At 39.3% G+C, this 60,948-nt stretch overlaps 2 protein-coding genes across 2 annotated transcripts; both read left to right on the forward strand.

Moving 5' to 3' along the window:
* Positions 1–6,600: 6,600 nt before the first annotated feature.
* kcnk18 (potassium channel, subfamily K, member 18) lies at positions 6,601–22,699 on the forward strand (the record flags this gene model as incomplete). Its single annotated transcript, XM_079168554.1, has 3 exons — positions 6,601–6,826; positions 7,909–8,052; positions 21,809–22,699. 3 exons carry the CDS (start codon positions 6,601–6,603, stop codon positions 22,630–22,632), a joined length of 1,194 nt encoding a protein of 397 aa, XP_079024680.1. The 3' UTR covers positions 22,633–22,699.
* Positions 22,700–33,799: 11,100 nt separating this feature from the next.
* slc18a2 (solute carrier family 18 member 2) lies at positions 33,800–56,213 on the forward strand (the record flags this gene model as incomplete). The annotated part of the gene is made up of 15 exons (XM_079169293.1): positions 33,800–33,932; positions 36,915–37,251; positions 41,110–41,168; positions 41,270–41,353; positions 42,709–42,801; positions 43,297–43,386; positions 43,556–43,599; positions 44,921–44,981; positions 47,074–47,169; positions 49,321–49,399; positions 50,531–50,582; positions 50,884–50,947; positions 51,034–51,153; positions 53,297–53,430; positions 56,106–56,213. The coding sequence occupies 15 exons, from the start codon at positions 33,800–33,802 to the stop codon at positions 56,211–56,213; spliced, it is 1,554 nt and encodes a 517-aa protein (XP_079025419.1).
* Between the last annotated feature and the right edge of the window lie 4,735 nt (positions 56,214–60,948).

The raw sequence follows: 60,948 nt of genomic DNA on the forward strand, positions 1-60,948 counted from the left end.
GACCTGGGACCGCATGGTCTTACCCAGGAGTGCTCTCTGTTTTATGGCCGTCTGCTTCCCTTCAGTTGTCTCCGGTTCTCCTCCTCCTTCCTTGGCCATTTGTCCAGCACCTCTGTGTCCCCTTTGATGTCTCTGCCTCATGGCTCAGAACCCCCATAACGATGTGACTGTACTTTGGTTCAACACTTCCAATGATTATGTTAAAAGACTCCTACAAGTAAACTTATTGCAAACATATAATATCTTCTATAAGTAAACATCCTGTAAACCTATATTACATTCCATAAGTAAATATATTGTGACTCTTAACATAATTTACATTCTCATCATTGTGACAATTTCATTCACCACTAGGGGTGCTATAAATTCTACTAAATAATGCTTTTAATTCTTAAATTCTCCACAATTATGATCCATAAATGTGGTCAACACATATGGCCCCGCGGGCCGTAGTTTGCCCATGCCTGCTATAGAGGCTGTGCACGTAGCTAACCCCTTAACACACAGCTATAAATCTAGAGCCTTCAGTTTTTCAGTGAAACTCCGGGCTGCATTCTGCATGCTTTAAAAACTGCCCCATTTATTATGTGTTTCTACTGGAGTTTTGATTTGAAACATTTATCTTGGTTTGTTAAGGTGTATTTTTTCCTGCATTCTAATTTTGAGATTTTACGCTATTTTGCCTCCATAACACGTCTTTTTTCCGACTAGTGGAAAGAAAACATCCAAAATTCACATGTCAGTGTTTATTTTACTACTTTGTTTTTACGTTTGCGTACATTTCTCCTATATTCACCAAAAGTTACCATTAGATAATCCCTCATTTGTATATGAAAGCGTAACATGTCAGAAAACTTAAAACAAAAAAAGAATTCAACTGGGGAAGTTGTATCGTGATATCTCTAGTTACATCTTTACCCTATTCACCTGTAGTGTTTTGAGATTAAAATCCATGGAATTTTACAGTACAAATCTAGGCCGTTTTTCTCAGACTCTGCATGTTATGTAACATTGTAATCCTAATTCCTTCAGTAAAAACCTTTGACTTTAATAAGTCAACAAAATGAAAAAATAATTTTGAACCTGCCTTTATCTAATGTTCAGATTTCTTCTCTGGAAATGTATGAAAATTAACACATATTTGATAAGAAAATGCCTCATTTTGAACACAAGATTTTTCACATTTGTAATACAAAAAAATAAATGTATTCATGTAAGTACTCAACTTTGGAAGTTTCATGGTGATATCTGTAAGCTAAATATTTACACTACTCACCTGTAAGAGCCCTGCAACCACACTGATTTAAGTTTACATGTATTTGTTCCACAGCCAGTACACAAAAACTTACAGATATACACATAGCAACACATACAGATCAAATATGAACAGAATACAGTCTTCATGTATGCACTAGTTTGTCCCAGCTCAGCATTAGCATCAGCGGTGTCAGTGAGGCAGATTGTTCAGGGCTGTTCTGCAGAAGGAACCGAACTTCTGAAGCAAGCTCGTCTCCATCTAAGTGTTCTGTCTCTCTGACCAGATGGTAGCAATGTGAAATGTTGGTGATCAGTGTCATCTGATATTGCGAGTGCAAGGCGTGTGATGGCTCCGAGGTTCATACTGTACGGTAGCAAGCAGTGTGAGACCACCAGCACATGGTTTTCAGTATGGTCCTATACCATGTTGCATTGCCTTTTTAAATATTGCCTCAAATACAAACACAGTCAACAGTGATTTAGCAATAAGAAGGGTTTCCCCCAAGTTCATCTGAAAATAAGTCACAGTAATACAAACACAGCTGACTTAGTTTGCCTTTAAAAGCTCTGTGCTGTCTGGGGCCAGGGCCAACATCACTGTGCTTCATCCCTGACTAGCTGCTTTGGTATGGTGTTGCTGTTAATATGATGAGTAGAGGCCAGAGCAGCACGACTTTCTGCTGGGTGTTTATGTTATCCAGAATGCCAGCCAAAATGTTTATTCCACTGATGCTGAGCAGACATTAAGAGATATTAAAGTGATTTATTTTAGAGAGAGAGGCCAACATTCCTTGGACCTCCCCTGTGCTGTGGTTCGCCCGTCTTACACCAGTTATGGTCATTATCACAGTGAACTGACATTTGAATCGTATTTATTCTAACCTGTTCATAATCTTTACACTACAGCAGCTTCTAAATGAGTCTACACCACTGTTTTTGTCCATGTGTTGATTCAAAATAACTTACAACTAAAACTATGAATGACTTTGTTGACCCCCAGCTTTTCATGCCACCATGAGAGTGACATTGTTTATTTCTATGACTTTACTTGACAACTATTTGATGTATTGCCATACAGTTTGGCTTAGACGTTGATGCACATTTGGTGTATGACCAAATACCTAAAAACTAATGGCATGCCATCAGCCTCAGTCAATTAACAAATGTTAGCAGCTGTAGCTTAAATCAGTGTTGTGTCTAACATGGAGCTCCTGGGTGGCTGCAGAGCCATGTGGAAATTCTTTAGCATCAAACAACATCACACACAAAATCATGCAAAGACATATAAAGAAGAGTCAATATGTTTTCCAGATCACGATCACAGTCCCTCAGTGTTTACAGCTTTTCATTGTAACTGTCGAATGTACACTGGTTGATGTACTTTTGCTAGTTAAATATATAGTAGTAGTTCAACTAAGTTGAAAAGTTAAAGGTATAATATGTTAGATTTGTCCGTTGCTCTTTGTAAACACCATAGACCAGATATAAGAAGTGGACGTAGTCATTGGTATGTAGACTGCCGTTGTGAAGGCTTCAGTTTGACAATTTCACCGTCGCCATCTTGGAATACGGCTGTCGACCTCTTGGCTTTTTTGCAACCGATGAACGGAAGTTACCATATGGAATGCGGAGGAGTGACGTAGAGACACCGGATACATCTCTGGTAGCGGCAGAAACCTGTTAATCACAGTAAGCCCTGCCCTAAAGCATACCCTGCTTTATGGTCTGTTTGACTCTAAATGGACCATAATTTACTAAATGAACATCATGCTGTATTGAAGAAGACTTGAAACTAGAGATTGAGACCATAAACTCATGTTTACAATGTTTACTGAGGTAATAAATCAAGAGAGAAGTAGTCATTTTCTCATAGACTTCTATATAACCAGAGGAGTCGCCCCCTGGTGGACATTAGAGAGAATGCAAGTTTAAAGACACTTCCGCATTGGCTTCACTCTGCAGAACCGGTGGTTGCTGCCTGGTAAACACACAGCATTCAACGTTGGCCACTCCTACTGGCTCCAAAAGCAAGTCAATCCCCATAGATCCCCATGGTAAAATGTCCAACTTTACAGCAGAATTTTATGTCTTTACAGTCTGGTACGAAAAAACGTTTTCGCTATAGCTAATATCTCTGTTCATGACACCTTTCTATATAAATCACCGGTTTAAATTATATTGAGACTGAAAGTTAGACATAATTGAGGGCGTGGCCGCTTTGAGTGACAGGTGGGTGTCGTACCAGGTTGCTAGCTGCTAGCTGTCTTCTCTGCTGCATCACCTGGGCAAGTACCTGCTTGTGATTGGAGGAGAGTATTACCCATAGAGTCCAGTAGAGGGCGGAGCCTGTGTGGGTTCGAACATTTCCATAGCATCCCTCAAAAACAGCTCCACAGAAGAAAGATTCAGTTGACTTCACCAGCAATCACCAACTTTGATGGTGAACGCTCCTTTATGATCTGTGTGCAGCTCTCAAGGATGTCACACAGTATTATTAGGATAGATACCCAGTAGTTAAAAATACTCACAGTATACTCTTTAAATTCCTCCCAAACTCTAGATTGTTGATCAGAAGTTCATGCCTTCAGTACAACTTCTTAAGACGTTCCAAGATTGTTAACCCATAATTCCTTAACTACACATGTAATTTCCTTCTATACATACTGTTTTGTTGATACATAGTATCCTGTACAGCATGTTTTCTATCGGATAAAAATGTCTGGGAAAGAATGTATTTATCACAATGATCAGTAAAACATATGATATGATATTTGATATTGTATTCCAGGTTTCCTGCTTTAAGTATGTTGGTCTCCTTCTTTGACCAATCAAAACCAGTAGGTCTACGATTATGAAATCTAGCCCAACAGCCCTGTCATAAATCAGAGAGGTGTTGGTTCGATTATGGTGATTGTTGTAACTATGGTTAGATCACACCCTCTAATGCGTTGGGCCAGTGTCCCATTGAAAAAGTGCCAATTCCCTCAATCATTAAACTCATAATGTAGTGTCAGACCACAAAATCAAGTCTAAATGATAAATGGCCTTTGCAGAAATGATGTGTAAGTCCACCTCCTATGAATATTTAATAAACTGTGATTCCCTTCACAATAAACTGGGTAACTTTACCTATTGTCAGTTACAACTTAAAAATAGAGAGCCCCCTTAAAAGGGGGCAAAGAGTGTACACATGTAGTACAAATCACTTTTGAGAACGAATGAAATGATATTTTAAAATATTTAAAAAACGTACATGATGAAGAGATTCTGATCAAATGGACCATGTAACCTATTTTAATCACTCAAAAAAATATATATACACAAAGTACTTCAAGGTACTACAAGTACTACCACAATTTCACCTATTTCTCACCAGGAGAAGGCGAGCAATGTTCACAGTTATCGATCCCAGCCGCGATCTACGGCACTTTTCAGACAAAGAGAATATCCACGAGGAGCAGCACAACAAACTACGTCGAACTGTAGCTTCAGAATATTTCTACTTTTCACCGTTAAAAAGTTACAATTATTCTACCACGGATCAACACACAGCCTAACAGCATAAATATTGAAACACTTCGTACCTTTTAGATGTTTTTCTGGAAGAAAATTGGCCCGAAATCCATTGAATCCATTTCCTGCATTTGCGACTGCTCTCTCTCTTTACTCGATGAAAACAAGTGAGTCTCTATGACCAACTATGATGAAGGAATAATAATTTCAGTTTTGGCCAATGGGTTTGACCCATGGGGGCGGATCACAGTTTTCGATTATTTTATTGGCTTAAAATTCGGTCAAAGAATGAATGACTACAATGCCCAGAGTCTTACGGGTTCAGAACTGTGGGAATTGCGCAAATCGGCCAATCACAGGCTGTGTTGGGTTCAAATACATCACGTAAAACTGAAATTCTGACGAAAATTAGCCATATTTTACAGGTTTTTATATAGCACAGGCTCTCAAAATGATGCCAAACTGCTGTATTAGATAGATTGAACACTATTAGTGATAAAAGAAGTGAAATAAATAGTTATATAGTATTTAAAAGTCCAATAAAAGAGCTATATTGGCTGCTACTAAAATCAGAATTGACGTTGGCTGACCAAAGCTGACCTGTACACCGGCATTGATTTCTCAGGCATACTTCACTCTATCAAAGCCAATTTTTTTAAAATGACTGCTGACATGTTGGGATATGATTTGAGAGAGTTTAAGCCTTCGACTGCATCATTTCAAATCAATAAAAGTGCTTTTTCTTTCAGGCGAACCTGAAATTTTTTTATTTGAGCTGTGTGTTATATTCATTCAGCATTAATTAGTAACATATACACTGATATGTACATATATAAAAAAAAATATCACAAGTGTTAGTGTTATAATTCCATTGAAATTATTCAAATAGACCTTGTAGTTAGTGAGATAAGCCCCTTAGAGTGTGGGTATGACATTTTCGAGCAGAGGTCTCAAAATAGGCCTAGAGTTCAAAAGGTTTAATTAAAAGTAGCCTAGTAGCATCTCATCTACAATGCCTCGGCAAATTCAATAGTCTCAAAGTATTTACATAAAGGGACCCAGTTGTTCTCTGACCCACAGTTGGTCCTCACATGGTTCACTAAATATAGAAATCCTGCAGCACCTGTTGTCCCTGGTGCTTAAAAAGGGCAAGACTATTTGTTTTTAGAGATTAAAGGGACATAACTGCTGTTGCAGAGAGTGGGACTTCATAAGAAAAATGGATCAAGCTGAATTAAGGCATATTATTTTACATGGTTGTAGACTATTAGTCCTTTAATTGTAAAGGAATTGATTAGGCTTATTCCACTACTGGCTATCAATCTGGGTGTTGGATGGATGGAATAAACTGGAAGAATGATGTAAGTCGATATACCTCAATGAGAAGCCAACAAAAGCAAATATAAGGAATTGTATGGATTTTAGTATATGTAATAAACCCCATTCAATTCCTCATGTTTTACTTTTGTTGACTTGACTGCTATATTTGCAATGGGGGTCACTATGTCTAGGTTTTGGCTGCAGCTGTATTTCAGTTTAGTATTAACAAAAAAACAAAAACGTATCACAATAAGCGTGGTCTAATGATGCTGGGGGTGTAAGGTTTGTCAGGCTCAGTCAGAGGATGTATGTAATGGACTAGAGTCAATAACGCACTCCCCGGAGGCTTCATCGCAGTGATTGAAATACATGGATGATGTGGTGTCAGTCCACTGCCTCAGCAACCTCTGCGCACAGTACTGGAGCATAAAGCCAAGCTGACGGACGCACAGCCGCTCTCCACACGGACTGAAAGGACTGCGGTGCAGCTGGAGGAGGAAGAAGAAGAAGATGTCAGTGGCAGTGAAGAGAGGAATCAGCGCTAAAGCCGAGTCCAGAAAATGCGCAGGGCGTTTCTGGAGGCTCTTTCCTCACCTTCTGCTGTGTCTGTCCCTGGTTGCATACGCAGCGCTGGGTGCGCTCATGTTCGAGCACATTGAGGGAAAGCCCGCGTTATTACCGGACGAGTACCATGAGTTCCTTCGTCAGATTGTCAGTACCGTCCAGACCCTCACCAGTAAGTGACCACAAATATCTGATAACACTGTGCAACCAAACTTTTAAAACTAACCTATAACATCAATGAACTATTCGATGTTGATAATTTGCTCTAGACCAGGGGTGTCCACACTTTTTCGGCTTGCGAGCTACTTTTAAAATGACCAAGTCAAAATGATCTACCTACATTAAAAATACTAAATATCTATTTATTTATATTTATATATATATATATATACTGAGTATACTTTATATTTACAATATATATTGGCGCACCTTGCACAACTGCATGAACCCTTATGGCACAATACAATTCTGCACATTTTTGGTCATTACCTTACTCTGATGACTTGCACTGAATGGAATCAACCAGGTTTAAATATTCCGGACAGTAGCTGCTGGTAGCCAGCCTCAAGCAGACTTCTATGATCATCAGTCATGGTGGAACGATATTTGGACTTAATATTCTTCACGTGGGAAAAGGCTGACTCACATAAATAAGTAGAGCCGAATAATGCAGTCAAGAAGGTGGCACATTTCCTCATGTTTGGTTACTAAAACTCTCCTGACAGCGTTGACATTTTTAATGCGAGTGAATCAACCTCAATATCTTCCGGAAATGTGCAGCACATAAATGTAGCGACTGGCTCGAGTAAAGCAAAGTCTTGAAAGCGTTTGTCAAACTCTGACAGACACTTGTCAATCTGCTCTGTGTAGCGAGCACTGTCAAGTTGCGCACACGCCTTCCGTTGTGTCTCCAGCGCTGACGCGAGGTTTTGGAAGTTCCCCAAATCATGGCGCTGCAGCTTTAGCTTCTTTAGTAGAAATAAATTGGAAGGTTAACTAATTAGCACGCGGAGTTTTGCGGGAGCTCACGTTGTTGATCGCGCATACGTGGTGACTCGTGTGTTAGAAAAGACGGGATCTCACACTGGCTGCACTGTACGTCAATCAAGTGGCAAATGCCATGAGGACATCACATTTATTTTGAATGGCATGCGATCTACCGGCACTACCTCCGCGATCGACCGGTCGATCGCGATCGACGTATTGGGCACCCCTGCTCTAGACTGAACATTTTAATATTTTCTCTTGTTTCAGAAAACGTCTCCTACACACCTCCATACATAGTGAAGGAAGTGGAGATTAAGATGCTTAGCTTCAAGTCCATATGGTTTCAGAGACCTGACAGATGGGATTTTTTTGGCTCTATGTTCTTCTGCTGCACTGTATTCACAACAGTTGGTAAGTCAACATGATTGTCATAGCTACTGCAAGTTGATGGCTCAAATATGAAGGTGTGTGTATGTGTATATGATATATTTTTTTATTAAAAATTAAAATTAAAAGTTAGACTTGATAATAAAAATTCCCCATAGTCGAAATTATGAGATACAAAGTCGAAGTTATGAGATAGCAAGTCATAATTATGAGATACTTAAACACAACAGTCATAGAAGCAGCTCTTTGACAGGTTACCCTACATTTGACATATAAATGGATTGTGAGTACTTTGAAGACTTCTTTAAACGTGGCTTTACAACACATGAAATACTTCACGTGGAATTGTGCAAACGCACCCTTCAAAGGATTTTAAGCTTTGAACAAAGCTATTGTAATAACTTGTGTTTGATATTTGTCTTTGCTATTTTCTTTAAAAGTTTGATCGAGTAATATGGGTTTCTTAACCCTAAATTAAAAGGATTAAAGTTATAACAGAAATGTGCTTAAATATATGTTTACATTTATATCAAAGTCAAAGTCAAAAAGTCAGCTTTATTGTCAATTTCTCAGTACTTTATATACAGAGTTGAAAAACCGTTTCTCTCTAGTCCAACATGTAAGTGAATACAGATAATAAAGTGCAAACAGATAGAAAAAAACATTTGAGACAACATATATATTAAGAAAAAACGAATCTTCTGTATTTAGCAGCAGTCAGACATAAGGAGTCTTAAAAGAGAGGAGGGAGAGAGTTCCGCTTCCTAACAGCCTGGTGGACGAAGCTGTTTGATAGTCTGGTGGTGCGAGCACGGAGGCTCCGGTATCTTCTCCCAGAGGGCAGGAGGCTGAAAAGACTGTGTGAGGGGTGGCTGGAGTCACGCACAATCATGGTCGCTTTGCGGGTGAGGCGGGTGTCATATATGTCCTGCAGGGAGGGGAGTGAGAGGAGTGAGGCACCAATGATCCTTCCAGCTGTGTTCACTATAACTGCATGTACAATATTTTTACACTTGAATAAAGAATAATCAAATGCAGAGACAGTTATTTACCAATATGTTCGGAGTAGTTACATTTACAGTCTTACATTTACAACCGGCCCTTTGAGGGCGACCGTAATGCTGATGTGGCCCAGAGTGAAGATGAGTTTGACACCCCTGTCTTAGAGCTTTCATACAGAATAGATGGTATAATGAGTGGCTGCATGTGTAACCAGTTAACGATTCAATACAATTTCATTACTACTTTGATACAGTAGCTGAGTACAGGTGGTCTTAGCTAGAAGGTCTTAGCTAGCGATGTGAATTTATTAGCACTTGCTAACATTTATCCAACAAGCTAAAGATGTAAAGCTAATGTAGTCGAAACGATCGCCTGACAGATTATACTGCTATATCCACACACTTTTGTCACAGAATAAGAAAGCACATTAACATCGACTTTTTTCGATACATTTTTCAGTAACCACTTCAGGAGTTTAACAGTTGGGTCCTCTGAGGTGCAGTCATTCGTGTAGAGGGAGAAGAGCAGTGGGGAGAGCACACATCTCTGGGGGGCGCCAGTGCTGATAGTCCGGGTGATGGTTGTGATTTTTCCCAGACTCACCTGTTGTGTCCTGTCTGTCAGGAAGTTTGTGATCCACTAAGAGGTGGAGGCTGGCACAGTGAGCTGGGAGAGTTTAGGTTGAAGTATTTCCGGGATGATGGTGTTGAACGCTGAGCTGAAGTCCACAAACAGAACCCTTGCGTATGTTATACATTATTCACATATTTCTAACAGCATAAAGTCTGATAGTCTGTGTACATTAACTCATTATATGAATATAAAATGTAATAATATAAATATTACATATTTTAAAGCTTTAGTTACTTTACTTATATATATATGCCATATATATATATATATATTGTATCAATACATAATATATTATTATAGGTTAAGCCACCCAGCAGTTTCACCTTCACCAGCTGCAAAATGAAAGAGATGAACACATAAATTGGGTTCAGTCCAATTTTGGTTTTAGTCCCATGTCATTATTTCATTTTCATGGTCTCTCTCTCTCTCTCTCTCTCTCTTGTTTTCTTACAATGTAGCCGTATCTAAGACTCTTGTATCGAACTTGTGTTGTATTGGTTAATATTTATTCCCGAGCTAAATAATCAATTCTAAACCGTGACAATGCTGTCAGGTAATGCATTTGAAAAAAGAAAAGTACCCCTAAAACATACTTATTGTCAATGGATGTAACTTCAGCGTAGCCCTCTAATGTTCTTCGCTATTGGCTGACTCCAACGTGGCTCCTCTTTGGCACCCTGAGATAAATCTTACTCACCACCTCATCAGGAGGTGGAATTCACACACTATAGACCACCAGCGCACCTGCTGTTTATTTCCCTTTTGTAAATAGCAACAGGAATAGAATAGGGGCCTGCTGGGCTTCATTATTATAAGTGGAGTTACATTTAACTACTATTTCTATTTTGTACACCCTTCGCTATTAACCCTAGGCCTATTTTGAGACCTCTGCTCGAAAATGTCATACCCAAACTCTAGAGAGTGTAAATCTCTAACTACATGGTCTATTTGAATAATTTAAATGGCAAAATAACACAAATAAATGTGAGCTTTGTTAATATGTGTACATATCATTGTATATGTTACTGGTAAATGCTGAAACGAATGTTACACAAAGCTGAAATTGAAAATGTTCAAGTTCGCCTTTTTTTTTGTGCCTAAAAAAGCACTTTTATTGATTTTAAATGATGCACAGGCAGGCCTAAACTCTCCCAAATCATATCACAACATGTCAGCAGTCCTTTTAAAAAAACATTTGGCTTTGATAGAGTGAAGTATGCCTGAGAAATCAATGCCGGTGTACAGGTCAGCTGAGGTCAGCCAACATCAATTCTGATTTTGGAAGGAGCATATCAAATATCCCTGTCTTATTGTACTTTTAAATACTATCTAACTCTATATTTCACTTCTTTTATCACTAATAGTGTTCAATCTATCTAATACAGCAGTTTGGCATCATTTTGAGAGCCTGGGCCATATAAAAACTTGTAAAATATGGCTCATTTTCGTCAGAATTTCAGTTTTACGTGATGTGTTTGAACCTAACACAGCCTGTGATTGGCCGATTTGCGCAATTCCCACAGATTTGAACCCGTAAGACTCTGGGCAGTGTAGTCATTCGTTCTTTGAGTTGTTTACAGAATTTTAAGCCAATAAAATAATCGAAAACTGTGATCCGCCCCCATGGGTCAAACCCATTGGCCAAAATTGAAATTATTATTCATTCGTCATAGAAGCTCGTCAGAGACTCAGTTTTTTTCACAGCACGAGGAGAGAGACTGCTGCGAAATGGCCGCACGGATTAATTTTTTCTTTTCGATTTTCATCCAGGAAACATCTAAAAGGTACGGAGCGTTTCAATGTTTATGATGATGGGCTGAGTTGATATCTGTGGCAGATCAATAGTAACTTTCTAATGGTTTAAAGTAGAATAATTTAGAGGCGATAGTTCGATGCAGTGTGTTCTGCTGGTCCTCCTGGATATGAAGTGTGTGTGTGAAAGTCCCGTAGATCGCGGCTGGGATCGATAACGGAGAACATTGCTCGCCTTCTCCTGGTGAGAAATAGGTGAAATTGTGGTAGTACTTGTAGTACCTTGAAGTACTTTTTGTATATATATGTTTTTGAGTGATTAAAATAGGTTACATAGTCCATTTGATCAGAATCTCTTCGTCATGTACATTTTTGAAATATTTTAAAATATCATTTCATTCGTTCTCAGAAGTGATTTGTACTACATGTGTACACTCTTCTAGCCCCCCAATTGGTTCTCGGGTGCAAGAGGTTTTAAGCAGGAGGGCGTAGAGCGAATGTATCCTCCCCAGTGGGGTGTGTTGCTGAAAACACAGTCCAACTTCCCTGCTAGCAAACAGGTTGCTCAAATCCATCCATCCATCCATTTTCCTCCGCTTATCCGGGGTCGGGTCGCGGTGGCAGCAGGCCAAGCAGGCTGACCCAGACTTCCCTCTCGCCCGCAACATTTTCCAGCTCGTACTGGGGGATCCCGAGGCGTTCCCAGGCCAGCTGGGAGATATAATCCCTCCAGCGTGTTCTGGGTCTTCCCCGGGGTCTCCTCCCAGTTGGACGTGCCCGGAAAACCTCCAGTGGGAGGCGTCCAGGAGGCATCCTAATCAGATGCCCGAACCACCTCAGCTGACTCCTTTCGATGCGAAGGAGTAGCGGCTCGACTCCAAGTTCCCTCCTGATGTCCGAGCTCCTTACCCTATCTCTAAGGCTGAGCCCGGCCACCCTACGGAGGAAACTCATTTCGGCCGCTTGTACCCGCGACCTTGTCCTTTCGGTCACGACCCAGAGTTCGTGACCATAGGTGAGGGTAGGAACGTAGACCGACCAGTAAATTGAGAGCTTTGCCTTCCGGCTCAGCTCTCTCTTCACCAAGACGGTCCGGTGCAGCGCCTGCTTTACTGCTGCAGCCGCACCGATCCGCCTGTCGATCTCCCGCTCCATCTTACCCTCACTCGTGAACAAGACCCCGAGATACTTAAACTCCTTCACTTGAGGTAGGCACTCCGTCCCCACCTGGAGGGAGCAATCCACCGGTTTCCGGCAGAGCACCATGGCCTCGGATTTGGAGGTGCTAACTCTCATCCCCGCCGCTTCACACTCAGCTGCAAACCGCCCCAATGAATGCTGGAGGTCACGATCCGAGGAGGCCAACAGGACCACATCGTCTGCATATAGTAGAGAGGTGATCCCGAGACCCCCGAACCTGACGTTCTCCACCGCCCGGCTGCGCCTAGAAATCCTGTCCATGAAAGTCACGAACAGGACCGGTGACAAAGGGCAGCCCTGGCGGAGGCCAACACCCACCGGGAACGTGTCTGACTTATTGCCGAGAATGCGGACACAGCTCCTACTGCAGTCGTACAGAGACCAAATCCACTGGCATATTGAAGCAACTCTGTCAGGAAGAGTCCACTAATGCCAGGCTCTCTGGGAACAAACAATTCGGAAGCTGAGGAACACATTCTGAGTGATGATGACAATTTGGTTGAGAAATGTAAACATCAAATCACAAGACTGTGTGGGCTTCAACTTCATGAAATACTGGAGCAAGAATCAGTCAATTTGCCTTGGGTTAGAACTGCCGACACTGTCTCTGAGAGGGTTCCAGCACAGTTTCCTCACACTTGAAAAGGAAAGTGTATCATGCCAATTTTACTTTCTGTGTTGAGGGGTGCCAGCTGGGTCTCTCTCCTGGCATTTAAGATTGGTCACGTTTTACCTAACACCAAATCCTACAATCCATAACCAACAATAAAACAACTCAAAATTCCACTACGGGATTTTGTCCAGGTAAATTTTGGTGCATGCTCAAAAAGGAAAATGAAATCAAGTTCAGTTCAACTCGTAAAAAAACATACAAAGTTCAGTTCAGTTCTGTTTTAGACAAGGAAAAAAGTCACTCACTGAGTCAGTCAGTCAGTCAGTCTAGTCAGTCTGAGAATCCAGTCTGGGTTTTACTGCTGGTTGTGGATTAATCACCGGCTTCTGTAAACAGCCGAGGAGAGTGGCTTTGTAGCGATCCAGGAGTTTGATATGTTGGATGAATAAACAGTTTGGAAGGGCTTAAACAAAAACATGGGCAGATCCATTATTAACCACATCTATTTTTCTTGACCTCAGTGGTCGACCTCAGTGCTCAGTGGGTAGTAGTCCCAGTTTCCTACTGTCTGCATATCCAAGTGTCCTCAAGTGACACACTGAGACCCAAGTTGCTGCCCACTGCTCCTAATGCTTAGGATGTGTTACATGCAGATGTCAAATTGCATGTATGTACCGGTATGTATGTGACCATTAAAAAAATGCCTTTATATAAGGAACCTAATGGACCTTTTCTCATTTCCTCCTCCAGTGCCACTGTCCCAGTCAGGCAGCACCCTCCAGTTCGGAAAAGTGTAGCCAATGCAGAAGTGCCTCGAACTTGCATTTCTAGTTGTATTTGCAATAGTCAGCAGGGGGCAACTCCTCTGGTTGCATAAAGAAGTCATACTGTTTTAAAGTATATGAGAAAATGACTCTACTTCTCACTTGATTTATTTTCTCAGTAAACATTGTAAACATGAGTTTATGGTCTCAATCTCTAGTTTCAAGTCTTCTTCAATACTGTTCATTTAGTAAATTATGGTCTATTTAGAGTCAAATAGACCATAAAGCAGGGGATGCTTTAAAGTGTGGCTACCTTGTGAATGACAGGTTGCTAACACAGCTTTTTCCGGTCTGGGAGTTGTTCATTTTTTCGTTGGATAACTTTAACCCTTTCACAGTATGTTTTCAGTTCATGAAAGGTAATTGTAACCTTTTTGGTTGCCTAAATGTGGTGGGCCATCATTCTAAACAGAATCACAAAGTTATAGCTATTTTGTAATTTAATAATTTTTCATAAATACACTACATGTATTCTAATTATTTTTCCCATTAGCTTATTTTCTCATTGCACAGCTACTGTCTTCCTCAGTTGCTCTGCTTCCAGCCTGCAGCACTGCTTCCAGCACAGCTTGTTTTAAGGAGATTTTTTATCCAATCAGATTTCGCCTCTATTTCTCTAGGTAAGATGAGAGGCCTGAGGCCCGCTAAGAAGCCTTTGCAGTTTAAGTAAATGGAGAAGATATTGTTGATTGTCATAGTGTTCAACCAATTAGATTTTTAATTTGACATGTTGGGCGTATTCTTTGATGTGCCAGAGTTGTCTAGGTGGTCTACAAGTACGTCAGCATTAACGTGCGGTGTGATTGGTCAGTGGGCTAGCGTCAATGTTGTGAAGCTGAAGCTAGCTAGCAGAACTTAGTATACTAGTAAGAGTTCAAGTTGAAAGATATGTAATAAGTTATGACATTGACTTGACATTTTTAGCATTTTGCTCAAAAACAAAAACAAGAACAGGGATTATTTTGTTCGCCTGCGCACACAAACTGAGAAACAGGTCACTTTTATGAGGAAAACCACAAATGTTTCTGAGAAAGCTCTCAAAGCTAGCTACTTAGTAGCTGAACTGGTAGCCAAATCCAAAAGCCTACACACTGTGGCAGAGACGTTAATACTACCTGCCTGCAAAGCTATTGTGAACGAGATGCCTGGACCTGACGTGGTTAACGAAGTATCTAAAGTCCCGCTCTCAGATAACACAATTGCAGACATCGAAAGCATTGTTTTGCAAGGCATTGCCTTGCAAAATAGGAAGTTGAAAAGAATACGCCCAACATGTCAAACTGAAGATCTGATTGGTTGAAGACTATGACAATCAACAATATCGTCCCCATTTACTTAAACTGCAAAGTCTACCTAGAGACCTCAGGCCTCTCTCCTTACATAGAGACACAGAGGCTGAATCTGATTGGATAAAAGCTCTCCTTAAAACAAGCTGCAGGCTGGAAGCAGAGCAACAGAGGAAGACAGGAGCTGTGCAATGAGAAAATAAGATAATGGGAGAAAAAAAATAACACATGTAGTGTATTTGTGAAAGATTATTAAATTATAAAAGAGCTATAACTTTGTGATTCTGTTTAGGCCAGCAGAGAAGGCTTAGCTGGCCCTGACGGCCCACCACTGAGTAAAAGAAAGCTAAGATAAAAATACCAAAATGTTCTGGCATTTGGCCTATTGTTGGTTGCTGGTTCGCTCGTCCTCTCCGGCTCAACGAGCAATGGAGAGAGATAGAGAGAGCTCAGATTCGGCCGAGCGTGGTAGATTGTGAATGACTAGAGGGGCCGACGTTAGTGAGAAACAAAGCTGGTAATCAGAAGAATAAAACGTTATTTTTGGATTATTTCAAGACAGTTACGTTCTAAAGCACAAATAAACACATCCACATGCCTGCTCTCTCTATGCCTGTCTGTGTCTAAAGAGTTCACACCTGTTTCAATTCCCAATAGCAAGCCCAGAAATGTCCCAAACAACAGCAAAATATGGTCGCAGTTCGACCCAGTCAGTTGGTCGACTGAAATCTCTCAAGAAATGTTTGATGGATTGTCGGGAAATTGTGTTCAGATATTCATGTCCCCCTCAAGATGAACGTAATGCAAACATCAGCATGATAGTATTTAGCTCAAGATACCACTGCGTTTAAGTGCAGCCTCACAGACAGGCTGTTGTATTAGCTTGGAATCTTAAACCCATTAGCTACCAATGTATCTTAAGATGTTTAATAGTTTACTTTTGCTAATATTAGTTTCAGTTATTAGTGATCCATTTGTAAATTATCTTCCATATGTTTAATATAATTTGTTAACTAAATTATTATCTTTCTGGAGCTATGTTTTTTTATGAGAAGTTTGATGCGTATGAACCTTGTGAAGATACATTAGTTTGTCTGTTACTTTCAGATACATGATAAGTGGTGAAGGGAAGCCAACTAATGGCCTAGCGGCTTTAGGAAGCCCACAACTCACTGAAGAGAGGGCACTCTCAGAGGAGAATGCTTTTTGCATCACCACAAAAAGCTTATTAGAGGTTGTTAGAGGTTAGATGTGAATTGTCTTCTGTGTTGTCCTGTTATTTGGGAACATTCCTCATCTCTTCATTGCCCGCATAATTAGGGTTTAAGACAAGGCTCCAATAGTTCCATTGTTGTCTTACATTGTGTCATTGTATGAATGTTCATTGTTTTGAAAAAGTAGCATTTCTTGATTGATTGCAAGGTGTGTATTTTAAGACCTAAATGGCATGCATCATTAGGCCATGCAGGGTTATCAGGCATAATACATCTTCTGAGACCTCTAACAGGCAACAAAATTCTCTAACCCTGGACTAACGTACCTTTAACCTCCTGTACACGACGCCCCCTCGAAAGAATTTACATATCGAGAGCTAAAAAAATGCATGTTTACATGTTATATACCAGATTAAACAGCAACATCTGAGCAACACTATCATGTAAGTCACTTTTTACACACTCCAAACACAACTATACACAACTATTACAAGCAACTAGAAGATGTACTACATTATCACGTATTTGTTGCCAAGAGTCGGCGAGCTATGCACTCCGCTTCGATTTTCCATCACAAAGCTAACGGCTACACGGCCGAGCAATACATCGCAGAGCATGAGAATTCGACACAGAAGCCAGAGATATCTTCAGAATTTCTCTCTGTGAAACCAATACAACGCTGTGAGAAAACAAAAGCCAGAACAACAAACTGCTTATCCCAAAAAAAATCCAAGCAGGACCTTACCTTTACGAAGAATCACAAAAAGACCGGCATAATTCCCCGTTTGCCGGCTAAACACTGCTCCTACGTATGTCCTGTGTCTCTCTTCTCTGTTTCCTGGTGAAAGGGGGGTCAACCTAACTTATGGGACCCCGGGGGAGGGGGTCAGACTTTTGGCGAATGGAATTTTAGGCTTGAGGGTGCGGGCCGTTTTTTCTATTTTTACTGGCTAAAGACTCTGTCAATCAACACCAGGCTTCTACTACCTCATTCCTAAGACTCTGGCGCATCTAAAATGGTGTCATTTTCTAAAATTGACCAATCATAAGGCTTCCTGAGCTTCCAACACACACATGAAGACTGGAGCTCAGACGAGAATCATCCATGGTTCACCTTAGAGAGGATTCTGGCTCTCAACATGATGCCAAACTGCTGTGTTAGGTTAGATTGAACACTATTAGTGATAAAACAAGTGAAGTATATAGTTATATAGTATATAAATTAGAATAGAACGGCTTCAACAGCCGGTTCCAAAATGAGAATTTGGCTTGACCTCGCTTGACCTCTCCATACTTAAAAGCTCTATATCGTTGGCTTGCTTCACTTTATCAAAGCTAAATCTTTTTTGTGAGACTACTGACATGTTGTGCTATGATTTGGGAGAGTTTTTAGGCTTTCAGCTGCATTATTTCAAATAAATAATATTAATAAAAGTGCTTTCAGGCAAACCTGAAAATGTTCAATTTGAGCTGTGTGCCATCTTCATTTAGTATTAACCAGTAACATATACACTGATATTTACACATCTGATCAAATATCACAAGTGTTTCTGTTATTATAACATCAACATTATTGAAATAGACCTTGTAGTTTTCGAGCAGAGGCCTAAAAATAGGGCTCGTGTTTAAGAGGTTTGCCATCCTACTCTCACCCAAGCAAAGAGCAGATACTCTTTAGCTTCAACCTGCCTTATATCTACAATATATCTGCCTACACTAAACTTCTGTTTGATGGCGGTTTCATTTGCATGCCATGGCCCACTCAATTTCCCTACCAATATCACTGTGGCCTATACCTGGTTCAAGTAAACTTACCAATGGAAACTCTGCTGTTAATATGTTCCCTAACCTGTCTCACCAAAGAAAAGAACATGGTTTTAATATGAATTTGTGTGTGAGTGTAAAGCGTACAGGCAGGGTGGAGTTCGGTCCATTGCCCTGTTGAATACTTTGGAAAAAATGTGGCTGTGGGCTTTAGAGAACCTGTCTAATAAGTCTAACCTGTGCCGACCTCGTGTCGAGAGGCGGATACCCTACTACAGAGGTCCCCAACCTTTTTTGCGCCACGGACCGGCTTCATGTTAGACAATATTTTCACGGACCGGTGTTACGGTTCAACCAGGGACCCTGTTAACTGGCGACCTTCAGCCGAATGCGTCTGTTGTTGTCCTAGCTACGGCAGCTGTTAAAAAACGAGAAGAGAATTCGTGAATGCCGCATTGTTCAGTTTTGCAATACAGTGTCAAACCTTCTCATTTATAGTCTTTGGTCAAAACATACCGGATTCGACGTTGGAGCATCTTTTGAGGAAACTAGTCCACTCAAGTTTGAAAAACGTTTGCTTGTTGTTTATGTGTTGAAACAGGAAGGGAGCAAATTCCCCTTCCTTTGAAATAATAAAGTTGATATAAAAACAAACAAACACATAATCGTCTTTGGAGCCTGTTTTGTGGAAACATGTGTTACGTAGAAGAACTCTGTAGCACAGTTACAAAAATACAAATAAATTAATTAAAAGGTATATACGGGATTCAAACTCATATCATTGAGTGGAAAAATAATTGGCAAGCTGAGGCAGTGCCTTTATTCCACGATAGGCAGGACGTAAAGATTGGAGGCATACATAGAAATCTAAAACACAGTCAGCAGTCGCTCCTAAGAGCAGAGGAACCAGATCAACTGGTGACTGCACTGCTCGTTTAGCATGCAGCATTTTGAAGTGTACCACGGGGCACTTTTGAATACAGCTGGTTTCCGAAACAAATCTTTGTAGCGCTGCAAATTAATGAGGCAAACGTTTGTGATGTTGTCATGAGGTGAAAATACACAATGTGGACATAGCAAACCATAAATGGCAATGCCATCAAATGATGAATTTAACCAGCAAAGAACACAGAGATATCAAGTTGAGTTCATTTGACTTTGATAAGTCAAAAAAGACATAATCACGTTCAATTTTACCATGGGTTAAAACTTTAACACAAGAGTTACCAATGAAGATTTTATATCTAGACTCTGTGTCCAGTTTGCAATTGAAAATAATCTAATCCATGTTAAACTTTTTGACAAATTGAACGTGATTATGTCTTTTTTGACACCAAGTGTGTTCCTCATGTCCAGTCTACTTCGTTTTGTTTTGTTTGCTGTCGTTCACTGCAGAACATCCCGCTTCACAAAGAGGATGTGTGACATGGAAGCAGGGTTTCAGTGCTTTAGTGGTGATCTCAGGATATTCAGCCTGGATTTTAATCCAAAACACCAGCAGAGTTGTTGTTTCAAACATACTTTTAAGGCCACCGTTATTTACAATCTCCAGCAGCTGATCTTCCTCTGTCACCACATATTCTGCAGAGCAGGCTTGGCACGTGAGAAATACTCCTGATATTTAATTAGACTCCTAATATTGTCTGTTAAATGAAGCTTTCTTTTCCTTGGAAGTTGTCGGCTCTTCTTCTGTCTCCTTAGTGGCCTTTTCACCTTTGCAAAGAAGCTCTCCAAAAGTGTTTTACTCATTTTCGCTAGTTTGCGGGCTTAATTTTTGAGGTAACGTATCACATGACCGAGACAAGCGTCTTGCCATGTGTCAAGAACCACAGGCGGATGAAATTGCGAGAGAATCCGGTCATTTTTCAAAATAAAACTTAAAAAAAAAAAATTAATAAAACAGAAATATTATAATATGTATTCTTTTTTTCAACATTTTTTGTTGTTTGCAAATGTCTCGCCACATATCAAGCATACAGGTAAGCCAGCATCGTTCGCAGTGAAAGCAAATGAATACGTCCACGCAGAATTAAACTCTATTTTCCTCCCTGACTTTTCTGTTTTTGGATTTATCTATTGATAGTTTACAGAGGGCGTAGGTCTGCAGATCACGATTAGCCACTTGTAGGGAAAGGCACTAGACCGTGACATACAATGCAAGTGGCGGATCGCGTAACGCGGGCGCTTTTGAATATATTACTATTTTGCTCGACAGAGTTCGAATCCAGGTTGATGCGATCTTCCCATAAATGTATTTCTTCATACGTAGCTGTGATGTAGTGCTCACTTATACAATCGTAATCCCCGCAATATATATGAGCTGTGGCTTTTAGATCTCCAGCAATATGTTTGTGAATGTGTGACGAATCTGGCGACAGAGACAGAAAACAGCTGCTGCTGTTACGCGAACACAACACACGCACGGAAGGAAACCAGTAGGTTTGAAAACCAGTAGGACCAGCACCCACTGCATGCCCAGTGTACGTGAATAGTCACGTGATATTCGTTTTCAGGCGTTTAAGTCTGGATGGAGATCATCTCGAAAACGATGCGTAAACGCCGTGTGGACGGAGGACTCAGGGAGCCGCAACAGAGGGGCCGAAGAGCTGCATGCGGCTCCGGAGCCACGGGTTACCGTCCCCTGGTTTAGGATAATGAAATTGAATACTGGATATAAAATTTAGTTTATGAACTTACACTTATATTTTATTGAATATTTATTAAATAACTATTTTTCAAGAATTTTTGAATGGATGCTAATTTTAAATCTATTTAAAAAAAATCTCACATACCCCCTGGAGTGCCTTCACGTACCCCCATTTGAGAACCACTGCTTTAGGCCATGGTTACCTTGTGATTGACAGCTCGCCACAATGGTTTTGTCTGGTGTTGAAAGTTGTCTGCGTTTTCGTCTCGGAACTTTAATCCTTTCACAGTGTGTTTTCAGTTCATACAATGTTAATTGTAACCTTTTTGGTAGCCTAAAAATGTCTTGTTCAGAGTTTGTTTGTACTTCATCCACTCGTGTCACTTCTGGTTCCAAAAAGCCACAATAGTGACATCCAACGGACAAAATGTCAAACTTGAGGCTTCAAAACCAAAGTCCGCAAACCAATGGGTGACATCACTGGGACTTTGTCCACTTCTTAATATACAGCCTTTAACATCCAAAGTTGTATGTGTATGTGTAAACTCTTGATTTACAGACCACACATGATGAAAAAAATACTATTTTAACAAAATGGTGATGAATATTTTCTCGAATTTTAAATGGAATTACAACATATTAAATATATTAACTAAGGCCATGGTTTTATATTTCCAGGTCCATTAATCAAAACCTTAAATATGATTTTTGGTTTTAGAAGTACACATTTAGTGTACATTATGTCCATGATTGTCCCTTTACCACAACTTGAGCTAATCCACGGATCCTACCTTTGCCCCTGTTTCAAAGTACTAAAGTGCCCATTTTCTCTATTGTTTTTGCAGGGTATGGGGAGATCTATCCCGTTACCTTGACTGGTAAGGTGGTGTGCGTCTTGTATGCCATGGTGGGCATCCCCCTCATGCTTTTGGTCATCCTCGATGTGGGAGACTTCCTTGCTATGCTGATGTCCAGGGGCTATATCCGCATTCACACCCTCTGCAAAGGGTCCTGCTCCCACACCTGGTCACCGTGGAAGGCTCAGAGGAGGGCAAGGGACTCAAGCGACCAGGCCCTGGAGGATGGTACCTTTTTTTACAGCCATGACGTTGTGATCCATGAGCCCCTCGATATCCGGCAGGTACTTCACAGCCAAGCAGATGTACGGCAAAAGTCCATCCAACTCCAAAACAACAAAGAGATCTTTGAGAAGATTCTCGCCAGGGAGAATTTACTTAGAAAGAGCCCACTGCTCAGGACCCTCTCCTGCCCAGAGCTAGACCGGCTACCACTACCACCCAAAGGATTTGCCATTTGGGACTTCACAGGGTTAGGGGATGGAATGGAAACGCTGAATGTACCCTTTGTACTGATTCTTTTCATCGTGATTGCCTACATTTCCTTTGGCGGTTTCATTTTGCCATTTTGGGAAGAAGACTTCAAGGGCTTTGACCCCTACTACTTTTGCTTTATTACACTCACTACTATCGGTTTTGGCGATATTATGCCAAATCACCCTAAGTACTTCATGCTTACCTCACTCTTCATTATTGTCGGCATGGCCATCATGTCCATGTCTTTCAAGCTAGGGCAAACACGGATTGTAAGCTGCTACCGCCAATGCATCAAATTCATCAGCAGGGGAAATATGGAGACTTTCAAAAAGTGAAAAGAATGACTCAGAGATTCTCTGTCTCATGTCTAAGAGTTGTATAAGCTGGTTTCGACACATTATCAAAGCAGGGATCTGTGGGAACTTTTCCAGTGTTATTTGTGCTTTCTGTACAGTTATAAGCAAAATAAAAAGTGTGCATGTGCCAAACGCTTTTGCCCAGTAAAGGAGAGTGATATTCAAAATGAGTTACAGTATCTTGCCAAGGAATTAGTACTATTTGTTCTGCCTTACAGGACTACAGAGGGCAGACAAATAGTCTTTCTATTTATATTTCTGCACTTTGTTACTGGCTGGCACTCGTTATAATTGGGAAACCCCAAAACATACGTAGAACAAGGTCTAAAAGTGTGCTTTAGGTAATAGTCAACGAACTGCAGAACAAACACAAAATACGTATTGTAAACAGTGGCACTTCAATGTAATTTTCTTTTTTATTGTTGCGCTTTTTGAAGGTTTCACCATAACAGAAATAATACCTGTCTTGATTATTTCTGCCTCCTTAGTATTTTTGCTGCCTTGTCCTCAATTAAACAAGTATATAGATCAATATACCCATCGTTACAATCAACAACCAGAATACAATATTCACATCATGGTCCAGTGATGATTTCCATATATCATCTTTAAAGAGGAACTGGCAGTAAAGTGATAATAGAATATTAGAAAATACATTTTAACATGCACATTTGGAACTATTTTAAAACATCACTAAAGAGGATCCATTTTATTTTGGGCTTTCTCTTTTTTTATCCAGCAATAGCTATCAACTTGCGATAGCCAATGCAGCCCTGATTGACCCGTGCATTATCACATCAGCCCGTTGTGCGCCACCATCATGGGTCCATTCAGGACAGCAAGGCCAGAGGTTGCAACAGCAGAGCAGAAGTTTCAATCCTCTTCCCAGCGGCGTCCTGCCTCTCTGAGCTAGGGCTGGACCCATGGCAGCACTACGGTGGCCCGACCTGCCACTGGACTTTGCTCTACCAGGAGTGGGTGATGGACTGCTGCCCAGGCAGAAGATTACTGACAGCCTTTAGTGGCACATTACACAACCAAAGTTCATTCCCATCCAGAGCCTGCAGGGATTGGGCCTCATGCAAGAACCAGTTTTAAACAGGTTTGTTCTTTAGTGGCTAGTATGGGTGATGTAGGAGAACTTACCACATTCACAAATTTTCTTTTAAATTTTCCCTTCGGTATGAACACAATTTGAGCCATTTTTTAAGTCAATTTCAGTTAGAAAATATAAATTACACTTCATATTTTGTTGACATGAACTAATCTAATTCTAAATGTATTCATCGTTAAGATAAATTTGCTATTTAATTGTATAGTATTGAATAATGCTACAATATCAATATAAACATCTCAAGCTGCAAAATGACTAAAATGATGCACTAATTGAAGGTTGATTCGTCTCTGCATATAATAAGGTCAATGGGAAGTGTAACATGGCTGACAATGGTCAATGGGAAGGCGTGTCATGGCTGACTTACTTCTTTTGGATGCATTAACGCGTCAATAAATTCAAAGACAGTGTGGTGATATATTGGCAGAGACAGTTGTTTGTTGTCACGGTTTAGATGACCATTGACTGTGCTTCCACAAATTTGTAGCTTGTTAGTGTTTTAACTCAGCAGACAGATTTGTTGGCCATACAAAAATAAATTGAATTGAATTGAATTGATCCAACCTTATTTCACCATATGTTCAGGTACTTACCACAATTGGATTCATGTATTCGTGTCCCAGTCTACCTTGGTCATCAAAGCTATAATCAGATTATCACTCAGGCATATCTGTAGCTCCCTGGCTTATGATACCTCGAGTCAACTCACAGAGTAAACAGGAGGGCTCAAACAATGAGCGCCTTACATATACCTGTGCTGTGGTAGAGCGCATAGTTGGAGTTTTGAAGGCCAGGTTGACAAAGCTGGTGGCAAGCTATTCTACACCCCAGAGAAGCATGTCTGATCATTTCTAGCATTCTGTGTATTGCATAATATTGCAATGAATGAAGGCGTTCCATTACCGGATCCAGCACCTACAGAGAACATGGCAGATGACCCCCAAAATTGACCACACATTACATTACAGTCATTTAGCAGACGCTTTTGTCCAAAGCGATTTACAATCCAGATTCTATCACATTTCTACACTGTAGGCACGGCTACAGGTGCAATTTTGGGGTTAGGTGTCTTGCTCGAGGAAAACATCGACATGCGTCTAGCGTAGCCGGGGATCAAACCGCCAATCCTCTGATTGAAGGACGGTCCTGCTCTCCACTTAGCCCACACCATCAAATTAGGGAACAATAAAATGCACGGCTTAAGGGTAGGCTACACAAACCCTTCCTGATATATGGAGCAACACACACATTCATTTATGCTCAGTGACATTCATCGTGTTTGCGCTTGTCATTGACAGAGTTCGGAGCGTTTGCTGAATCTGACATGGCAAACTATTAATTAATGTGATATATTCTGCAGGGGTTTTGCACTTTATTTTGCATTATAGAATCGTTATTATTTAATATATATATATATATGTGATATATCATGTATATGTATGTATGTATCAGAGGTGGAGTGGGTTGTTTTCCAATCAGAAGATCTGCATTTCGATCCCGGGCTCCTCCAGTCCATTTCGAACTGTCTTGGTCAAGACACTTAACCCCAAGTTAGAGAATAACCACAACATATGCGTTTAACCACTTGCAATAGCAAAATGACATAAAATGGTGGACTAATGTACATAATGGAAAAGGGTGCACAATGGATGGACGGATGTTGTGGCTTTCTCTGATCCAATTACATCCTGTAACTTCCTCTCAGCTTTATATCACCATATGCATCATCATCATACTGTGTAGTTTAGCTTTCAAGTTAGTGTGCAGACTTCTACCACTAAAGCATGTTCCTGATTGCCTCTTGTATTCCAGCAACTGCCCTAAGGAGTTTCATGTTTCTGCTCGCAGCACTACTCATGATAACGCATGAACAACCATCATTTGGTGTTAATATGTATCAGAAAGAATGCCTCCCTTCACCAGATGACATTAAAAAACATATTACAGATATTTTATTGATGGTCAATTTTTAATCAATTGACAATGCAGGCCTACAGAGGAAACAGGTTTGACCAGCTGGGCTCTTGAATCTGTCTTTCTTTGACATTATATGGCTTTATTACAAAGTGACTGTGGAACGATGAGAGGAAATGAGGCCAGATAGATATGACTGACATGCTGCAGTGATCCTCTGCAAGACTCGGATCGGGGACACTGAAAACCTGAAAACCTTCCACTTCTGAGGGAGAGTCTTAATTTATCACAACATGTTCTGTGGCATTGGAACAAGTTTTCATTACTTTAAATGAAAGATTCTCAGTATTTAGTGTTTTTCTCTTCTTAATGTTTTGAGGTGGGCGGGGCTTGGTTGATAAACTGTGATATTGTGTCAAAAGGTGTTAACGGGATTGTATTGACTCTTGATAAGAGTCAATAAAGAACTATAATACAATTTTGACCAATGCTAAATTATTTTTTGCTTATTTAGTTATTCATATTTATGTTACAGAAAAAAGAATAAGATTAGAAAGTAAGTTCAGGGGCCCTGAAAGTTTCTGATAAACTCAGTCATGGAGACAGTGATCAACAGACATTTTCTATTTCATTGTTTCAACTCTGCCAACAGGTCAAATGGATAACAATACTGTCAGAATCACAGCTAGAAACCATGTTGTGATGGCTCTTCATTCACCCTCTGTACCTTAATACAGAACAGCAAGGCGGAACAAAACCAGCATCGCTGTCACGGGTGGTAATAAACGCTGAACAGACATTTTAATGTTATTTTCAAAATGCATTATGCAAACCCTTGGTTCTATCTTCCTCTAAATCAACTCATGACTAATCTGAATGATATAATTTACCATACATTATAGCATATGCTGGTATAATATCACATTTAGCCTGGATGTTTTGGATAAAGAATAAAAAGTAGGTTCCGACCATTTTTAAAGATGTTAAAATCATGGACAATCCCTGTCATGGCACACCAGCATAGCACCCATTTACAGGCTTTAATCTGAGGGGACTCACATGGAGTGACTGAATAATTAACAATTCCTGCAATTCACTCTCATGGTGATTCATTACACTTTGATCACATCCTCTCATCAAAGTTGTGAACATTGACTCCCGCTGTGACTCCCTTGCATGATTTGTGGGGGATCTACACAACTTGTGTGGCGATCGTATAGGGCCGCCTGGTTTGTGTCAAACACTCTTGTGAGATATTTCAGGTGCTCTTGGGGGCCCTCTGGTCGCCGCGGGGCCCTAAGCAGCTGCTTAGTTTGCTAATGCCTCGGGCCGGCCCTGTAGCTCTAATACTAAAAAGGGCTTTGGTTTTTCAGATGCCCCTACCCGAGAAAGAACAAAAACATTTTCAGATTGATCCATATATTTCACATACTCCAAATATACCACCTTTGTTGCTTTAATACCTCTGAAGATATATAAATAAAATATAATTATATGATCAAATTATAACTTAATTAAACCTCATGGAGCTCGAGATTTCAAAATGTAATGATTTTTGAAAATCTTTATAGTTTTTAATTCAGTCTTATTTCCGTTATCTCCAGTCATTTTCTGTGTAATTTGCTTAAGTTAAAAGATAAGTATAAATATAAATAAATGCAAATCATGTATGATTTAGGATTTGGAGTTGTGCTGTAAATCTTAAAGTCACTATAGCCATAAGTTAAACATATAGTATAGAAAATAAGTAAGAAGTATTCATAAATAAAGCGCCAGTACCCTACAAATCTTGTACAGTACTTGAGTTAATGAACTTGGTTCCTCCACCTTAAAACATCTTGGACCCGAGCGAGCCCCATTTGGGGTTACCGAGATTTTTAATGGAAGAGAGCGTCGTAGAAATTAAAGTTCATAAAGAAATTAAAAAAAGAAATTACATTTCTTTTCTACTAACTAACTAAGAAGATTCGCCACAATACCATGCATTTTACGCCACAGCCGGCAAGACAACAACTCAGAGATTGCTTCGTGAATCTCGGGCATAGCATCTTACCCGGCAAATCACACCGCTAACAACATTAGCATTCCACACAGAGTTCAACGGTAGCTTCCAAATTACTCTCCGTCAAAGCGTTCAGGAGTTACAGCCAACAAGCCACAGAAAGCACAACTCCCACACTGCGAAATATTATAACTGTATCATACCTTGAGACAGTTTTGAGGGTCAAAACGGTGAAATCCGCAATTATCCCTTATTAGTAATGTGTTCGTCTGCTCTGTAGGTACGTCTGGAACTTAAAATGGAGTTTCTCCGTTCATCTGAGCCAAAATGGTGGTCAGAATGCCGGCGGCGAATCATACAGGGGCTTGGGGCTTGGGGGCTGACCGCTGCACGGTTTTGGAGTTTTATTGGCTCAAAATTCTGTCAATCACTTCATGAAACACACGAGTGTGTTCGTTTTGAGCACCTGGATCTAATGAGATGTCACATGACAAGATCCGCCCAGCAGAGCCTGAGCAAGGGCTCCAGACAAACAGACAGAGACATCCAGGAGAGATATGACAGGTCAAAATGGGTCAAAATGGGTCAGAATGATGCCAAACAGCTCTGTTATGATAGATTGTACAATATGAGTGACAAATAAAGTGAAATATAGTGAAATATATAATTATAAAGTATATAAAAGTAAAATGGAACAGCTACAAATTCTGGTTCGAAAATGAGAATTTGGCATGTTTGTTTTTAGATAAACACCTATAATTGGGGTTTGCTTCACTTTATTTACACCAAATCTTTTTGTGAGGTACCTGCACCCTTTGTGCTATGAATTGGGAATGTTTTTAGGCTAGCCAGGGCCTCATTTAATAAATTACAGTGCTTTTTCTTCAGACGAACTTGGGAATTTTCCCTGTTTGCTGTGTTTGCTGTGTTCAGCTACTATTAACCAGTAACATATACACAATATTTACTCATCTCATCAAATCTCACAATCCCTAGTGTTATTCAAGCATCAACATTTTTAAAATAGACCTTGTAGTTACAGAATTGTAGTCTCTTTTGTATGGGTTACAATTTTCGAGAAAAGGCCTAAAAAAAGGCTTAGGGTCCATTAATATCAATCTAATGAAGCCATTAGTCACAGTTGTTGTGTTATCATGTTAAAAAAAGCAATTCACACTTCTTTGGAAAGAAAAATGTAATTGTAATTGTTGACATTGACATGTTATATTCAATATGTTTTTATTTGAGGCACACTTTACTACATTTTAACAAGTTATAGTATTTAGCTCTTATGAATTACACAACATTATGTGAGTGTTTCACTACATCAGTGGAAACCCTGTGGTAGTAGTGTTACTAGAGCACAAGATGGTGCTGCTGTAGAATAATGAAGAGGTGAGAGAGGGAGACGGTTCTCCTTTTAGCAGTTTAGCAGCTCCCCACTGTTTGGAAGGAAGGAAGATGCATTCCCAAGGTTTCTCTTTCTTTCTCTCAACCTCTCTCAAAGCTTTCAGGGTGAAGTAATAAAAAACATGTTATTCAGGTAACTCATCAGATCAAGCACATGTAATTAGATAAAAATGTCATTTATGACACCAAAATCATAAAGCTGATTCTATTTGCAGTTTTTTGGCCTGAATATTATGCTGTGCTTTGTTACCTTTCTTCTGTGTGATATTTTTTTTATTTTCTAAGGCACTAAGAGCCAATATGCCTCCTTCAAAGACGGATACTTTCAGCCACAAAACTCGCAATTTCATTTTTCCTTTGAACCTATATCCTATGACCCCAATGGTAAACAAAAAGAGTGGGATACGGAGATCATCTCTCAATCTATACCCAAACCCCTTGGTGTCCCTGAAATCAATTCAATTGTGCATTCATTTTCCTTTATTTTGAAAGCTTACGGGGGAAGTACGCATGGCTACCTTAAAGCTACTCTAATCGATATCAGTGCAATGGCTCAAATGATAACATATTACATGTGTTATCACTACAACACATGTAATGTGTTGTAGTGATAACCACGAAGACAATTATGACCCAGTTGTTCATCAACCTCAGAATTAACCTTTCAAAGCAGAAGTATTAAGGCAATATGTGTCTCCAAGTGAATTAGAGAAAATATGAGTGGGAAGGCCAGAAATGTGTAAATAGTCAAAATATTGCAAAAACTAGTTTCCACTTGGCTGAGGAGTAAAAGCTGATGTCTGGATAAAAACGAAATATAACAAAGTACAATGGAGCCGGTTTAGTTAATAGATTAGTGAATAAATTATAACCATGAAGCATGTGATTAAAACATGTAGCCTGTCCTCTTTCCAGGTCCCATGGTGGATAGGAGGATGGTGTTGTTTTCTGTACAGATTGTAAATTTCCTTGGGGCAAATTTGTGATATTGGGCTATCTAAATAAAATGTACTTGGCATTGACTTATCAAGATGACGCCGTGGATGGCAGCCTTGGTACTGCGCTCTCTCGTACTTTTTCTGTTTTTGTCTCGTTTCCAGCTCTCCCTTTCTGATCACATTCAGCAGGGAGGAACTTTTAATCAGGGGTGTCGTTAGGCCTATTTTAGGGGGGCTGCACTATTACCTCGGTTTGCGCTATTACCACCATTTGCACTATCACCTCCATTCCATTGCCATTGTTGTTGTATAGGTTTATGTTGATAGATAGATATATACTTTTGGATATATATTTATATCTATATTGTACATAGTTGTTAAATGTTTATACTTACATCTGTTCTACTTTTTTTTGTTGACCTCGTTTTATTTTTCTTGTTTATTTGTAAACTTGTGTATGCACGTTGTGAGCAAAGTGAAAACTGGAGTCAAATTCCTTGTATGCGTACGCATACATGGCCATGGCCAATAAAGCTGATTATGATTATGATTAACTAAAAGCGTACTGGAATCACAAACTCCAAAGAAACAGTCAGGTTGGAATAAATCTTGTGGCTATAGAATCAGAATCAGGTTTATTAGCAAGTACGTTTTCACATACAATAACTTGCTTTGGTGTATTGCTAGACAAGAAAATATAGAATGATAGTACAATAGAAATATTAAGAAATACTTCTTAAATATGCCCAATGTAACTTTAAAATGAAAGAGCTAGGCTGGAATGCAAAAATATATTCTAGGGGATGGGCAAAGGTTCCCAGTATTAAGAATACAAAGAACATACAATGAACAGTCCAAAAAGATGTGCGTTAATGTAAGGTGCATGGACGGATGACATCTGACTCCGTTTCCTCCCATACAGTGCCATACCAAAGGTTTCCCAGCAGATGTCCCCATATGGTAGGTTATCAAACCTTCAAAACAATGAACGTCTACAGCATGTTCAGCTTTATTAGTCACATACACATACACAATGTATGTATACATTGTGCCGTGAAATGCTTTGTTGAGTACTGTGCTCAACATAAATAACAAGATATAAAAAAATGCAATATACACAACAGACACAAATATGCTGCAAATATTAAAGGAATGCAGGGGGTGAGTGGATGTATTTGTCAACAAAGAAGAAATGTACTATTTTTATATATTTTAAGAAACAAAGAAACCTCCAGTTGTAACACTTGTGATAGCATACAATGTTGGACTGTTACAACAATATGAGTGCTTTTACTTTTCATGCTTACATACAAAAGGTAATCATGGACGGGAAAATGTAAATGCTGCAAAAGCACACAATAGGAGGGCTGGATAGGAGGGCTGGATAGGAGGTGGATGGGTCCAACAAACAGCAAGCTCTCACCCAGGACACCGCTGTTCAAACCCTGTAAAACTACAAGTCAAAGTGGATTTATTTGTTATGTAACTTGTGTACTTTAATAACGGTACTTCTTGGTTATTTTAACTCAAACCACTATTTTTTCCTAAACTTAAGTAGTTTTGTTGCCTTAATCTTAGAGTTATTTACTGTTAAGACAGAAGTTTATTTTGAAAAGACTGTATGCATGTAACGAGCGGACATTGACACGTGTTGCTGGACTTTCGTGGGTAAACGCAGAGATGGGCAAAAATACATCAAAATGTATTTTGATACAAAATACCAAATACCCCCAAATAAATTTATTATAACAAAATACAAAATACTGGTGCCAGAAAATGTAACAAAATACATGTATTTTGTATTTAAAATACAGGAAATACTTTTTTCTGGATTTTTCTGTTTTCTCACAATTTGGTATAGCAGAGCATTCAGGTTTGGGCTATAATGTACACAAAGCTCTGGTGAACCCCACAAAAAGGAAGACAGTCACAGAATGTCAGTGTAACTAAGCAAAGCTATTGAAAGACAACAACTTGATTGATTATGTATGTATATATATATATATATTTGTATTAATGGGACTTAACAGCCCATAAACTTTGGCTTTGTATCAACAAGAAAATATTCATCACATATGACATACAAGCTCCCAATCTCCCTCTTCCTACAGCTAGCTACTCGACTGATAAGTTAACTTGCTAAACACTGGCTATGCACTAGCCTAGACAGCATGCTAGCGTCATTAGCATGTTAGCATTGATCGCTAGCTTGATATTATAACCATCACCATGTATACACAATAGGCTATGTAGCCAGACCCAGACATAAAGTAGGCTATACACAGAAAATTAGGAGTAACTTTCGTAACCTGCGCGACAGCTAGGCTCGGCAGTGTGTCGGCTGCGTCTCTTCTAAAGATTCAACGGTCTCGCAATTTTTCTTCTGCGTACCGTGTGGTTAACAGCAAAACTATTGTTTCAAAATAAAGGTGGATAGCCTTGTCGTTAACACAATTTTATTCTGAAATATTTGCAGGACAGTGTTGTGGAAAAGGCAGTGACGCCAGTAAATTAATAGAAAACAGGCTTGCTAACCTTTTTCTCTCGGGCTGGTAGTAGCAGCACAGCGGCAACATCGAGTAGTATAGCCTCAACAGTTCAGCTAAGTTAGATAGCAGGCAGTAAGCTGTAGGCAGTAAGCCGTAGGCCCATTCGTAAGGTGCCCAGCAGCGGGTGAAAGACAGCCCGAGATTCACTCTTGTTTTTGGAACAGCTCTGTCCGCCTGGTGTTAAGCCTCACTTTATTAGCATTTTTCCGGCGCTGTATTTTGTACCATTTTTGTAGCTTCTTCTTGGATCCGTGCTCACAACCTTGCACCTGGTCACTACCTTTTTATAGAGGTTGACACTCAGCAAAATCGAGCCGGAGGGCAGGGTCTGCAGATACACTCACCTCCACACACATCTAGTGGTCTTAAGCGATGAATAAGAGGGTTTGATTTTGTATGAGTCTATATACAAATTACCATTGTTTTCGGTTAGGAAAATCCTACCCATTCAGCCTTTTAGTTATTAAAGTCCTGAATCAGATATGTATGGCTTTACTTTTGGTTTGGTGCTCATTCCATGCACAGTTGACCTCAGATAATCAAGTCAATAGTTTTCAACTATGTTCAATTGACAAACATATAAATCTATAGGCCTATTTGATCCAGCATACAGACCAGTCATCCAAAATATGAATAGTCCTAGGAATCTTAAATAAAAAACGTGCAAAACATGATGATTTACGTTCGGCACTCTTTTTAATGTTAATGAACTAGTGTGAAACCACACCCACAGACAGATGGTGAATCATGAACTAATGACCTCTGAGTTTGATGTCTGTGAAAACAGTTTGAAGCCAGATTACTTTGGGCTCTATATTCAAGGTCGCATCAGGTCAGTATTGATCTTTGCATCATCATAGGCACTGTGTATCTGTTATCCTGTCTATTGGTTCGGCAGCATCGTTGTGTTCTGATCTAATGTAGTACTGGTTTGAATGCGGGTCTGACAGGGACCTACAAATAAAGCTTGACTGACGTCAGCAGCGGGTCCAGTCAGTAGAAAGACAGCATCTCCTCCTCCCAGCTCTGCTCGTGCTGCTGCTGTTGGCCCTCGTGCATCCGAGGTAAGATTTCTCACTGTTTCACACATGCAGCAGTGTGTTCGATATTTCACTTATCCACTGATTTGTTTAAGTTACTGACCCATCACTGCCACTTGTGTCTCTCCAGGAGGACTTGTGATCCGTTCTATTGTCTTGCTGTTTTCGGGACTAACACCATGGGGAGATTAGATGCGCTTCGGCAGCTTAATTTGATCAAATGGCTCAGAGAGGAGAGACAGTCGAGGAAACTGAGTCTCTTCATTGTTTTCGTCGCTCTGCTCTTGGACAACATGCTGCTGACTGTAGTCGGTAGGTACACTGCTGTTTTTTTCACCTCCTACATCTCTACATCTCTGCAAAGTTTTATTTTTTTTGCGCAACAGGTAGTGCAGTTTACCGAGTCTGTCCAAATGTGCCCAGTTGACTTTCGATTATAGCGCATCGTGTTGCCGCACAGATCAGCGCGTTCCGTGGACCAACGTTAATCGTTATCAGTGCTACAGTCCACGCACCGAACTCAAAACCCGCGTGTGACACATTTAGTAAACTGTCAACGTATAATCTGGTCAATAGTATATGCCTAAAATATAGTGCAAGTGGCAGGTCACCAAACTGGAACATTATTTTTTTATTTATTTATTAGATTCAGTTTTAAGATCTAACAACACCTGCTTGACATTGAAAGCTACTAGATCGGATTTGAGCTCAGCTCAAATATTAAAAACCTCTCCATGTGACGCTCCAGAGAGGGAATATCCTTCAGTATGCCAATACAATCTCTTTGAGCGAATTGTGCATCCGCCTGATAAAGTAACAATAGCAGACTATTATGATAAATGACAGTGCGTATCGATGGTCAGGCTGTTATTTTTTCAAAACCTATTCTTGTATGTAAAGTATCATCAATCACCACCCCCATCATTTCAGTATGTAACGCAATCAGCCGCGCACACACAATCAGCAGCCTTGCCTACCTATTAATTCGTAATTTACCCCTGAAAGCACGCCATCATTTCCGCTGATTATGCCATTAAAACATAGTTTTACATCATTATTGTTGGGGAAATGATTTGAAGGTGAAAATGAATGGGCTCGGTTTAGTTAATGGCATAGACCAGCAACAACAGTGCACTGTTGTTTTCTTACAGGCTCTCACATTTTGACAAGTTGTATTACATCTGCTTGACAATAAGATAAGTCTTTGCTGGATAACATATAACAAGGCACTATTCACTGCACTTCTCCGTTATGCATAGAACTCCAGATGTTTGCAGGTATTGGCAAAACAGATCTTTTCCTCATAGATGGAACCATTTTCATCTATTTGGAGAATTATTATAGAGACAAGATCCTGAATTAAAGCCAAAATGAAGCACATCACTGGTATGAAGCAGACCGTGGCACTTGAATAATTATTGATTGAATTTAATCATTGAAAATAACCAGAAGACAGATAAATTACATCTGTTCGTACAGTGCGGCCATTAGAGTCTTACCCAACTATCCCTGCAGTATTCAAAAACAGGGATCATATTATGTCCAGTATCACAATCATTTATTTTATTTGGAGATTGTAATGATGACATGCCATGTATAGTCCTCTACCATATTTTAAATTCAATATATAAGTATGAATTAATTATTTAACAGTTTATTCTTTCTTTCTTTTAAACACAACATGTAAAAATGATTTATGGTTTTCCATGTTAATCATTTTTTGTACTGTGTTGACGATTAGTTTGTAGCTTTACTTATACTGCCAATGCCAACAGTCTGGCTATTACTTTATATTGTCAAGGTTTAACATGCTGTATTTAAAGGACTTGTTTGAGCTCAATGTATATGCTCAGTGGTGATTGAAAGTATTTGTCAGTTGAGGAGAATAGCGCATCAAATATTTACTGAAAGGGTGTGTCATTAGTGTTATACTCTTAATGTCTGTCGTCAGGAAAAAGAACCAGTTTCGAGAACATAGACTAATACTTTTTTGGACATCAACATCTATAGTAGTTTCATAAATTGTCACATTTTTGTTAAAAAAAAAAGTTAGTTGTTTGAGTCTTCCTTTGTATTTTCTGTCCCAAGCAGCTTTAACATTCGCCTAGTGCTATACCACTCCCTCCTACATAAAAAGTCCACTCATCTTTATTTAAATGCCAGGGTTTGGTTGATGATTAGTTTGTAGCTTTACTTGTACTGCCAATGCCAACAGTCTGGCTATTACTTTATAATCTCAAGGTTTAACATGCATTAGTAACCATTGGCCCATAGTCGTATTTTAAGGACTTGTTTGAGCTCAGTGTACACTCAGTGGTGATTGTTAGGTTTGTCAGTTGAGGACAATAGCACATCAAATATTTACTGAAAGGTGTTCTTGGGGTTTTGGGTGCTGAACAGGAAAAGCCAAAAGACAACATGTTGTTGCATGTTGCTCCCAGCTTCTTCCTACTATTAATTTCTGACACCACTCTGCTTAAAATTCCCCAATAAAGCCATACAATTCGCTAAAAAATGCCCCAAAAATATTGTGTGTGTGTATATATATATATATATATATATATATATATATATATATATATATATAAATGATCTAGGCTGATACACTAAATGTTCAGCCCTAATGGCACCATCTAAGGCTTAATTAAAGCTGCATGTTTTTAATAGCTACACCTTTCCATCAAAATGAAATAATCTACAGGTAATCTGCATTGTTCTTTACATATTTCTCCAAAATTCAGCATGAATTCATGAAACTTCTCCCAACACCCAGAACAGTAAAGGTGAATGGAATCTTTTGTGGCAGTCAAAGATTTGTGACAAAATAAAAATCAGCAATGAACGAGTTACTTTGGATAACCCATAGACCTCACTGTCAACAGTTCCTATGATTACTTTGAACACCAAGGTTGATTGTTTCTGGAAAAGCACGTTGGTTTTGTTTCATTTCAATGTAAATATTTAGTTTGAGCACCACAATTTAATTCCATTCACTTCCATTGTATTGAGTGGTGGCATGAATAAATACCACAAGGGCTCAGTGAGAAATGTTGGGTTTAACTTTATTTTTTTCTGTTGTTTAAATTTTAAAAAAAGTAAACAAATCATGGCTTCACTGAGGTTTCTTTCTTTTTTTAGGATAGTCCTTGTGATTCACCCTCGAAGAACCTTTCTTGTTCTCTGCTGACATGTTTTGCAGTGGCATCTGGATTAGCATCATGCTAGTGAGCATCAGTCAGTGATTGTGTACAATTTCATTGCATCAATTTCCTCTCGCCTCTTTATGCCCGCTAGTTCCCATCATACCCAGCTACCTGTACAACCTGGATGAGTCACCAGACGTGATGTTGAAGAACAACACCCTGTCGCAGCAGGGTGCTCCAGCAGCCTTCCACAACATTGTGTCCTTATACGACAACACTGTAAGGTCTTCGGGCTCCAACACCACAGCTAGGGCTACTGACATGGTCCCTACGCCTCCCGCTGCTACAGAGCTACCACACAACTCCTCAGAGTGCCCCCAGTCTACCAGCAAGCTGCTTGATGAGAATGTCAAGGTGGGAATGCTTTTCGCCTCCAAGGCCACCGTACAGCTGATTACCAACCCCTTCATAGGGCCACTCACAAACAGGTAGGTTTTTGTGTCTTTATGTCTCTCTCTGTGTTGATGCTTTATTTAGCATTTTCAACCGACGGGAAACTGCTTTAGGGTTTTTCGCAACCTGGAACATTGTTGTTGCCTTTGTTATAGCAGCTTGGAAATGTATGTCACAGAATGAGTAGAAGCAATCTAAACTCACGTAGTTGTCACATAATGAACAGATGGTATCCATGATTATGATTTTTGATCTTAAACCACAAGATGCCATTTACTCTAGCATACAATTTAGTAGTCAGTATTGTTTATGCTTTTTACGTCATTAAGTCACAAAAAACATGATCAAAAACAGAGTGAAACCATTTGCATTGAATTGAGATAGCTTGAAAAGCCAGTTGCATTTACCTTGGAAATAATCTGACTTTCTGGTTTGTTTTGAACATAGGACTAGATTTAGTTTATTGTTGTTACTGAATTATACACTGACTCGTAAGTCATCCCCTCCTACTGGCTACTTCAGAAATTGTCAATTGTAACATACTGTATACGATATATCTACACTACTGTATGCAACTCTAGTGTTTAGCTCAATTTAATCCATGTCTTATGTGGCATTTGATACAAACCAGGTGGTGTATTGTTTGACATAATGCAAGAAATGTATGAGAAAAGGGAAAAAAAGGAAATTATTGTATTATTATTATATATCAATTATTTATTAAGCTGCTAGCCCAGGGCCAATATGTGGTTACAAATTCCCCTCAAGTTTGGAAAGCTGTCCAGAGGTCAAGACCGAATAATATTTATGGTGTTATTCAACATACAACACATATCGAAGAGCAGTAACATAGTCCCCTTTCAGGTTCTAGGGCAGAAAATCCTGTTCTGCTTATGGTAAACATATCTGTTTAATGTCAAGTTGTTTCTGAGGGTGTAATGTCGTGTCAGCCACAACAGATCCAACCCAACTAAACCTAATACAGCGGAATTCCTGATTATGTGTGATTGCATGTGCACTTTTCATGTATGGATAGCTGGATAAGGTAATCAAATTTCAACCAACACAGCTGATGGGATGGCAACTGTCCAATCAGAGTTTTTACTTTACTTTAACTTTTCTTGATGAAAAGGTGGCAGAGTGAGGACGGACAGGATTGATTCCAAGGGCCATAGGCCTCCACATACGCCATTAGTACAAGGCAGGGGGATATTGCTATGGTAGTAAGGTGCATGATTGTTCATGGATGTTAGGATTAAGTGTGCATTAATAGTTAAATATACATTGTATTTTATGAATCATTATTAATGGTATTATTATATTGTTAAATTGCCATATATTAGACTTATCTTTTTTATATTATATCATTATTTAGATTAATAGCACAACTTGCTGTTGAGAACCTACATCTTAACTTGTCATCCTTAACCTGGTACTAAATGCAGGAAAAACAAATGTGCTTTTTTTTTAGAGTATGAATTATTGATTTTATCAAACTACACCTATCCACACTGAATGGTGGCAATATTGAGAAAGTCACAGAGAACAAATATCTAGGTATTTGGCTTGATGACTCATTTACATTTAAACATCATATTGAAAATCTCATCACCAAACTGCAGCAAAAACACAGATTGTTGTACCAAAACAGAGCTTCCCTTGCTATTAGTCTTAGATTATGGTGATGTAGTCTACAGACATGCTGCTGCTTCCTCTCTCATATCCTTAGACTCAGTTTATCATTTAGGTCCCTATGACACTCATCACTGGACTTAGCTTATTGGTTGCTAACAGGTTTGTCGTAACAACCTTATACTAATATGTCAGAAGTTGCATTTACAGCTTGGTTTGTTGCCATCAAATGGCCAAAAATGATAATAATAATAATAATAATAATAATAATAATAATGCTGAGTTAATGAACTTCCGGTCTGCAGCTTTTAGCAATGCAGCCAGCAGCTTGGAGACTGCTAAAGAGTGTGGCCTATACCTGCACTATACGAAAAGTGTCATAAGATAACTTTTGTTGTGATCTGTAATTCAAATTGACTCGACTTGCTGCCATCATAGAGCGGTACTGTAGGTTCAAATGTCTTATTTTGTTCAATCAATATACTGTACAAAGCTGATTCTTTTGGACCTATAAGACATATACGGGTCCAACGGGTACAACTAACTAGTTAGAGCCAAGGAGGAACCATTATTGTGTATTTATTTAAGTATATATCTATATTTATATATTCTTAGTTATACTTGTTCCTTTTTTTTCTTTTTTCTGCAGGTTAAGCCCCTACATTCTCAGCACAGAGCCAGTTTACAGATGTAAATGTTTAGGGGAGATGGAGAAACCTAGATGCTCCAACATTACTGGCACACACCTTAAAAGCAATATTTAGTGTCTCAGATGAGCACTCAGATATGCTGTAATTGAGGCGAGGAACATTAGCGGTTCTTAGTCACCTTCTCCTGACAGAGGACAATACAAGGCAACTCAAGCATGTCAAGCATGTCAGGTATCTATGGGGGAATACAACCGCTCTGATGTGCATGGCAGCTTTTAGCATTTTAATGAAAGAAGATGTTGTCATCCTCCTCCGGTTAAAATGGCAGGCTAACAATTGTAACTGGCAAGAATGTGTCATGTACATTTCTAAATGTGCTTTGTGCTCATGGCATTACTTGACACTAATTTGCTATGGAGTTTATTTTGACCATTTTGGCAGTTAATGATTTGATATTACTACATGGTGGTGTTACTGACCTTATGTATACTTGGTGTACAGCAATATCAGCCCTCACAGGCTGAAGCACTTTTCATTTAAATAATCAGCAGTCCTCCAAAACTTCAATCATTGACATTTGTAGGCGTCACTACTTTAGAAAGGGACAATAAGCTGAAAAGAAAGAATTTCAGCTTTGATTGAAGCCATTCATTTAATGTATATTTGTGTAGAAACCACAAACGACGCCAGAAATCTAGGTGTAGTTATGGATTCAGACCTCAACCTGAACAGCCATATCAAGACAATTACAAAATCATCCTACTATCACCTGAAGAATATATCAAGGATTAGAGGAAAAACGTGTCCATGCATTTATCTTCAGTAGACTGGACTACTGTAACGGTGTGTTTACAGGTCTCTGTAAAAAGTCAATCAGAAAGCTGCAGCTGATTCAGAACGCTGCAGCTCGAGTCCTCCAAGAAAGTGGATCACATCACTCCAGGTCTGAGGTCTTTGCACTGGCTTCCTGTCCAACAAAGAGTTGACTTTAAAACCCTGCTGTTGGTTTATAAAGCACTGAATGGTTTAGGGCCAAAATACATTTCTGATCTGCTGCTACCTTATGAACCATCCCGACCCCTTCGGACGTCTGGGACCGGTCTACTTCCTGTTCCCAGACTCAGAACTAAACATGGAGAAGCAGCGTTCAGGTGTTCTGCTCCACATATCTGGAACAAAGTCCCAGAAAGCTGCAGGTCTGCTGAGACCCTCAGCTCCTTTAAATCAAGATTCAAGACTTTTCTGTTTGCTGCTGCTTTTAATTAAACTATATTCAAGGATATTAATCAATTTCCTGCATTTAACTACTGTATTTTATTTCTTACACTGCACTGCAACTCTTACTCTATTTTTAGTTTTTTAGTGTTTTAATGACTGTTTTTAATGTTTCAATCAATGTTCCTAACTGTTTTTAAATCTCCTTTTCTCTTGCCTCATGTTTTGATGCTTTTAATGGTTTTATGTGAAGCACTTTGAATTACTTTTACCTTGAATTACCTTGTTGTTGAAATGTGCTATACAAATAAACTTGCCTTGCCTTCCCGAGACATCTCAAATTAATTACTGCTTACTGTACAAATGTAGTCTCTTTTTTCTTTTTGTCCCTTTTAGAATAGGATATCAACTTCCCATATTCGCTGGCTTCTGTATCATGTTCGTATCTACTATCAGTAAGTTCCAACCAACATGTCGTAATTATCAGAAAGTCAGAATGCTAGCATAATGCCTGATGTCGCTTGTCTGTATTTCTGTTGTTCTTGCTGTTGTGAAGTGTTCGCCTTCTCATCGAGCTACACACTGCTGTTTCTGGCCAGATCGATGCAAGGTGTGGGCTCCTCCTGCTCATCTGTGGCTGGTGAGGCCTCCTTCTCTCTATTCTTGTGTGATACTCTAATCCAATGCAGCCTTAATTCAAATTAATGCTGGATTATAGGTTGTTTGTTGCCATCATTTTGCAAGGCGAGGTGAAGACTTATGAATGAGTCTTATGGTGAAAGAGTGTAATGTTTGCAGGAGAGAGGAAAGTCGCTTTCTTTGATGCTGCAACGGTATAAAAGAGGCCTATTTATGTTAACAGCCAATTCAATAGATAGAAGTGATTATCACGACCATTCTAATGCTTCAGACTGGCCAAACTGCACCTACCATGTTGTCAACGTGAAACTGAACATTGTGAATTCAACAACAAACAAAACAAAACTAATGGTTAAGTTTAGGAAAAGATCATGGTTTGGGTTCAAATAAGTTTGTTAGGAAATGTATGAGCGTGGCGTTACTTAAGAATGTACACAGACTTTGTCGCTCTTTATACTAGCAAACCTACTGAAATCTCACAGAAACAAATGGTGTAGAGGCCTCTTGCTTGGTCAGGAATCAAAGAGGCTGATAACATAAATGACACACATTTTCACAACCTGGAAGTATTTAATCAGCTATCAGCGAAAGAAGTTCATCTGTGCGGGACATCGTTAGTGTACAGAAAATAGTTACTGTACATTGAGTGTAAAAGTCTGTGTAAAAGCAATGAGTTTGAAACAAAATGAATCTTTAAAAGCCATTCCCTTATAAAACATTACTGTGAAAGGGAAATTTACAGGATCGGTTTTCTATCTCCTGGCCATGAGCATCACAAAAACAAAACTTCCACAACATAAATTGTAGCAACAAAAAGTAGTAATTGCTATCATCTACAGTAAATGTAATTAGAAAGGACCAGAATGAAAGGTATTGTAAAGCTCCTTATATTATGCCAGTATAGTATGTGTATTGAGGTCTTGCAATGATGTTACAATCTAGAGTCGACCTCCATATTGTTGAAGAGTTTAACAGACCGGAGTACCGAAACTGGAGCAAAGCAATGTGCTGCTGTGGACGGGGGGGAGCAGCAAAAGACACCTAAAAAATTCAATATCAGTTAAAGTGTACGCTAGATATCTTGCCATCAAACAGCTTTTTCCGACGGTTAACCGATGGTTAAGTGAAAGCTCCTTTCAAAGTGAATTTAATCTACTTAGTTAGAAATGATGAAGTCATCGTCATCATTAAATGAGCTACCTCAGCACACATGTAAACACCAAATATTCAAACTCTTGTAGGATTTGCTGCCCTGTATCATGTGGTGTTAAATTACATGTCTGTTACACACAAAATCACTAAAAACACACCAAAAAGTGTTTTGTAATGCAGGACCTGTTCATCTGTTTGTTTCAGGGATGGGAATGCTGGCGAGTGTGTACACAGATGATGAGGAGAGAGGCCATGCTATCGGGATCGCCCTGGGAGGTCTGGCATTGGGAGTGCTAGGTATGTATACATATGCATATACATAGGGTGGCTGTGGCTCAGAAAGGTAAAGCAGTAGTTTACATCTTGTTGTATGGCAGCCCCTGCCATCAGTGTATGAATGGGTGAATGTTGTTATGTAGTGTACAGCGCTTTGAGTGGTCAGAAGACTAGAAAGGTGCTATATAAATGCAAGTCCATTTACAATGCAGATGCTTGTAATCTTTACTCAAAAGATTACACATTGTAGATCTGTCTAAGCTAGTAAAATGTTTGGGGCTTAATAGAACAAATTTATTAAACCCACATTTTTGGTACACAAATGAAGATGTGTACTGTATTACATTGTTTTAGATTGCGTTCCATGCAAATATCTAATTTTGAGTCAACTCGCAAGTTTTTCAAAACCCTTGCCCTGAAACCCTTGCAATGTGTCGTGTAGGAGGAAATCTGCAGTTAAGCAGTGATTATAAAGGTGATCTTTCCACAACTGACCATCCAGTGTGTCCTCCACAGTTGGACCCCCATTCGGCAGTGTGATGTACGAGTTTGTTGGGAAGACCGCACCTTTCCTTATTCTGGCGTTCCTGGCTTTGTTTGATGGAGGTACAGTTGCACTGTTTCTTACATCCAGACCAAGAATAGTCACTGTAGCAGGAATGGCAACACAATTGTAATTGTTGAATATAATTTCATATATTTTTGAAATACTATCTTTAGATATCTTGTAGATATCAAAGGCTTTCAATTATGTTGATTCACTGTGTCTTCACAGCTCTGCAGCTCATTGTTCTTCAGCCCACCAAGGTGGAACCAGAGGTGAGTTTGTTTGCCTTGATAATTCATTTCCTGAACTTTATTTTACTTCATTAAGATAACCTTTACAGCTACAGAACATTTTATGAACTACAGGAAGTGTGGAGAGAAACAGAGAAGGTGGATGACATGCAACAAGATCCATGGCTTGCACTTACTGTATAAAAAACCTTTAACATGATACTTTACAGTGTCTGACATTAACTCAGGGACAATTTAACAGTCAGGATCCAACCTTCAATTATGCAATTCATTTTAATCAAAAGTTAAAATTGATTGTATAAGCACACCAAATCTGAATTAACTAGCATGCTACTGTTGACCGATATTAAATCCAACAGTTAAAATCTCACCTCCACTTCTTGCAGAAGAATACAAAACTTGTGTGTCTCAATAATTTCTCAACTAGACTTGTTTTGCCTTTTGTTTTTCTTTTTTTTCCTACTGCAAAGCATTTCTACAGCAACTTGTGTTGCGACAGCTCAGTTTCTGTTTTGTTTTCATCTGCTTCCCCATGAGATCACGTGTGAGAGATCATGTGATCTGATGCATAGCTCCCTCTGGCACGAGAATCTTAATAATGAAGTAGTTTGTGATGGGCCATTATTTCCAAATCTTGTAGTGTGTGCATGTTTGAGATTAGAGAGAAGCACATCTGTAAAGATTCTTCTCATGTGTGATGCAACCCAATTTCAAAATCGGTTAGGATTTCAGAACACCTGTAGTCTGAGATCAGCTTTGGGCTCACCTGTTCTGCTTGTATTTAGCAGGAAATCCGATTCTCTGTTCATATGTTACATTATTTTTAGATTTAGATTTTTTTAGATTTTAGAAATGTTACAGAGGATTGGAATACTGACTGAAATTGAATTTTGATGCTGTTATATCATTTATTGTTTCAATTATTCATTCAAATCTTTTGAAAAAAGGCCTAAAGGTAGTACTGTCAGCCAGTGTCCATATCTGTTTGGTAACTCACACTGGAAAATAATAATATTGTCATTGGATGGTTTGTGCCTCCAATGGCAATATTACATTACAATAATCATACAAATACTCTCAATTAGTGAATTCAGTCAAGGCTATGCCAACCGATTCCTAGATTTGTTCTCAAAGGTTGTATTTCACTGGGAGTGTATTGGCAAAATACGTAACATATAAAAGAAGTATTAAAATGATTTTAATCTGCTTGGTCAATAGCAGATTCTGCTGAGATTTGTAACCTTATCTTAAGTCTTGTACAAGTGGGTTTGGTTTAGAGCTACGGCATAAGCTTTAATTTATCTCAAATAAAATGGTGTTTTTGTGCCTTTGTCCTTCACAGAGTCAGAAGGGGACCCCGCTGTTGACACTAATGAAGGATCCATACATTATAATCGCAGCTGGTAAGAAAATAAGCACAGAAGATGTGAGGAACCCTATATCACCTTACTTAGGAGAAGCATCAGGCGGATATTGTCTTTTATAATGGTGCTGGGCAAAGAGCAGGGAGAGAAATTGACCAGGATCTTGTTTTTTGTCAATTGGACATGTCAGTCAAACACAAAGTCAACCATTTATTTGTTGGTTGTTGGTGTTGTGAAGTGAGGGCTGCATGTTAAAGAGGGTCATCTATCATCTTTCTTTAAAAAAACGCTGTAAACACTGCTTTGTTTGTGTATATATTGAGAAGTTATAGAGTGGATTGAAGGTTACATCCATGATGTTGAAGGAAAGACCATTAGCTGGCAAACATATAGCTATGCTAACGTTAGCCAACTTGCGATTACTGACAGTGGAAGGCAAGTGGCACCGAAGTGGAGGGCAGTGAAGTTGACATATGACCGGCAGTTTGTAAATGTAGGTTCAACAGTTTTTATATAAATGTAACAACATCCAAATATGTAATTTCAAATCCTTTTAAATACATATATTTCTGGATTTCTATTACATTTATTTAAAACAAGACATATTTGTATGTGCAGATATTTGTGAGACATATTTTTTACATGTGCATTTTGTTTACATTTTTATAGAATAACTATTACACTAGTGTGCATTGACCCAAAACCGCGAAACAATCCGAACTGTGAGTTTTGTGATATGTTGCACGCCATAATAGAAGTTTTAGCAGTGGCGGGCCCTGCATTTTATACCTGGGCCTTCTGTGCTGTCCTACTAAAGTTGAACAGCTACGGTGTAGATACATGAATCCGTGCCTGACGTGACGCTGCGTCATTAACGGACAATGCATAGTCAAATCAATGTAATTAACACAATGACAACAACAAAGTCATAAGAACCAGTCACATATATTCATATGACTACAAAGCATGACAAATCAATCTAGCAAACCTGCAGGGGATCCACGCATTGCACCACACGAGAACACGAGCCATTCAAATATTATTCATAAAAACGACACGATAGACAAATGAACAGTAGTAACGTTACTGCAGGTGTCAAAAAACAAACGCAGTTTGTCACTTAATGAATGCTGTTCACTTAAAGACAAAGTCCATCCTCCTTTCTTTGTTGACAAAGAGTTTAATCCCAGTACATCGTTTCAGTTTCAGTAAGAAGTCCTTCTCGATTCATGGACGCCAGTGACAGTCAAGCCTCCCCAGTTGTATTTCGCTGGTCTGCGGCGGCCGGTTCGCAGCGGGGCCGGGATCCCACCGCCGCGGGCGGACGGGGCGGTTGTGGAGCTCCGTTTCCCTGCGAACGTGTTCGTTGATCTGTAGATCCACTCGGGTTTCTCCAAAAGTTTTCAAAAGCACCGTAGTGTCCTGCCGTGCTATGGCGTCCTCAGGTTAGCATAGCTCCAAACACCAAGACGCTGAATACTGCTTGACATAGTAGACTAAGATTTCAAAAGACATTTAGTGACAATTGCAAGTGACGAGATTTCTTTTAAGATTTTGTGATTTCAGGGGGTCTCAAGTTTTTATCAAGGGGTCTCTTGAAAGATTAGACTCATCCACCCATGATCTGATCCTGTCTGCTTTCTGTATTGGGAAAGAACTTGACAATGCAGCACAGAGAGAAGTTCAGAGAAAAACTTCCTTGAGGTTAAATGTATGTGCCATCTTGTTTTATCACACAAATGATAACAGACGTGACAACAAACGTATTTATTTCACAGGTCAACAAAATAAATATGTCTCCCTGCAGTGGTTTACATCCATGACCTGCAGCACATACCATCTTAAAGTCTTAGATCACCAGAGGGACAGAATACAAAGATTTTAGGTTTATTTTCCGGCTATGGCTATGAATTGGCAAATAAATGTGGTCACTGTAAGGTCCTCACAGGTAAGCTAATGTATATGGCAGGAAAATTGCACTTGTGTGCAAGTTAGCTTTTCCCGCCACATCAATTACTGTGATAACACCATAACAAAGAGTGCAGGTTGGAGAGGTAACAAATAAGGACCAAAGAACAAAAACAGACCATAATTGACACTGCGTCCACTTATTCTTAATCTTTCTCTCCAGGTGCTATTTGTTTTGGAAATATGGCCATTGCCATGCTGGAGCCAACGCTGCCAATCTGGATGATGGAGACCATGTGTGCCAGGAAATGGCAGCTAGGTATTACTCATTTAGAAAATACACATTATGCAGTATATGTAAAGCACCTAAATGTTCACCAAACTGTCAGTCCTTAAAAATGCACACATATAAAGGGACCCACACAAACTGATTAGTTTTTGTCTACATTGTTCGAAATGTGTAAGTTCAATTCAATTATACTTGTATTATACTTATTGTTAATGAGATCATAGTTACAGGGGGTGTTGCACAAGTGTTATACTGTTCACTACGACCTCAATGCTGAAACATATCATTTGATTAATACCTCCATGGCGGTGCCAACAAAAACTGAAAATGAAAGGACCGTATAAGTGTTTTGCATTGTTTAACCTTCATACTTTACATCACTGCCAACCATTTTCCAAAACATAGTGCTTGAGAATGTCTAATGTGTTTCCATCCCTTTTAGACAACCACTGACTTGCATTCATTTTAAAATCAACCTGGGTATTGCATGGACCCATGTTGTTGCCTAGCATGGGTCCATGCAATTCCATTGAAACGGTCGACAAAAAAAACTACATGCTTTGTAAAAAACATTTATGTATAGTTGATTTGTAGTAAATTGGCTAAAACTTCACATACAATTAAATTGCATTGTCAATTTCATTGTAAGGGATTTTTTTTCTCCCTGGCACAGTTACTACTAGTTGTTGACTGACAACGTCACTTAGGTTTGTAGAGGAACTCTGAAAGCTTAACTCAATGGCTAGATTTGAATTTTGGTTCAACAAGGGAGAGCAGTGTTTCGTACCCCAAAGATTTGAGCAGTGAAAAAACAGCAAATCATGTTTCTTCTGAATGGTCAGCAATAAAACAATAAACCAGGAATAAATACCTTAAAAAGTAGAGTTGGACAATTAACAAGGATAAAATACTGGAGGAACCTAAGTTATTTTAAAGCCAGGCATTACAAGCTTTTAAAAGAGTCCCAGGCCACAATGTCTGTAGAGAGTCCAGTCCCATAGTATTCACCACCGTCGTGGTCCACTGTCTCTGCCCTCCTAACACTGGTTACTTGCCGCGTCCATGATACCAAGAGGCAAGATCCACCATCGAAGATTCCACTGACCTGACTGCCACTGATTAACATTACCCTGGAACTCCCAGCTAGCCAACACTAGTTCAGAAAAAATGCAGTAATTCACTAGCCTGGGCCAGGGCTCCAGTCTCCGCTGTCAACTGCAGCATCTGTCCCGTAGACACAAATGTTGGCTTGGCTTCCTCTTGTCCAGTGGGGTTTTCAGGCGAACAATCAGCAGCATAGCAGGAAAAGCATGGCCCTTTGTCTACCTGACTTCTTCACCTTGCAATACTTCCTCATGATTGGTTGCTCACTGTCATTGCCCTGACTTAGGTCAGTCCTATTGCTCAATCAGGTTAATTATTCAGTTCAGATATCCCTGTACAAAGAAACAGGGCCCTGAATCTTTGGTTCAAATGTTGTCCAGAGACTTCTTTCTGCCACCAAGACATAAGCGTTCAAGGGAAGTCTGAGCAGTGTGAATAATCAAAATATTTGAAGCACCTTCCATCGTCCCACGTGACAGTCCGTAATCCTCAACTGGCATGTGACATTGAAAAGTAATGTCATCTATGGCTCTGTCCACAAAGGGCTTACAGTCAGGTTTAGGAAATCATCAAACTGTTCTCTGCCTGCCCCTTTATATCCCAAGTCAAGGTCAATAGATCTCTTGCGCTCACCTGTCTCATACATTCATTTTTTTACTTGGAGACTTGACGCAGTGCAAAAGTGTCACTGTTTATCCTGCTAGATATATTCTATACAGAGGCTCCCTTCAGTCTCTACTGTTATTGGTTTGTTCCAGTTGGTTGTATATGAAGTCTAGGTCAGATAAAAAAGCATGAGGGGGGGGACAGGATATTAGGTTGCCATGTGCTGGCAGGTGGAAAGCACAAGTCTTCATTACAGACAATGGAAGATGTACAGCAGCTCAGTGATGAGGCACTGATAGAGATCTGCTTATCTTGGAGAGCCTGCCCACACCTTCATCTCTCTTATGTGTGTGTGTGTGTGTGTGTGTGTGTGTGTGTGTGTGTGTGTGTGTGTGTGTGTGTGTGTGTGTGTGTGTGTGTGTGTGTGTGTGTGTGTGTGTGTGTGTGTGTGTGTGTGTGTGTGTGGCCCAGGCGTCGCTTTCTTACCAGCGTCCATCTCCTACCTTATTGGAACCTACATCTTCGGCACGTTGGCGCACAAGATGGGGAGGTAGGGAGAGAAATAATCCTTATCTGTGCTCTGTCTCCTCTCTCTTCCTCTCCCTCTCTCTGGATGTGATATCTGTTTCCGCTCCTCTAAATGAGTTTTCAGGGTTTTTTGTGTTTGTGAGGCTGGCTTTATTGAGACCTTGATAATACAGGTTAGATGCATACATAAGGGGAGTTATGTGCGTATGAGAAAGTGAGAATGTATGAATGGATTGTATGTGAATAGTTTCAAAGACTATGAAATATAATTAATAACTACATTTCCTTAATAGCAGTTTGTTTATTATACTTTATAAATGTGGGTTTTTGGATCCTTTATGGATATATGATTTGTTCCATAAAGTTTTTGCAAATGTTGTATGATGGAGGGTCAGGTTTCAACCACCTAATTGTAACACACTTAATACTTAATACTACCTAATGTTGCAAATACGCCTTTTCCCCACAGCCCTCTGGAGTTACATTAGGGACTACATCACAAAATGTAGGAAATTGTGAGGTTTTCTTCGTAATGCTTCACCACAAACAACGGACTAAGTGCACTGCTTTTGTTTCTTCTACAAAAAGCACCATATGTGTTTCCATATAAGAAATCACAGCATTTGAAGTATAATTTTGGCTTTATTACCTGAAAGAAAAGGGGGAATGTTTGGAATGATTATTTTCGGGCAAGTCATAATTGTGATTTCCAATTAAATGAACACCTCATCCCCTATCCTACTATCCTACTACCAATAAAAACTACTGGCCACAATAATAAATACACATTGCTTATAGAGATATGTTGCCTAAACTGTTCATTCTCAGCAATATCTATAATTTTTACGAGTTGGTGTGCAAAACATAACTGAGGTTAAATATAATACTATTTAGATATGCATGTAAAACAAACTCACATCCCTGTCTTTTTTATTGTGTAGGAAAGTGCGTACAAAACAAATGCAGACAAGTACATGAACACATATACGACCCAAGAAATGATACAAAGTAAGACGGGACAAAAGCAAGCTGAGGAGATTAACGTTCAGGTTTAGACTGATGAGAGGGAGAAACGGAGGATCCCTGTCTAGCTTCAAACGGAGACTATTGGTGTTGATGAGATAACACTGACCTTGTCCTCTCTTTCTTACAGATGGCTTTGTGCTCTCATTGGAATAACCGTGGTTGGAATCAGTGTGATATGTGTAAGTATGAGGCAGACAACTGCAGCATAAGTGTGAGTTCACATATCACCTATGGGATATTTCAGCACTGGTGGGTTACTAAAAAGTTTAAATGGAGCGGAAAATAACTGAAAACTAGAATGTCCGAATCATCAAGATTTTCTAACTCATTAATTTCCAAATATCATACTGCCAATGGGAGTCTGAGTTAACAATGATTATAACGCTAACATCAAGCATCCAGCATCTCTTCTCTAATGGAAGAGTTAGTTGTTTACTCTTACATGTAATACAAAAGAATATATTTGTCTCTGTGTTCTAGGTTCCACTTGCCAAAGACATCTACGGTCTGATTGTTCCAAACTTTGGTGTTGGTTTTGCTATTGGTAGGTCTGCTAAATGTAATACTACGCTAAAGAAATATGTCCTGCTCTGAGTGTGTGAGACTTTTATTGTTTGTGGTGTGTTAAAGGCATGGTGGACTCCTCTATGATGCCTATCATGGGCTACCTGGTGGACCTGCGACATGTGTCTGTTTATGGAAGTGTGTATGCCATTGCTGATGTGGCTTTCTGCATGGGATTTGCTTTAGGTAAGTAGGAACCTAAAAGCCTTAGCAACATGATTGAATACTGATCTACAGGTTATGACGCCTCCAAAGTGAATTTGAAAACAGACCCAGAGAGTCCAATTACTGGAAATCTTTGGATCATCTTGTTTGTCCAAATGAAATTCTGGTGTCATTGTGGGACGTTATCGGTATTACAATAACCATATGTTTCCAGGTTAATAAGAAGAAAAGCATTGTCCAGCCCTGATTTTATAGTTATTCAATTTAAACTAACATACCATATGTTTTTTGGAACACGTTCTCATCCCGATGCATCATATACGGTTAGAGCTCCTAAGCTTCACCTTATGATGCTTTACATCCCCCTCTTGCATCAGTTTTGGATATATATGCTATACGTTATATGCATAGTGACTTTTCAAAATAAACGTGCGTCTTCACAGGAGGTTAGATTTGGGCAATAAAACCACTTAGGACGCTCAGTAATACCCTGCGAAGTGGATTGCAAACGGTATCCAGCCATGTTAAATAAGATTCTAAACCATAGGAAGCACAAATGCTCCATTCACAGGAAACTGAACCATCTAGGAAAAAACTGAATAACGGCTCTTTACTTCGACACGTGTTGACAACCCATCAGTCATTGCGCCGCGCTGGAGCGCTAGCATAGGTCTAAGCTAGCAAAACCAATAATGAATACGGCTCTATGTAACTTCACTATTACAACAAATGTCTGCATTAGTTGTCTGTTTATGTTGGCTGCTGTGGCTAGAAACTAACCTAACTAACAGTTGAGTAAGCGCTTGTGCTGCAGCCGGCATTTTGCTCTGTATTGCAGTTAGTGATGTTGCTATTGATATCCAATACAACTATTAATTGAGGGGCAAGGAAACTACCAATTTATCAATTTTCTATATATATTCATTATTTTATTTCAGTAGTATATTTTTCCACAGTAGCAGCAACAGGGATCCGAGCTGCAAGGGCAACGGATGGAGGAAGTGATAATGATAAGGATGTTTACTGTCTTCGTAAAAAGATACAACGAAATTAGGCAGCAACAAGGTAAAACATGTATAAAAACATTAAGACATTTCTGATTTAAAAACAGACATTCAATAAATATTTCTGCGTTAATGACATTGCAGGGTGTTCCTAATAGAGGAATTTTGTCAAGGGTAGTTCTCAAAGTTGTGTACTGTGGAACAGAACTTCATTTAGGTTTAGGAAAAGAGCATGGTTGACTGACCACGAGCTATTGACTGCACTGACAAAACGATGGTATTTGAGGCATTGGAAGTGAGAACAGATATATTTTTTCTGCATTTTTTTCTTACCCACGGTTGTGGTACTTGACTCGGCTGATGAGGGGGAAGTATTTTTTCCCCAGTAATAATTTCGATTTTGTATTATTACCCCACTATTAATCAGTTGTTTAACAAAATATTACCCCACGTCCATATTGCTGCTAAAAATGGAATCATGCCATTTTTGTTAATCCTGATATATAACCTTTTATTATGAGCAGATTAACCTATTACCGCATTATTACCATGTTATTACTGGCATTTCATGACATCACACTATTTTTATAGGTACCCAAAATATGACGAGGTTACTACCTCTATACCATGTATGCTAAATGAACCTGATGTTACAAATATGTCCGTACAGAGTTTCAACTCAAAGTTCCATCTCGTTCTCACTCCCAATGCATCACGTAACGCAGCCTGGTCAGTGCTCCTTGGTGGAGGACTTTCATTCAGGAGACAACTGTTTGTGTCTTGTGTGAAAGTAAAAGTTGACATGTCACGTTAGCTGTAACGTGAGTCGCTAGTCACGTGACTCGTCAGTTACTCGGTAGTCACGCGAGTTGTGTCAGCGCACTCTTTTCCTAAACCTAACTAAGTGGTTTTGTTACCTAAACCTAACTTCCTTTGAAGACGGAAGTTTATTTTAAAAAGAAACAATGCATGTAGGGCATGAACGCATATTGACACGCCATCACTGACGCATGCAAAACTAATGGTACAAAGGGGACGTAGTTTGAAGCTTATGAGCACTGACCACGCTGCAGTATTTGACTGGTCGGGGTGAAAAAGTGCTGCCCTCAGCCAAATAAAGCAAACTAAACTAGTGTGTGATCTGTCCCCGACTCACGTAGGTCCATCTATCGGAGGAGCCATAGCTGAGAGTATTGGCTTCCCCTGGCTGATGACCATAATTGGGATCGTGGATATTAGCTTTGCTCCTCTCTGCCTCTTTCTCAGGAATCCACCGGGACAAGAAGAGAAAATTGTAAGATCCAAAACACTCACTCAAATCCTACATAAACACAAAACAATATTGACGCTAGGTCAACAAACATCATTATGAGAATTTTCTAGTTTGGATGCATTGGTAGTTTTTGGATAGATAACAAGTTGTACAACTCCCGAGACTATTTATTCTTTCATTGCCTTTTAAGTCTCAACGACGTTGCTCTGACATGCAGTTCTATAGCCAAACCTCAAACAGGTGCATAATAAAATCGAAGTGATTCTGCATACAGTAAATGGCATATCCTGCGCTGGAAGACAGTACGTGTCCTTGTTACCTATTAGATACTCATTCACACATCAAATGGCAACGTTTTAACGTGCCAAATTAAAACTGACATCTGTGTCAGGTTTTTTTTGTTGCTAAAGTCTGACGTAGGACATGGACACTGAATGTCCAATCTTTTATTAATAGTTTATTATATAAGCTGTGTTGCTAGATATTGCATTATTATTTCATAACTGCATAGTGGCTAAAAGTCACGAAACAAATGAAGAGACACTGTTCCAGGCTCCTCACAACCCAACGCACATTTAAAGAGAAAACAGAAAAGGAACAAAGGAAAAACTGTTTTTAGAGTGAAAATATATCAACTTTTTCAATCATGAAAAAAAGTGCTTGTTTTTTCAAAGCCCAATAGGCAAATTACAATTACATTTACCAACCCCATCACTAGACAATAATGACGATATTGAACAATTCTGAAAAACCTTCAATTGGATTATTTGGGAAATTAGTTATTTCTTAAATATCTTCTATAAAGTCAAATGAAGTGAGTAAATGAAGGTTTACCTGTGTATCTCATAACAATGCTGTTATAAAGTAATGGCCAATTTGTCTGATATGTATGAATGCATTTTGACGTTTCTATTTAGGGCTTTCCAGAAACACAGACTCTCTCATGTTTACATTCTTTAGAGATTGGCGAACAACTGAATATCCTTCCCAGTATTGGGACCAACACCAGTTGGCTGATTGCAAATCTCCATCCTGCATGCTTGTGACTGAACCCCTCATGCTGCAGCTCCATCCCTCTGCCTTCCTACCCGTTTGTTCATCTCCATGCAGCATCTGCTATCATTCATCACCTCTCTCTGCCATTACTTTCTGCTTGTATTCACCACCTCATATTCATATTCACTGCTATTTACCTCCATCAGTATTTGCCTCTTTTTACTCAATTCCATTCCGACAGATTCTGACCTTATTAAGTGAATTGGGCATCAAAATTGTATTTAACGAAATAGTCAAAAACAATTTACAACATGTATAATTATAAAAGGCAGGGCCAAGATTTGTTGTGTGCCACTTGGTCAGATGTCAAAGAAAACATGCTATGCATAAAGCCCCTATGTGTAGAATCTGTACATGTTTATTCATCTTAAAATGGCTGATGGCATATATTTTAGTCGAGAAATTAGACAATTTCAATCTGTGGGCTCTATTTTCTTGCAGGCAACAGTGCAAAGTGCAGCATGTAAAGCTCCTTTGTTCATATTGTACTTGTCTGTTTTATTTAATAAATAGCCTTCATTCTGCAGCCAGTTGACAAAATTGCAAAGAATAAAATACAGCTGATTTGGCCATATTGCTAATCTGATTCTTACTAGCATTTCTCATTTTGCAGCTAATAATAATTTTACAGCAATGGCGTTCATAGGACTGAATCTGGCTCCATCTTGGAATTCAGTACGCAATTTGTCATAATACAGCCATTACATGGAATGATACTCATCGACAAACTGCGATCTATTGGTGACCCTAGCAGTACCAAGCTGTGCCAAAATAACCACAATAACTAACAAACCCTTAAACACATCACACTGATCGGTTATAACTTGTTATTTGACCAGTTTGTGGGGTAAATCATTAGACGTGTTGGATGTGATGCAGTGATTTTATAGTGGAAACAAGTCACACAGTTGACTGAATGCGTGTGGATGGGTGAATGATGACATGTAGTGTTAAAGTGCTTTGAGTGGTCGGAAGACTAGAAAAGCGAAATACAAGTACGGTCCATTTACCATCACCAACATTTCTCTTTAGCATTTCTCGTGGTCAGAAACTTGTGACGGGCAGAGCAAGACAGGGAACTCAGTTAGTGGGTGTCCGAGCTGCTCACACACCCACTAACTGCACCTCATTCCACATAAATAGAGCCCTGTGTGTTTCATTTAGCTTATTCATTGGACAATGGCATGAATTGTTGTCTTCACTGGTTGTGGTAATCCCATCCCCCATGTTCGAAAAAAACCCTTCTATGATGGATAAAATGGGTGCTTAGAGTGCAAGAAATGTACTTTCATTTTAAGTGTCCTGTAATAGCATTGTTCCCTCAGACAATGAATCCTCTACTGGCTGTAAGCTACAGTGTCTGTTTGATTTTACCACTAGAAGTTGCCAAAGTGAAGAGTTTTCCACATGGGGGCTCAAACATAACTTCAAACTACCTTGAACCTTGTCGCACATAAAAGGGTTATAGCAGTATCTAGATCACTCAACCTAAAACCCAGAACCTCCTCAAATAAGGAACATAAATTGAAGAGAAAAAAAGAGGGGGGGTCTGTGTTTTACTAAGTAACAAAATGTATTTTGTTTTTTAACGAACTTTGGCACGTGGAAGAAACAATACTTTGCTACAATTGTCTTTTCAGGCTATTTTGATGGACACCAACTGTTCAATGAAGACACGGTCCTACTCCACACAGGGAACGTACTACCAGGGTGAGAACATGGATCCAGAATATGACGATTATGATTAACAGGACACCAGGTTAACCCTTCAGAGGATCTATTTTGTTGTACAAAAAAGGAACACAAGAAAAAAACAGTAATTTAAAACAAAACAGTCAAGCTATTTCCATGTGAATGTCCCGCATTCTGTCTTCACTGTTCTTTGTCCTTTTAGAAGTTTTACTGGAGCAAACCAAAGTTGTTCTTGATCTGTGGTTGCAAGCGCATTGTGTGAGAGATATTTTTTTAGCCGACAGCCTTATTCAGTAGAGAGATGTGTCAAAAAGCACTTTTTAGGTAGAAGGGTGCTGAGCAACAAGTACGCTTTGCTGGTTTATTTTGGATACAAATCTTTCTTAATTTATGTGTCCGCTATTTAAAGTCTCCTTTTTATTTACTGTTCGTGTGTAGAATATTTATTAACAGACCTTGTACAAGTCGGTATTATATTGGGTAATTGTGTGGTATGTCAAGAAAGTGTTTTTTGTTTGAAGTCCGGGTAGACCGGTTGGTCTGATCTCTGGTCCTCGTTTGCATTGATGCAGCTACAAAAGTACATACTTAGGACTTTCCCCGCCCACCTGTTCTGGCTGAACTGCGTGTGGAAGTCAACAAATTTGAGCTGCTTGAGAAAAGGATGAGGAATGTTTTCCTAAACACAACATAGATCCATGATGTCCTCCTATGAACAGAACCTTGCATTATGGCAACTTCGGTTAAAAAGATCATTTGAAGTTGCTGTCCGTAATGTTGTTATTTAATAAATCATTAATACTGTAAATTCTCAAATAGTGGCCTTTATTTACCTCAGTGGTAGGGAGAACCAGGCCTAGAACAGGCTTTATGTCTAATTTCCTGTTTTCCAGTTTAAACAAATTCAAACCTTTTAATTAACTTGTGTTGTCTTGATATTCATAAGCCTATATCCAGTCAGCAACAACAGAGTCATGTTATACTCACCAGTATGCTGCACTGTGTCTGCAAGAGTGTCTCTTTTTAACAGAAATACAGTTTTTATGCAAAACATTCTCATTCCCAACTCGTCAAATACCGATGCGTGATCAGTGGCCCTACATTTCAAACTGACGCTCTAGGGAACCTTGTAGCGTCAGTTATGGACGGGACGCAAAGATGGCGTGTCCGTTTCTGCTCGTCACATGCATGGTGTCTTTTTGAAATAAACTTGTGTTAACAGAAGACATAGTTTATGCTTGTTGTATGAAATCTCTTTACAAAATAAACTTCCAACATAGGTTTACTTAGTTTTTAGGTTTATTTCCGCAACAAATATCTTGGTTAGGTTCAGGAAAAGATCGAGTTTGTGTTAAATAAGTACGTTTGTAATGTAAAATAACTGTTTGTAACGTAACTGGCATTAGTAAAGTACATAAGTTACCTAACAAATCCACAGTAAAATAAGTCAACGTTACCTTAGTTTCCACACAGGACACGAAAAGTGTCCTCCTGAGGGAAAGTCCTCGGTTCCTCTAATAATGATTCAGATAGCTTTACATTGAAGTCCATTGAAAGCCTGTGACATCTCAGGGACGGGCATTTGAAGTAGTTTTGAGTACTCTCAAAAAAGAAAAAGAAATCCGTGACGGTAACATAACTCCGGTAAGAGCTGTAATAAATTTACCTCGTCTGCACTTTGCAGGTCAGCCCCCAATTTCTCGGCGATTTCTTTATAATTTGGGCTGTACCATCTTTTCTTTTGACCTTTTAATCCTTCAATTGAGGTTTTCGAATGCAAATTTAAATGTCTGTCTACACATAAAATGGTAAAAATCAGATTTTTTTTTATTATTATGGTTATACAAGGTATGGTTCCGCTCGATTGCTGTTAGACTGCACCTCGCTTTGTGTGTGAAAAGCTGTAGAGCCAACAGTTGTTTTATAAAAAACATTTTTGAAATGATTAATTCTATCTTTTTCAATCCATTTAGAATTGTGTACCGTAGACAGACAGTTCCAGAGATGAGACGGAGAGACGAGGTGGGAAGTGGATTATTGTTTCTGTAAATTCTTAAAAAAAATTAGAATGTCAACGTTCTGAAGCTGGCTATTCTCTGACCTTTATTATATTATTACATTATTATTTATTATTATTTATTACATCATAACAGTGCATGCTAACACTGCTAGCATGCACTGTTATCTGTCTCTGCTGTTTTTTTCAGCTTTTTTTTGCTTAATGCGCAAATCTTTAATCAATGAACTAGATGTTCTATGATACGCAAGTTTATCAATGCATAGCTTGAAGTGCACATTCATTTCAAAACTTGTGGTTATTCGTTGAACAAATATGGACATCTAAACCGAGTACGTGATCCCTGGTAAAGAGTGTCTCGTGTGTTGGTAACAGACGCTGAGGGCCGCTGACCGAGTGGCGGTATTTGAAGAGTTCAGAGTGAGAACTAGTTGTGATATTCACTCATTGATTTTATTCTCATTGATTACATTTTGACATTTTCTGAATTGATATTAAGAGAATGAAACATTCTGCAGTTTTCACGTTCAAAGCCATCCAGCCTTCCTTTTACTTTTCATGTGAACGATGTGAAGTGTAAAGTTAATTGACAATAGTTTTAAATTGATGTGGAAAAAAAATTGAAAGAGTAATTAACTGGTAAAAGTATTAGTAAAGGTATTTCTGTTGAAAAAGAAAAAACCCAGCCTGTAATTGTTCACACTAGCCACACTCACAGCTATTTTTGACAAGCCATTATTTGAATTAAGAAATAGATAGAAGCCATATGCCCAGTGTCCTTGAAAAGTAAGTTTCACACCATATTCATGCTTTCACAATTTAGCATTACAGCATGGACCTAGCATTATCACACCTAATATAGTCTGGCTAATTTAATAAACTGCAAACTTCCACAGTTACTCGATCTTTGCTGTAGGCCTCTCATTGCTAGTTATGCATGTTTTTAAATAATGTACCACTTCCTAGACAGACATGCATCCAACACAGCATTATCTTAAAATGTATTAATTAATTAATAAGATAACTTGTGTCTCGTAGCTGTCTGTAAAGCAGGTCTCGTTAAGAAGAAATTCATTCTCCAGAAGAGCAGGGTTATAAAGGTAGCTGGTGCATCACAGTAAATATGATCGCCTTTCTGTTTTGGACTCTCCAGCTCTCCATTCCCTCATTGGTCAGCACCGTCAAGACTGTTGGCTAATTGGTCAAAGAAGCTTAAGAGTCAAAGTTCACCAAAACTGAACTTGAAGCAAATGATTTGCACAGATATCATTTGCCTTCATTTTGCATTTGTAGTTTTAAATGCGGCTGTGGCCATTGGGAAGAAAACTGCCGATGCACTGGTATCTGTTCAGATTCTGGGCCACACGTTAATCACTGATGTCCTTGCAGGTATGTTGATCAGCTGTCAAAAGAAAAACATGCTCTGTGACATCACTAATGGTGGTTTTCTTCTGAAGCATAATACACTTCTGTCCTTCTGCATGCACGCTTATATATATATTTTTTTTTTACAAACGATGCCAATACAGAGATAAATACATAGATGGCTGTTAACAGTAGACCCTTTTCTTTTTTGACAAAGTACAGGATGTGTTTATAATGTTTACAAAGACTGCATTTCATTGAGATCATCCAGTTCCAGGGTCTCTGTATTGTGCACTCTGCTTCACTTCAGTGGCTTCCTTGGACACTTAGTGGAACTGAGGTAGAAAGCAGCGAGCCATTCATTCTTGAGAAAACCCGTCACGATTAGCGGTCAAACCAGCGAGAAGAGACTAGCAGGTAGTTCAGAGAAGTTGAAACCTGGAAGGGGTGCAAAGTCACACCTGACATCTGATATATTGTTATTGTAAGTAAGTATTATTTGCAGCTTATTATTTTACAACAATCTTATCAGATGGAGCTTCTGCATTGATTTGTATTAAAATAGCCACACGGTTTTAAGTCCAACTCTCTTTATTCAATACCAACTGTCTTTATACAATACACGACTGCAGAGTGTATTGTAGTTGTAGTCGATGTTCAGGCTAGGCCAGTGAACCCAAGTGCAGACACAGACAGCAGGAAGAGAGCGAGTAGGAGGTGGTTTTATTTGGTGTTTGGGCTGGTGGTGAGAGCAGGGCTGAAGGGAGTTCTGAGGTGAGCCAGAGATGAAGGCAACCAAGGCTGGGAAGCTGACGCTGGGCAGACGAGGCACACAGAAATAATATGTAAAGTACACTGTAAGTTAGACTACAAATAGAAAACTTAGTTTTATAGTGGCAATCAGGTTAGAGTAAAACGTTGTGTGCAAATGCACAAATCCAACATTAACAAAATAACAGAATATAATAGTTACATATAAGAAGGAGTCTCTGTGCAATCTAGGAACATGTTTAACATGTATTGCTGAGAGTCATTTCTTTACGTTGTGGTGTGGATGATGAGGATGAGTTGAGGAGTGTCACAGCCTGAGGGAAGAAGCTGCTCTTTAGTCTGGTGGTACCGCAGCTGATACTTCTGTATCACTTTTTCAGATGGCAGCAGGTGAATAGGCTGTGGCTGGGTGGGTTTTGTCTTTTAATATCCTTTGGCTCTGCGCAGGCACCTCTTCTCACCAATATCACTGATGCTCAGCAGATGGGTACCAATGGTATTTTAATTACCTGATTCCCAGGAACCTAAAATTGTTCCCTTGCTCCACCTCAGCTCCATTGATGTAGATAGGGACAAGTGTCTTTGCCTCTTTTTTTTCTAAAATCAATTATCAGCTCCTTGGTTTTACCGATGTCGAG

The sequence above is a fragment of the Pholis gunnellus genome (genome assembly GCF_910591455.1).
Source record: "Pholis gunnellus genome assembly, chromosome: 11".
Classification (NCBI taxonomy): domain Eukaryota; kingdom Metazoa; phylum Chordata; class Actinopteri; order Perciformes; family Pholidae; genus Pholis; species Pholis gunnellus.